We start from the raw sequence: 72,089 nt of genomic DNA, 5'->3' as shown, positions 1-72,089 counted from the left end.
CCGTCCGATGGGCGGCCGCCGAAAAGGAGGAAAAGTACAAAAGCACCAAAGCGCCACCGCTTCAAACTCTTCGTGCCCAGTCGCGGAGTCCGCGCTGTCCGGCGCCGTGTCCGCGCCTCCGCACCAAAAGAGAACGGGAGAAAGCGCTTGACTGCGCGATGTTCTCTTTCGCGGCCGTCGGTGGGGCGGTGTTTATTCGTATCAACCGACGTAGGCCGAAAATCGATTCGTAACAACCGTTCTCTAGCACGTTGCAAAGTAATGGGGCTCGCCCGGGACCACAGAAAAATTCGTATCATCCGGAAATTCGTATTAGCCGTGATCGTATCATCGAGCTTTTACTGTATACTAAATTTGAACACGCATATGGGGGCAAAATGCGAAAACACCTATGTACTTAGATTTAGATGCACGTTAAAGAACCCCAGCTGGTCGAAATTGCCGGAGTCCCCCACTACGGCGTGCCTCATAATCAGAACGTGGTTTTGGCATGTAACACTCCATAATTAAATTTTTTTAAATTCGATCACAGATGAAGATAAAGAAAGTGTAAAAATAAAAAATTAATAAAAACAAAAACAATCGCGTGATACAGAGAGAAAAATATAACCTCGGCGGTGAGTTACATTCAATGTGTCAAAAATCCATGAATGTACAGGAACAATTTATAGTTAGGGCCTCTAGTTTGGTACAGAATGCAGAGAGTTTGTACTTATTATAGCGCAATCTAATTGGTTCCATTCCTACACTGCAGATAGAAAAAATGAGTGTTTAAATGCATCAACCTTGAAAGAGTACTCCGCCAATGTGTGCTGTCAGTTATATTAGTTTTCATGTGACTGCGAATGAGCAACATATTTATACCGCTCAATTTTTTAAGTATTATGAAGTATTTACAACAGAAATATTAGGTGGGCCTGTCTCGCTCATTCTAATGTCTGAAGGCCAGAGGTGAAGAGCAGGTTAGTGGGGGATCTGTATGTTTATGTACAAGTACTTCTTATAAGAAGTACTTGTACAAAGAAGTACTTCAACTACTTATAAGAAGCACTTCAAGTACTTCTTATAAGAAGTACTTGTTAGAAGGCCCTTGTATAAAAAGGTCTTGTATAAGAAGGTCCCAAGCACTTCCTTATAAAAAAGTGCTTGGGACCTCCAAAATCCTTCATTATACAGGTTATTTCACTGTAAAGATTGCACACCATACCGCTCCCACTAGAACAGTCTAAGCACATCCAACAAGAGAAGCCCTGCCGTTAAGATGAATTCTAGAAGAGACGTAGTAAAACAAGCCGCCAATTTTTAGTGCACACTTCATCTGAAAGAATGTGCGACAGCAGTCGACTTTATTGCACCGAAGTACACGGCAGACTACGTGGCCAAACGCGGGGGGCGACGAAAGTTAAACCTACATATAGACCGTCGAATGCCGCTATGACCCTCCTTGCAACGAAAATTCTTGGTTCATTCATCACTGTTGCCTTCGCTGACATTTGCGTCCTTTCCACCCTAAGATGGCTTTCAAGATGTCGTTGGTGGTCAGTTCCGTTTACATCATCATGTCGTCATCAACTGCAACACAGTCAAGAGCCATCATACCCGCTACTACTTGCAAAAACTAGCACGGTACGAGTTAAGAGACTCCTGGAGCACTGCACAAGAAGAGTAACACTTGCTGACATCGGCTAGCACTGTCATTAGTGGTAGTGCAGAGCGCAGCATAGTGGGCGTCTGTGAAGGGCAGTGGCGGCAATGGTACATGGTGCTCGTTGTAAAGCAACAAATCCGCCTTTGGGGACTCCAAACTTCTTTCATTGTACAGGCAAATTCATTATATTGATCTTTAGTTGCAGAGATGTTCACAATACATACAAAAGGTAGGAATTCGGCTGGGACCTAATCAATCCGTCGTTATACAGGTCATTTCGTAGTAGAGGTGCTTGACTGTATTTGTTACGACTGAACTCGCCACTATTGCATTGAACGATTTCTAGTTCCTTAGTCCTCGAGTGTGGAAAAAGGTGAAGCTGTATTAACAAGTTCTCACACCATTAATCAGAACTACTAGGGGCCTGTGTGCCGGCTGTTCCTAGGGATTCCACGCAGGTTGCGTTGCAATACCACGCCGACAGCTTCGACCACCGCAGCCACACTACAAACTCCTAGCTGACCTCCAATGTGGAGCTGGTAAAACGTGACGTAAGAAACAAAATTACGAATTACTGCCAAAATACCCACACAAGTTAGCTGTCTATCTGAATGAGGTAATACGCACGTCGACATTCACTTTCTAATCGTCGATAATTTCGTATCAAAGCAAAAATGCAGGACTCTGGCTCCTCTTTGATTGACATTTCATACTGAGCAAGCCGCCGCACGATAACGGCTGTGGAACTACCCTTTACAATTTCACTGTGCCAGCTGCATGCAGCATGAAGCCTACGCTTGCGCACAATGTAGATTGCTTGCTCCTTCCTGCGGCTTTCAGGGCCCCTGCTCTTTTTCTACCCAATACTAAGTCATTAACCCTTTAACTGCCACTACCGAGATAACTCGTGAAACCACCCACGTGCACCCCCTGCTACTCCCGAGTATACTACTCGTGTTGCTTTTTAATCTCACTCCCTGCCACTCCCGACACAACTCGTGCAAAAAAAAAAATTGCGTTCATGTCCCGCCATCTATGGAGAGGTCACCTAAACACATACAACTTGTAAATTAAGTTTTAGACAACAGATGGCGCGCACGTGTTTACACACGCGTCACTTCGTCTCGGCAGAGCGCAGCAGCCATGGCGAGTCAGCGCGCCACATGCGTTAGCGCTTTGACGGAAGAAGAAATTGAAAAACTGCTGATGAATATCTTTACATGTCCTGTGGAGTATCATGGTGCATTACTAGCATGAAATTTACACTGAACCAACATGAAAAAAATACCCAGCAGGGGGTGAGGAGCAGTCAGAAAAAAACCTGGCAGTGAAAGGGTTAAGGAGGCTACAGTCACAGACAACAGCGCACAGACAACAGCCACTGAGTGATCGTTCATGACTCTGAATTACGGTAGACTTGTTATTTCGACTGCAGTAAATTCAATTTTTTGTTGGTTTGAACCCAACTGAAGCTCCTGGCCAGTGCCCATTCATTTCTATGGGACCAAACGTTTATTTCAATCCTGAAATTTGCCTTCACTGGGCAATCAAACTTGGCTGATCAGCACGCAAGTGCCTGACCCGAGTGGTCACTTCAACAGCGGTAGCATCTGTCTTCTCGGCGCTTAGGGCTTAAAGTACAGCAAATATATCGAACACACGTTACCTCCCTTAGAAAACGCCTATTTTCGGCCTGCCCCAAGAATATTTTGAAGTGAAAACGGTAGCTCACAATGAATTACAGTATTCACCCGTTTCAAACGTTCACGCTTTTTTCTAAAAGAATTGTGTCTGGGAATATAGCTTGCACAGTGCCAATCCGATCCACAACTAAATCCACATTCAACAGCCTACCGTAAAAGCCAGCCTAATCAGCATCATCGCCATTACCATCCCAAAATGGCAATCACGCATGGCAAAAACTGTAGCTCTCACATTGTATGACGTCGACATGCTGCTTTGAGTCTTATTATGAAAGCACAATGAAATGATAATGAAATGATAAGTTAGCTTATATGTCCAGCTAGCAGTGGTGGAAGCGACATTTTACTTTTGGGAGCAAAAAAATGCTTGCAGTGATGGGAATGGCCAAAAGTGTTTTGTATCAGGTTTTGTAGCAGGAAAAATGATGATTTGTAGCAGCTGCCCTCAGTTTTGTAGCAGGTTGCGAAAACGAAAAAAAAAAAACAGGTCAGATGGTGTTTTAATGCTTTTATTATACAATAAAATGAAGTATTAAATACAGTGTGCGCATGAGTTCAATGACGGCGCAACTAACGCAAGCTTTAAACAAAGCCTAGGATCACAAATATATGAAGACTGGTTGGCACAAAGACGCAGGTACACAATACATGAATGTCACTTGCATGAAACACACTAAGCTTTCTTCCCTTTTTTCTCCGCATGCAAGTGTGGCATACACTCGGCCATCTTTTTTCGTGCTTGAGCAAGCACTGCTCGCCCACTCTCGATGTCAGAGAAGTTCTTCAACTTCATGCCCCGCTGAATCAACAAGTCAGCATTTTTAATCATCCGTTCTGCCTCAGCCACTTCCTTTTTGGCTTGGTCATTGGTAAGTTCCACATTCGGTGAACTTTGCTCTGCATCTATACGCATACGCTTTGATGGTCGCTCTTCAGCTGCAAGGCGCTCCGCATACCGTCTTGATGCCCCCTTGACAGCCTTGATGACATCGGAATTGACTGGAAATGAGCACGGGTCACTGTCAAACCTCTTTGAATATGATATTATGTGACGTATGCCATTTACGCTTGAGAGACAAAGATTTGACCTGTTGTGCAGGACTCTTGAGTTTTCACTAAATCCACGCTCAACATCGCCATTGCCATGCGGAAGTGATAGAAGTGCCTTGACTAGCTTGGACAATAGCGGATATTTTGGCCCACCCTGACCATCTTTCATGATGAAAACTTGATGCCAGTATTTGTCCAGTGGCATGTCAGAACCTGCATGTAACTGGTTCCAGTTTAGCACCGTCAATTCATCAAGAAGAGATGAAACTTCAGCGGGTTGAACCACCTGGGTTGCACACTTTGCAAGATATCTGAAGGAGTCTCTTGAAGATTCCGCACTATGATTGCTCGGATGCAGGCACCTGACATGTTGGAGCATCTGATTCTCAAGAGGAAGTTTTGCCATCAAGTACTTCGAACATGTAATGTAGAAGGACCTTGCTCCTAGCCGGAACGCAGCTTTCTCTGCAGCAGTCCAGGTCTTAATAGCTTCTTCGGTGTCTGCTCCTACCTCTACATGTTGTTTCCAGTTCCGAGAGGACTCAACGTCAATGGATGCAAGCTGACTGCCTGACTTTGCCTGAAACACTTCGGTCCTTAAAAACCTTCCCAAGATTTTTTTTAGCAGCATCACCATTTCATCATAAAGAATGTGAAGCAGGGGTTCGGTTCCCTGAAACAGTTTTAGGAACCTTGTAAGAAGTTCACCAGCATTTTTCACAAACAGAGCTTTGGCACAAAGGGTTTTGTCATTCAGACTGCTCCTTAGCCTTTTGGCAATGTTGCCTCCAGCACGTACTGGAGTATTGGCGGAAAGGACACTCTTCAGGGCATCAATCTGTTCAAGCAGTCTGTCTACTGCTGGCACGAGTGACAGCCAGCGGAAATTTACATGCCGTAGAAGTATGGCTTCAGGCAATCCAAGCACCTGTTGTTGCTCCTTCAGCAGGCCACACTGTGCAGCAGAGTGTTTGAAGTAATAATACACATCATTTACGACAGTTTCGACCTCACTGCCGAATGAATCCAAGGCACGTGAGAAGGCGTTGTGTACCTTATGTAGGGAACACTCCCCAATATCTATCAGGGGACCGTGCTGCTGGATAAGTTCTGCTGGACGACGCAATGGTGGACGCAGCTGAAAAATTCAGGACGGCTTGAACTGCTGCTGGTCGCTTAAGTTTCCCATCAGGACCACGTAGCTGCTTCGTACGCTCCAAGTGCTTTTCGCTTTGCGAGTGGCGCTTCACTGCAGTCACACCATGAAACGCACAGTTGATTGTCTGGCAACACACGACACAAAAAGCATCTTCTTCTCTTTCACCAGCCCTACACCACGCCTCAAAAAGATCACTGTTGGCATCCACGTCTTTCAGGAGGTCCGCATTGAACTTACTGTTGCGTCCTGCAAAAAAGCAAATTTATTGTGCTGTCAGCATGGTCTTATAAAGCACTACAGGCCGATACATATGCTAGAGATTCTTGCGAAAACGCCGCCATGTTTGTGTGTCAGAAAGCTTGTTCCGCAAGTGCGTTTTGCACTGTCAGCCTCATGTGTATTTACTACCAAATGTAAACATTAGGGAGTTTTAGAATAGTGTATGCTAAGTTAGCGTTCGCAAGAGGTTAGCGCACGACGCATCCTCAGTGGCGCGAAACACTAACACAAAGCTCGAATCTTGAGTTTCGTAAATGGAGCAATTAAACAAGGTCAGAGAAATGTGAGTGGAATTCATCCTTTATGATATGGCACGTGCTGGCTGCGTGCATTCAAACGCACTGCGCACCACGAGCGAATAGGCAAGCGCGAATGCGCGACCAAGCAAAGCACGCGGCGCGCGAGCAAAACAAACAAAAACAAAAGGCGTCTCCCGCAAGCAAAAAAGGAAAATGGCGTGCGGCGTGGAAGAAAAAGCAAACGCGCAAAGAAAAAAAAAAAAAAAAAACCCCGGCACGCCGCATGGAAGAGAAAGAGAAAAAACAAAGGAAAAAAAAACGGCGCGTGGAGTAGCAGGGAGAGAGGGCGAGAAGCGAGCCGAGCGAGCGGCTGTTGTTACTGTTGCCCTGACGACGCAAACAACGTAATGACTACGTAATCTCTACGCAACCGCCACGAGAACTTGGCGCCCTAATCTTGGCGCTCTCGGCGATAACGTCGGCGGAGTTTGAATTTCGTGTCCCTATGGAAGGTACACGGAGTGACCGACCCCTGGTTAGCGTACGACGCATGCGCAGTGGCGACAAATGGAACGGGCAGACCACACAAGCCTAAAATATGCTGCGTCGCCGTACGATTCGGTCACCACGAGCACTGTTGCTTAGTCACTACAGTGCTGTACCTGCGTGCGCGATAACTTACTGCCAATATTAGAACCATCGTGCAGTCACACCGAGTCAAGCAGCATGCTACAAAACAGCGAATACAGTGCGTCCTCAACGGTAAAGTAAGCCCCACAAAGCCATAAAGAAAATTAGCAGCGACACATTCACTACCACAGAAAAATCTTAACAGTAATTTATTTTAGGCCTAAAATCATCAAGATAATGAAATGGGGGGGGGGGGGGGGTAGGGGGGCCTCCGAGCGCACACAGATAAACGTGATACGGGCCAGTAGCTAACAAACTTACCTTTGAGAGTGGAGAGTGCCATGACGCCACCGCCGTGCAGGACGCGCGTAGTCGTACAACCATACAACACCGCTATGCTCGCGATGGGAGTTCACGCCGCCGGTACGACTGCGAGGCTGCGGCACGCAGCGAAAACTGGGAATGAGCCGCAACTGCACTCAGCTCAAACGACAGTGCCACCAGGTACCGACACTACACAGTGACAAGCCCACGCACAACTACAGCCAGCATACCACGTGGGCACATGGGCTAACAATAACAAACCCACGCCGCCCACGCATTGGATTGTATTGGATTGGCTCTGCCTACGAATGGCATGAAAGGCGGCAGCCTATCTGCCACCTGGTGTTGCTGAAAAATCCCCTTGACGGTGGCCTCCGAGATAAAGCGGCGCATTGCCAGGTAATCTCGGAGGCTATGCGTAGCAGCTTTGGAGCAGTTCTGCTCATTTGTAGCATGGATGTAGCAGCTTTCACGAAATGTAGCAGGTTGGAGCAATGGTGCTCATTTGTAGCATAGATGTAGCAGCTTTAATGAAATGTAGCAGCTTGGAGCAATTGTAGCAGCTTTCCCATCACTGGCTTGTTTGGAGCAGCTATTATTGGTGTTCTCGGAGCAGATGGCAAAACATGCCATACGACTCCGGGGAGTTAAGAGGAAGCTTTAGCTCGGGCCCAACTGCAACGCGGCCTATTCAAATACATGTAAAATGCAGAAACACTTTTCTGTGATATCCCCTCGACCAATTTTAATGAAATTTGTTGATTTGAGAGAGAAAGTAAAATTGTAGTGACTTTTGGAATCGTAATTTCGATTTAGCGCCCGAATTTTGTTAAATGAATGTTCAAAAATTAGGAAAAAATAGAAGCACTAATTTTACAAATTAATAGCTCTGCATCAAGAATAGATAATGCAGTTCTGTAAACGACTTCCATTAGATCATCTGAAGCGGACAAATTAAATATGTAAATTTATATCTTACGTGAATTTGTTACGTTGCGTACAAGGGTTCTGGAAAAGCTGTACTTCCCTATTACAATTTTTTTGAGATTCATGCATAATATATAAATTTTATCCGCTTTAAATGTACTATTAGACTGCAATTCACACAATTGTGATATCAATTTTCATTGCTGAGTTACAGAGTTGTAAACTTGATAGTGTTGTTTTCTGAAAGCTTGCAATTTTCGCCAATTTTAATAAAAAAATTGACAACCTAAACAAAAAATTTGAAACCAACAGTTATTAGATTTTAAGTTTTTCTGTTAAATGCAACAAACCTTCTCAAATTTGGTGCCAGTGGTGGCTGAAAAAAATGAATTCTCCTTTTACACGTATTTAGATCGGAGCGACCGCGCTAAAGCTTTCTCTTAAAGGGCAACTGAAGCACTTTTCAAAAAAGGGAGCTTTCAAGGAATTGTTTTCACCCCCAGAATACGAAAATCATAGTTCAACAGGCCACAAGTCACTGCCAGTCACTCAGGCGCGTAGCCAGGGGGGGGGGACTGATGGGGCTTCAGCCCCCCCCGAAATTTTTTCGTGCTGGCATGCACCGCCGACCAAAACTACCACTGACGTACGCCGACAATCATTCTGCATTTTGTCTACAATGTCCTTTTCACGCTCGAAAAGACATTTCGGCACGAACATTGCGAACTCGGGCTGGATTTCGTGACAACGCACTTGCACCTGGAGTCACGTAACGCAAGGAGCCCCATCCGAGCACAAACTTTCAACGGCTTTTCGATAGCGAGCGGGCGCGTTACGGCATCTCGCAGCGGCCGCGGAATATACGGAGCGCATGGATTTCAATTACGAAACTTTATGGGTATAAAGTTCTCATAAACTTTTGATGCGAAAGGTGCGCTGACATTTCCAAAGGCATGCTTTAAAAGATTTTCAATTCTAGAACTTCGTGGGGTTAATGTTCTTATAAACTTGGGCCAACATGCGCGCACTGGAACGCTCGTGTCCAAGCCGTTCCATAAATGAAAGCGCGCGCTCGCAATCTCCCACACACACGAAAATACTAAATATCACCGTGACTGTCAGCTAGCAGCTGATAATTTTCTCCAAACATTTTCAGGAAGCGTGCCCAATGTGATTGATCAGCTGGACCATTGCAGGCAAAGTAAAATATGAGAAAACAGAAGAAAGTAAATGGCCTATTATTGAGGATTTTTTTTTTTTTTGCTGGCGAGAAGGTCTGGCTCTCCGTGGACGCAGGGACCACTAGTGGCCCTATGGATTTAAGCATAGCCCCCGCTGAAAATACAGGTATTTTCAGCAGTTTTATCGGCTGTATAAACTTGCAAACATAGGCACACTAACTAAATTTACAAGCATGGTGTCATGCGTGCACAAGCAAACATGAACGCATTTCACTCGATGACTGCGGAAACTGGCTGTCAAAATGCTGGAGTGAGTGAGCGCAGCAGCAGCAGCAAGCAAATTGAGCTTTGTGCCGATGCTCGCATCAATGCAAACTATGCCGCGAGAACACAGGAAGGGCGGTCTGCCCCCACCGCAGATGGGTCTCAAGATACAGCCGCGCGGGCGGGCACTAGCAGTGCAGAACGCCCCTCCCCCCGTCTTTATCCCGAGCCTTCCGGCCCAGCGTGAACATGCGGCCACAGTAAAGCACGGCCCCTCCACTCCCCACCCTGCCGTCGGAGCATTGTGTGCGACTGAAAGACTGCGCGCTTCCTTCCCGCTTCCCGCCCTTGCGCGAGCGTGCCACGATTGCTGGCTCACCCTCACTCGATCGCTTTCACTCGCACATATAGTGTACGGCGCGTGGCGACGATTTTATCGCCCGTGGACTTTATACGGAACCTCACGAGGACGACGACGGCAGAAATTTGCCTACAATGTCCACATAATTACTATCGCAATAAAATGTAGCAGACTCAATTGTGGTGGAAACCTGCTGTGAAACACAGCGCAAAGCGCTGCAGCATGAGACATCGACGAGCGCTCATCTGGTGAGGCCTGATCGACCCGAGATGCACAGCGCATTATCGTTTTCATGGCTTTGGCAAGCTTTCGTTCGCGCTCCTTGAATTCAGCCTGGGTCAGCAGCTTCTTCAGGCGTGCAAATTGGTGGGAAGTTTTGACAATGCCACTCGGCGAGAATCGTTGCGGCACAAGATGCCGACTGACACGCGTCGAGCTTGTGGGGCCTGAGCAACCTGGGACATGCATTATTGTTTTATAAAGGTGATGGGAAACCTAAATGAAATCGAGCTGATGGGCAATGGAGGAATACGTTGCCCCGAAGCTGCCCGAGTGGAACATGACTCACTTTGCACCACCTGCCGCAGGGAACAGGAGTGCGTTTGGGTTATTCCTTGGGTTTGGGTTATGCAGCGGACTTCGTATGCCACATGTGATGCGAAACAGATAGGTGAAAATGCTTATCACAATGGGTTAGCGGCGATAGCTGTGTATGGCGACATGTGACGATCTGCGAGGAGATTAGCTGGTACCCAAATAGAAAACTGAGTGGTGGCATTGTCACATGACACGGGCAGGAGAGTACTGTGGGTTAGCTGCCGTTGCAGGTGCCTACTGGGGGGGTATTCTGTAAGAGTCCACCTAGTGGACTGTCCACTTTGGCTGTCGCCATTGGCTCAGGCCTCACGAGCGCAAAGAAGACTGCACCCTTCGCGCTCGTGAGGCCTGAGCCAATGGCGACAGCCAAAGTGGACAGTCCACTAGGTGGACTCTTACAGAACAGCCCCCCTGCACTCAATCAAGCATGCCACACACCTTTTCTTGTTTCCATGGGATCTAGCAGCTAAAACATACCGTACGATCACAGTTTGGCGATATACTTGACGCTCATGCCAAAAGAGAATGTTTTTTAGGAACATATGATCCAGTAAAAAATAAGCATACCTGCACTAAATCATTTCTCGAATTCTCAATCGCGAGCGTTGGCGCCAGAAAACCATATGAAACGCGATTGTATCAACGAGGTTCTAGTGTATTTATGCAAGCCCATCTGCATTCACGAATAAACAATGCATGTTTGCCTACGGAAAATGGAAAATACTTTTTGTCACTTTATGGTCACTTAAACAATTGCAGTAAATTTTTGGGGGAATAGGTCGCTCTGAAGATTTTAAATTTGCAATAAATAAAATCAGTCCTGGAGGCTTGCATTTGGCGAAAACAAACTGACCCTCAACCGATTACTTTACACCGCCATGAAAGCCTTGGGAGAGCAGAGCCACTGGCTTCACCTTCAATCTTTGGCACAATGGAAGACTCCGCTTATCTTGCCGCACTCGAAGAATCACCTCCTCAGTCACTGCCACGTTCGTTTATGCTGTCTATTGCCAGTGACCTTACGACGATGCAGCGAGCCGAACTTCTTCACTTGCTCCAAGGCTTCTCTTCTTCTTTTGACTGTCAAGAAACGTCACTCGGCCACACAACGTCTGTTTTGCACACTATCAACACCAGAAGCCATGCACCCTTTCGGCAGCGTCCGTACCGAGTATCGGTGAGCAAAAGATGCGTTATCAATGACCAGGTGAATGATATGCTCAAACGTGGTGTCATGCAGCCTTCTAGTAGTCCCTGGTCATCACCAGTCGTCCTAGTTAAGAAAAAAGATGGCACCATACGATTTTGCGTTGATTATCGAAGGCTTAACAAGATTACTCGAAAGGATGTATACCCGTTGCCACATATAGACGACGCACTTGACTGTTTACAAGGAGCAGAGTTCTTTTCCTCCTTAGATCTCCGCTCTGGCTACTGGCAGGTGCCCATGGCTGACGCTGACTGTCCAAAAACCGCCTTTGTAACACCAGATGGCTTGTACCAATTCACTGTAATGCCATTTGGTCTCTGCAACGCACCCGCCACCTTTGAACGTATGATGGACGGCATCCTGCGCGGCCTGAAGTGGCATACTTGTCTCTGCTACGTCGATGACGTTGTCGTGTTTTCTCCAGATTTTCCGACCCATCTTCGCCATTTACATCAAGTTTTGACCTGCCTCTGGAATGCTGGTCTCCAGCTTAACTTGAAAAAGTGCCTATTTGCAGCTAGAAAACTGACTATACTAGGCCACGTTGTCTCCAAAGAAGGCATTCTTCCCGACCCTGCTAAACTTCGTGCCGTATCCAAATTCCCGAAGCCCACTAACTTCAAAGCACTACTCAGCTTCATTGGACTATGCTCCTATTTTCGACGATTCGTTCGCAATTTCGCTACTGTGATCGCACCCCTCAACCAACTTCTCCAAGGCGACAATGAACTTTCTAATTGGTCGGAAGCCTCTGAGGATGTGTTTACAACTCTTCGCCACCTACTTACGTCTCCGCCAATCTTGCGCCAATTTGACCCAAGCCTACCTACAGAACTCCACACTGATGCCAGTGGTGTAGGCCTTGGTGCCCTGCTCGCACAACGTAAGAACACTAATGCCGAATACGTGGTCGCTTATGCCAGTCGTGGCCTTACAAAACGTGAGGCCAATTACACTAACAGAAAAAGAGTGCCTGGCCATCGTATGGGCACTTCAAAAATTTTGCCCATATCTCTACGGTCGACCCTATGACGTAGTGACAGATCATCACGCTCTTTGCTGGTTATCTAACCTCAAAGACCCGACAGGTCGCCTCGCTCGGTGGGCCCTCTGCCTTCAAAAATATGATATCCGTGTCGTCTATCGCTTTGGACGCAGCCACTCTGACGCCGATGCCCTCTCGTGCTTCCCAGTTACTTCAGCCGCCAGTACTTCTACCGACTGTCATGATATCTCACCCCTTGACATCATGGACATGGCCTCAGAGCAACGAAAAGACCCATGGATCGTCATGATATTCAATATTTTGCCCAACCCTCCGGCGGCTGCAGAAACTCGAGCGTTACGCCAACAGGCCCAGCATTTCGCCATCCGCGACGGACTTTTATACCACCGCAACTACCACAATGACGGCCGAACATGGCTGTTAGTCGTTCCCCGCCACCTTTGAAATGAATTATGCTCCGCTTTTCACTCCGACTCCCAGTGTGGTCACGGTGGAGTGTCGAAGACCTACACACGGCTTCGCCTACGCTACTACTGGCGCAGCATGTACACCTTCATCCGCAAATACGTACGCTCCTGCATTGCCTGCCAGCGACGCAAGTGCGTCTCGCACCTCTCCAGCCACTTCCCTGCCCAGTTCACCCATTTGACCGTGTTGGCATTGATTTATACGGGCCTCTTCTATCTACTGGCGCTGGCAACCGATGGATTGTCGTCGCCGTAGATCATTTGACACGATACGCGGAAACCGCCGCCTTACCTGCCGCATCAGCAAAAAACGTCGCCTCAATCATTCTGCACAACTTTGTTCTCCGCCATGGCGCACCTTGTGAACTGCTGAGCGATCGGCATCGCGTATTCCTCTCGGACGTGCTGCAGTCACTCCTATCGGAATGCCAAATTATTCACCGCATAGCTACCGCTTTTCCCCCACAGACGAATGGCTTAACAGAACGATTCAACAGAACTCTTGGTGACATGCTATCAATGTATGTGGCGTCAGACCACTCCAACTGGGATCTTGTACTTCCCTTCATCACATACGCATATAACACTGCCTCCCAAGCCACTACCGGGTTCTCGCCATTCTTTCTGCTTTATGGCCACGAGCCCTCCAGCACAATTGATACGGTTCTCCCGTACAGGCCGGACCCTGCCGACTGCTCACCTGTTGCTACGGTCGCTCAGCATGCCGAGAAATGCCGACAACTTGCCCATTCGTTGACGTCTGCTCAACAGTGTCACCAAAAACAGCTTCATGACCTCAAATTGCCTTCCCACCATTTCGCCATCCACTCCCTCGTGTGGCTTTGGGTCCCGCCTGGAACCCGTGTCGCCATCTTCCGATCTCCGTCGTCGCGGGCGAGAGACTGTACACATTCACCGGATCAAGCCGTACTATGACCCGCTGAACTCTCCCTAGGTCGCCCAGGATGGCTACTCTTCCATACCAAGGGGTGATTGTGAGGAAGAAGATCGGCACTCTGAACAGCCCCGTTGCCATCGTGTGGCTGGTACCCAGTTCGCTCTCTGGCTACGCCCTACCTGCTGATGCTGCGTTTGTCGCTGCCGCTCTATGACCCAAATAAACCCACTTTACACTTCATTTAACTGTCTAATAATTTGCTATCACAATCGATGTTAGCCTTTCTGGCAACACTGCAGCTTTTTGTAGCAATAGTCTATGGTTCCCCGTCTGCATCGTCACAGAATCGCATTTACGTCACCACTACCACAATGTAGACCGCTTATAACGTAATTCGCCGGAGTCGCGAATATCCGCACTATAAGCGCCTCGGAGCAACGGACTGGCTGTTAGTCGTTCCCCGCCACCTTTGAAATGATTTATGCTCCGCTTTTCACTCCGACTCCCAGTGTGGTCACGGTGGAGTGTCGAAGACCTACACACGGCTTCGCCTACGCTACTACTGGCGCAGCATGTACACCTTCATCCGCAAATACGTACGCTCCTGCAGCAGGTAGGGCACTATAACCAAAGCAACAATTTTCAAGGCCCGCACATATGCAAAACATGTGCACCGAGCCACCACGCATATGTGACAGTCGAGGAATGCGGCTAAAACGTTTACATTCAATGTACAGTCGAATCTCGTTAATTCGAACCAAATCACGGGGCGGCGCCTCCGACCGGCATTGCTCCGGCACCGCCATAGAGTAAAAGCTTAGGAGAGACCCCTCAATGTCGCGCGCGAACAAAACAAAAAAAGAAAAAGAACGCGGCGGAAATTTCACCCTCTCTCAAATGGCAAGGTCGCCGATTCTGCGTTGCGCCGGAACATGCGTGTACATGCCGACGTCTCAGCGACGCTACCATAGCCACGCGTAGAAAATGGCAGTGAACCCTTCTTTCTCCTTTATGCTTCCTCTGCTTTCTAGTCATGTGTTGACCTTGCACACTGTGGCTACGGCGAAGCGGGAAGCAGCGGCGCTGTCCCAGGCCGGCCAATGAAACTGCCCACGCCGGCAAACGCCCGCTTCCCGATAACGGCAGAAAACAATACTTCGGGGAGCTGAAGCAGGGCCGGCCGGCAGGCGCGCACGGTGACAGTCGAAAGTGAGGGAGCTACGAGGGAGGGCGAGGGGAGCCACCGAAGCGGCGGAGTTGCTGAGGCGAAATCCTCTTCCCTGTCGCCCTCCTTCCCAACATTCCACGGTCTCCGCGTGCGCCCTTCGCCGTGCTGTGCCGGCGCCGCCCGCTCTGTAAAGTTTCGTTTACTGCCGTTACCGTGAAGCGCGCGTTGGCCGGCGTTGCCAGTTTCGTGGTCCTCGCTCGCTATGCAGCGCCAGGGGCGTAGCCAGGGGGGGGGGGGGGGTTGGGGGGGTTCAAACCCTCCCCCCCGAAATTTTTTCCGCAACCCCCCCCCCCTTACCCACCCTTTGTTCTCATCACTTCGCGCTGACATGATTCATGAAACCGGTGCTACTATCACAATTTCATTCCTGGGCGCTTCCATTTGGGTTGGTAATTTACAGCGAATCATGTCTGCATATGGAAAAAACTGTCACGCTGTTTTGACAATCTGTGAAGTTTTGGGCGAGAATGTGGCGGCCGCATTCTGAAGCAATAAATGCACAACAAATGAAGCAACAAATGCGGCAACCGCATTTTAGATGATGGCAAAAACGCTCGAGGCCCGTTTACTTAGATTTAGGTGCACGTTAAAGACCCCAGGTGGTCGAAATCTCCGGTATACATTTCCGCCGCTGCCCTTCAGGTGCCGGTTAGGCTGCGCTCGCGCAGGGTCTTAGGCTACGTTCACACTTGGTCTCGAAGCTGTTGGAAGTGGCAAAATCTTGCAAAAATCCGCCCACCTAGGCGGCAAAACAGGCAGAAAAACAGGCTGCGAGCCAAATCGGTCTCGGGCCGATTTTTTCACCATGGCGAAGCAGAAACGCGGCGTAAAGTCGTTCTGCTTCACTGAAAGCTACACTAGCATGTCAACGCCTCCTATAAAGACTTTATAGGAGGCGTTGAGCATGTAAACAACCGGTCGTAAAATTGAACATGGCACCAAAAGTGTAGGCTGTAATGCTGATCGACGCAATCAAGAACCAGCCCTTGCTCTACGACAAGAGTGGCACTAAAACGTACTTTCAGCAATACTCGCAATAGTATTCAACGTCGCGCGACCGGAGGTGCGACAACGAAGCCTTGGCATGACCCAACTTCTCGCGCTTTTGCAAAGCCAGGCGAACCCACCACCGCCGTTTCCGAGGTGTCCGCGTCTTCCGTTAATTTATTGTCCATTTCTAGAAAACAAGTAGGTAGAAGTATAAAAGCTATTTCTTCTTCCACTTCCACAGCAGACAATAGTTAGGCAGATTCCTCGTTGGCGCTCCATAATTCTCCTCGCACGTGTACGATATGTTGCAGAAGTCGCGGGGTGCTTTTCTCGTCGCGACGATAGATTGGGAGCGTAGGTCTCACGTAGGACGCGCAGGTTTTGGCGAGCCCCAACACAAGGGCCAGCCCGGGTTTTAGCTGTGGTGTAGCCGTTGCCCCTTTGGTGTCCTGGAGGCGCTGACAATACGAAATGATGAAATGATATTACAATTTGTAAATAAAAGCTATTAAAGAAATATGATCCCGCCTAGGCACCAACCTGTAACTCAGCGCTACCGCGCCCGTGTGAGGAAAATTACGGAACGCCAACGAGGAATTTACCGAAGGTCGCAGATGACACGCAAAGTTGCGTAAAATGATCATTTTTGATGACGGTACGTGGGTCAAAGAATGAACATACCGCTCGAAATAATGCGATAATGAGCGCCACCACGCCGACAAACGTATGCAGACGAGATGGATCTGGACGAAAACGGCAGTGACGGCCGCGGCGGTAGCAAAACAAATGTGAACAACTTGGACAGGCGCGGAAAAAATTTTCCGGCCGCTTTGGCCTTTCCGCCCGCTTGCCGCTTCCCAAGTGTGAACGTAGGCTTAGTCTGCGTGAGAAACGTATCTTGTTTGCGATTGCGCCCCTACGGAAGGCTGGTAATTACTGTTGTGTTGTTGAATACCAAACCAGCAATTACGGAAGGCTGGTAGTTGCTGTTTTGTTGTGGAATCAAAAACCAGCAAAGTACACACGAAGGGGTTGATGACAGCAGTGAAATTCCACCGACTCGCAACAGAATGCACGAAACAGACAGCCGACAAGCATGGATTACTGCTGTGCGCAGTACAGCGTAAGTAAACTCTTGTTGCAGGCGCTGACAGTTCTCGTCGGAGTTCACGCATCCTGAGAAATTCATTATGTGCACTATGCACTGAACAAGACCGGAGTTCATTCCTGCATCACTAGTACACCAATCAGTCGAGATTCTGTGAGGTACAAGGCTGCTTCCTGTTTGCACCGGCGTAAGTGAAGCAGAAATGAGTTGCACGCACTACTTAAAATGCGTACACATACCATATCTATGCTGTGCGGTGAAATATTCTGTACAATTCTGAATCTGTTGACGTAAAGGCAAATGACGGCTGCACGCTCGCACACAGCGGAAGACACAGCGGCCCACGTACTTGCCGCAGGAAATTCAACCCTGTCGTATGAGGGAGCAGGGCGACGAAAGCTTCGAAAAAAAAAAAGCCTTACGCGTTTTTGCGCGTATTTAAGTTTTCTAGCGCAAAGACGCAGCGAACAAGCTATTGCTACGGGAGTAGGTATAGCCTGGTCACACGTGCATTTTCACGCGTATAGCCATCCTTGACTTGTGAAACTCACTTTGCCCCGACGAGGACGACGCCATCTACGCTTAACGGAAATGAACAATTAATAATGTCTCCTCCGATCGCACGGGTCGTCTCAATGATGCGTTTTCGAAGACTGGTCCATTCAGTGGTGCGTTGAGAGACCGTTGCTCCAAACGCCCACTGTACCTGTCGTACTTACTCTATTTACTGAGCTTACTTTACTTTTTACTTAATTTCTTCACAAGCACACGCGCACTTGAGGGGGGGGGGGGCGGTCCCATGTCTTTGATATACATGTATAGAGTCTGCTTAAACTACCGATATTTACTATCGATCACGTGACGTAAACGAAAGCAGAAGCTTGCCCCCCCCCCCCGGTCGGGCCGGTGAACCCCGCCCGAAAAAAATTTCTGGCTACGCCCCTGTGCCACGCCGTGATATTTCACGACTCGCACTCAAGATTCAGGTTTCAGCCTCACTGGCTGTTCGTTCGCACCACGTGCCCTTCTCCTCCACTTCGTCTCTCTTTCATCCTCGAGCACTCCTTGAGGCACCCGTTTGAGGGGAGCGTTCGCCATCTCCGTTGACTTCCGTACTCCCAGGCAGCCGCATTGTAACCGGCATTTCGTTTCCCGCAACTGCACTATAAGCGATACGTGTATACATGGAGTGCTATGGGAAAATTAACGGGAGTCTGAAGAGATCGCACTATATCCGGTCTTGCACTATAATCAGTTATGTTATAAGTGGTCTATACTGTACTTCGATTATGAAACACATAATTCACCCTTACAGTAACGTCAATACCTAATAGGTCTTAGAAATTCCCTTCTACAAGGATTCTTTATCACTGCAGTTAGTGCTTTAGGACTGTTATGAGCGCTGAAAACAAGATTTAGGCCACCTCCGTGCAAGCACTCAAACATAGTTACAAAGGCAATGTGAGTCAGCCAGTAATGATGCATGGCCTACAGACGGATGGGCGTACGGGTGCACTGAAAAATGCCACTGAAGCCACCAGTGCACAACAAAGGCAAACTCACCTCCCAGGAAGTGATGGGGGGCGATGCCTGTGCTGTCACAATGGGACGAGCTGTCGCAACTGCGTCACGCATCTTCTGCTCCTGGCTCTTGGGCTTCGCTTTGCGCTTGGGCATGGGCTTAATCAGGAGCACGGGCAGATCGGCCGGGGCTGGAGTTGTAATGGCCACACTTCCTGCAACAGACAAGGATAAAAAAGGTGGCTTTCAAAACCATGTGTGTTGCATGGGCATTTTGATAACCGAATATACCATTTTACTAACTGTTGAGCCAACTGGTGCAACACAAGCAGCTTCATCAACTGTTACCGAGTCCCTGAACGTCTTCCACAGCTTTGTTGATCATAGCGGTGGTGATTGTGAGAGGCTGCGCATCATTAGCGGGCTACAGAACATGACCCTTGGCGTAGCGAACTGCCGTACCCACCGTGCTTGACGTAATGGCTACTTCAAGCTGTCCTACTACACAGAAGACAAACGCGACATGCTTGTGTCGCGCAGTATTGCCCTCCTTTTGCACAGGAACATCTTTTTTCTCTTCTTTCCAGGTAATTCAGAAATGCGCTTAACTTGAAGAAATTTTGTGGTCTGGCGGACTTCAAATTGGCAAGGTTTTACTGTACCGTGCACATTTAACAGTGTTAAACGAGACACAGAAATAACCACCAGAACAGCGCCCTCTCCAGTTGTTCCAAGAGGTAGGGGTGACAAAAATGGAAAAGATTCTTTTGCCTTTTTTTCCATTCCATTTCCATTCCAGTCCATTTCTATCTTTTCATTTGGGGTGGGGAAAATGAGAGCTCTAATGACAGCTTTTCTGAGTTTCACATGGGGGCGGGAACCTCTGTCAGGCACGTATGCCTTTAGTCCTCGCCTCGCTCTTGACCTTTCAAGAAAATAAAAAGTATTCAATATGAAGGGGGAAGTCAGTGTTGGCCACAAGTTAAAGCTTCCCCTTAAGCCTCAGCTGCTCATCGTGGGTATCTGGCTTTAGAGGCAGCTAGTCACTGCTGCCTGCCAGCACAGAAGTGTGGTCAAGCTGTTCTGTGTCAGTGATGCCTCTTAAAATCAGCACGTTCCCAGGTACATGAGCATCCTGATTAGCTGCGTCTGACATGACACTGCTAGACCACTGTTTATACTGTGTAATCTAGCCTCAGCATAAAGCCAAACCTTGTCTGAATGGTACTAAAGACACAGAACAGATGAAACGAATAAACAAACCTATATGTGCGCAATTCCTTTTTTTTTGTCCTGCATCCTTTTCACCATTCCCAAAAATGCATAAACATCAACTCGTCTACTTCTCTATCTCATTACTGCACAGCTGACTAGCACCATGCGCGACATTCTTCACCTGGAGAATTGGTTATGGAAGCCATTAAGCTGGCCACTGTAAAAATAACACCTCCACTCCTGTGTTTGGGAAGATCAGCCTTTTGAGGAAAGTAAATAAGGAAAATGAAAGAGAAATGATCGAGGCATTCTACATGAGAACAGCCAAAACTAAGTGTGCAAGTACGTCCTCTCTTGCACTGCCAGACAAAGAGATAGCCTTTTTTTCATTGCAACTCCTAACCTTCTCTTGTATCAGTGTAAGCATGCTTCTTCTGAGAAGAGTATTCTCGCAGTAAATGTGCAGTTGGCAGTAAGTTCTTGTCCTCTGGTGCAAGTGTTTTCATTTCAGTGCCACTGTTTCAGATTGTATCGAAAGAGTTCACCTGTTCCAACTGGTGCGCTTGAAGGCAAGCCGTTGCCATTGGTGTCCGACGAGGTGGTGGTGGTGGCCGCCGCGGTGGCTTCGGCCAGCACGTTCTGCCGCAGCTCGCTCATGCGTTCCTCAAACTTGAGGCGCATATAGCGGCGGTCCTTGGCGAGGCGCACGTTGGCCGACCGCTGCACGTGTGCCTGGATCAGGGGCAGGGGAAGCTCGAACAGGGACTGCATGTCGCGCTGCACAGTCTGGGGACCCCGCTCGGCCACGTACCGCACGACCAGTTCCTCGGCCAGCGACTCGGACAGCAGCGCCCGGCCATTCTTGAGAAGGATGCCCTTGGAGGGACGGCCCAACTGCTCCTGGAGGTCCACCAGGTCTGCGAGGTGTCCAGAATGCGGCAGCGTTACGTTTGTGAATGCCATTTCTAGTATGTACATGCTAACTTACCACCTTTATAATTTGTAAATATCCCGCAGACACTACATTGGGAAGGAGGGAGGGGGGATAATAGCACGCATTTTAAAACAAGTTTTGTTGAGCACCTAAGTTTTGTGGGATGTACACGAACCTTATTAACAATGATTTGTCTTTACGCAACCAGCAGCAAACTTGAAACAGCACAAATTGACGAGCAACAGACAGCGATTTTTTTCATCGACATTACTGCTGCCAATTTCACCTGCCGTGGTGGCTTAGCGGCTATGCTGTTGGGCTGCTAAGCACAGGGTCGCGGGATCAAATCTCGGCCAACGGGGGCCGCATTTCGATTGAGGCAAAATGCAAAAATGCCCTTCTCTCGTGCATTGAGGGCACGTTAAAGATCCTCTGGTGGTCAAAATTAATCCGGAATCCACCACTACGGCATGCCTCATAATCAGATCGTGGTTTTGGCACTTGAAACTCCAAAATTCATTAATTCATTCTGTTGGCAATTTCGTCTCCTTCAGAAACTTCTCAAAACGAACTTGCTTGAAGCAGATACTGCTCTGGTATCCTTTCATCAGAAGACTTCCAAGGGTCTGGTCAGGTCAACGAGAGGAACCCTTTCACAAACATAACTAATTTTTCGTTAAACTTGACTAAACATTCGTAAAATTTCAGAACAAGCCCAAATTCGTAAACACTATAGAAATATTGGGGGAGTTGGCAGCTGTCCTGTTACCAAATGAGTTTTGTAGAAATCCACAAGTGAATGTGGTTCCATGAATAGACTGAGTGGTTAACGATTCGTTGGGTTTAGTGTCCAAAGAAGTACAGAGGCTATTAAAGATGCCATAGTGAGGTGAGATGCTCCACACTCAATGTCTGATCATTCAGGTTCCCATAAAGTTAAGGAGCAGGTCTGGGCTAGTTGGTGGTAATGTTAAAGGGAAATGTCAGGTGTTTCATTCGCAGCCACAGTGGCTGTATTCTGATGGCCGCGGAATGCAAAAAACACTCTTCTCCTTCGATTTAAGCATGCGCTTAAGAATTTAGGTGGTCAAAATTATTTCACAGTCCCCCGTATGGTGTCTCTCATTATTTGTGGGTTGCTTAAGGAGGTTATTTGATTTGATATCTATGAGAAACTGTAGAGTAACACTTACCCCCATATTCAGAAGTGCACCTTCACTTGAGGGCCACGCTTGACTTGATCTAGATAACGCCTGGTGTTAACAAGACGCTCATTGTGCTTCTTTCACAGCGTTCACGCCCGGCATCATTCAGACCAAGTCAAGCATGGCCTTCAAGTTAAAATGCATTTCTGAATACGGGGCCGTGTATGCTTGTTTATTTATTCTATTTTTGTTCATTTGATTGACAGGGGATTCACTAATAAACAAAAATGAAACGAAAGCTTCCCTTTTTCTAAGAACTTGTGCCAAAACCTCAGTGCCTGTGCATAAAAGTGACATCACGAATTTCAAAGAATCTTCACTTACTTCTCCATTCTAGTCCTGAAAAAGTTATCAAACCGTGCTAGGCTAAACCTTTATTTTTATTAGTTATGCACTGTAATCTGACTTTATAAATGAACAGGCAACTTGACTGGAGTAGACACTGTCGTAATCCATGGTGTCATGACGAGCACTTGCGGAAACATCAGGGAGGCTTAACCATCCATATTTCAGTTTTCCACCTTTTCCAGCTAACAAGGCTCCCCACTGTAGTACGAGAGGCCGCTTTGCTAATGCAGAATCAGAATTCACTATTACCAGTTAATATTTCTCCATCCTCATCAGCCTATTTAAGTCCACTACAGCAAGAAGGCAGCTCCCAGAACCCTCCAATTACGTCTGTCTTGCGCCAGCCGATTCCAAGTTATGCCTCTAAATTTCCTAATTTCATCACATTACCTCCTGAATTTATGCCGTCCCCGACTGATCTTCCCTTCTCTTGGTATCCATTCTGTAACTCTAATGGTCCACCGGTTATCTGCCTTACACATCACATGGCCTCCATTTTTTTCCTCTTAATGTCAACTAGAATATCGGCTATCCCCGTTTAGTCTCTGGTCCACACCAGAGAGTAAACGGTCTCTCCCTGTCTCTTAACGTTACGCCTAACATTTTCCCTGCCATCACTCATTGTTGCAGTTCTTAATTTCTTCACAAGCTTTCTTTCTTAACCTCCAAGTTTCTGCCCCATATGTTAGCACCAGTAGAACGCAATGAATGTACCCGTCTCTTATTATTCGTCCAGAAGATCCCTTCAATTCCGCGCAGCACTGTGACATAGAAGGAAAGAAGCAGATGAGAAAAAAGTGCCAAGTACCAACTGAACATTTTATTGCACGTACGTGGATATCAACGAGCATGATAACACGACACAACAAAGAGAAAACATACATGTCAAGTAAAATTGATGCACTAAAAGCAACATTCTCTGACAACGTGTAGACAAGTGCAATTTGCAGGGACCAAATTCGCGAAACTTCCTGTTCATAAGTGCTGTTTGCTATTAGGTGGCCGCCTTCGTTCACAATATCTGAAATATCACGATTGGGCGTCTTCTGTTCTACAGAACGTTTTAGCGCCACAACATTTCTGTGGATACTGGCCCAGATACACAACTCCGTGTCCCTGTTTCCGATTCTGAGCGTATTTCTATAGGTTTCACTGATTCACTTGGTTTAATGCCCCACAGTAACACTGCGGATATAAGGGTTGCTGCAGGCGAGGGTTCGGGATTGATTTTGAACACCTGGGTTTATTTAACGTGCACCTAAATACTAGGGCATTAGCGTTCTCGCAGTTTGCACTAATCAAAACGCAGCTGAGATGGCTGGGAATTGAATCCGCAAGCTTGAGCCTGACTGCAGAAGGATATCTGGCAGTTGTGAAAGTCACAGCGCAGAAAGATGGTCAAATTAAATTTTTTCGTATTAGTGCACACAAGTTTCAAGGACTGCTGCTGACAATGTCGGCTCAGTGTCAAATTGAGCACCAAGTAGAGCCCCTCGAGAAAATAACACGAGAGCATAAGGCATTAAAGGGTCACTTGCCGCCAATTAATGGCTTGAAGATCTTGGAGGAGGCCACCACACGTTTTTAAAATGGACTGCTGGTCATCATACGGTGTATGCCAATGTGATGCGTACAATGCTTTTCGTTTCAACAGCGACCACTTTTCGCCTGATATACACTGCAATTATTACCAAGTTATCACAAGGCACAGGACGCACATACATCTGAAGTTCCTTAGAGTGTTGTCATTGGATTCACAGCAAAACAGTCTCTTCTAATCAGATTGTACCCATGATGCAAATGGTGCTGTGCATTCTGGAATGTACAGTGATACGTACATGTATAAGCCGCGGGTGGACTAGGCCCATGTTAGTTTAAATTCAACGACCGTGCTCGCCCCCTATCCTCGTAATTTGAGTGCTCTTCGTCTTTTTGGGCACAAGTTGGCCAAATAAAGTTTTAGATTCTTGATTCACAGTTACAGCACACATTGATTCTTCACCATCACCACAACACGAAATCTGGTGGAGGTGGTGGGTATCAATCCCAGTACCAGAGCGAGAGGCACTGTGAAGGATTGCCACTAAATAGTCTTGAGCTTGAAAGAAAGTCTCAAGCTGCAGTGTCACTGTGAAAAGAGAACTGTTGCTGCCACAGGCATTTTCTTGTGTTAGTGTGCTTGCAGAACAATGTTTGCCATTTCCTATAATCATGATCTTGTAGCATATATCCAAACCCCTTTCAGGTGAGGTGAAGGAATAGTTATATGCTTGCCAAATATATCGAGAAATTGTTTTGATAATGCCACAGGGAGGAATTGCATTTTAAGATTATCTGTCAACAATATCAACCCATTTATATGTCTAATAAAGCATTAATGTTTCTCGCTCTTTCTGGACTTAATTAGTTTTGCGACAGACCCCGTAGGCTAATTCTTTGGCTTCGAACCATGTTGAAAGTGCTCAAAGCAAGAAAAGACTACAAGAAATGCTTAAGTCTGTGAAAGCAGGTTACTTTTTATGAGTGTATTTTGACTGAAGGATTTAAGAGCTGAAAGAATTAATTAAAGTCAATGGTCATCATGTCCCCAGGAGCTTAGTTTATCTCCCACGAGTTAAAAATATGTCTACGACAGCTACATATGCAGCTCTTATACAGAAATGAGCATAATAAATATATCAGTGATCCCTTTTCCTAACAAACAACCTGCGCAACGTATTATTTCAGATCAATATGACACGAGTGTGACATATTTATTGAATAAAAAAATTGTGTGTTCATATGATTGAGAAATCAAGAACACACAAAAACAAAATTAAGCGAACAAATTCAGGCTTGACATGGCATTGTCATGATGGTGTGCGCATATTCTCATTTCTCATCGCATTTCAGAAGTTCTTGCTCACGGGACCGCGCATAACGAAGCTGATCGAAACAATACGAGGGAAAAAAAAAAAAAAAGACTGATTCGCCTACGACGACACTTTTACGCATGCGAGCTTGTTCGTCTTCGTGTGATATGCGAGTTCCGGCGCTTGAATGTAGCAAGCGTATTAATCGCGTTTTCTTCATATCCGGTGTACATGCGTTCTTATTTAGATCGCGCGAGCTAATCTCCCACTGAAAAGCAGACTACGAAAACACGAATACCGGGTACGACTACCACGGTACTAATGAGGTGAACTTGGCCGTCGTGCATCAAGAAAATGCTGACACTTAAAGTGGCTGAACAAGCTAAAGAACGATTCGCGACGCTTTACATAAAGGCACAAACACGCTAGCAGACGGCTTGGGCGAGTGCAGAGGATACAAGTATTGGGAACATGCCGGTCGCTCCTCGCAAAGCTGTCATTACTGCAGGCCTCGCGCACATGCCAATTATAGCAGCACTTGTTTACTAACACGCTGAGCGCCTTCGAAAAGTGATCAACTCTAAGGGATTCGTTAAACGAAGTTCAACGCAACCGAACAGTTAATTTTGAAAACGCAAGTAGCAGACAGCCACGGGAAGCAGGGAGCATCGAAGTATTAGGTTTAGCGACGTAAGCTGTGCTAAACGTGCACTTACCCACAAACTCTCGGCCGTGCGTTCTCCAGTACTTCCTAGCCTTCTCGCTGACTGTCAGCAGACTGGCCACCTTGCCGCTCTCCAATTTCTCCTCCATGAGCAGCAGTATTTCATCGTAAATGTCCTCGGATATTGGAGGTTTGCAGCGGTCGCGAAAGCGCGCCACTTTGTGCTTCACAACAGCGTCCACAATTTGTGCCATTTCGCGGTAGTTTCTATGCTGGTTGCTCGGCCGCAGACTGTAGCTGGACATTTGCAGTGCTTCACGAGGATTTCGGCACGCGCCACTCCTTCGAGAACATTTCTCGAGGCGCGTTTTAAATGGCGGTACAGGTTTAAGGACACCCCTCAACGCGGCAGTCGTTCCTTACCCAGCCGCAGCAATGCGCTGCGGCGCAACCTACCACGCCTATTCTCACTAACGCCACCATACCCTACCACTGAGCAAAACTCTTCGCAGGGTGACATTCATGGTGGCGATGTTATTTTAGCAAGAAATTGACGTTTCATCAGTGGCTCACAATAAAAAAAAACTCAAATAAGACACGCGATGGTGAACAATTTGCGTACTCTTTTATCACGCCCTTTTCTCCTTCATCTATATAGGACGGTAACTGCCCAGTTCAGGTGATTTCATTTTCTAGAGTGCGGGTTTTTTGAAAGGTATACACAGGGCATGCATCGGCCCTGCCCTTGCGCAACAGGCAAAGTCAGTATGGGCGTCTTGCACTGGAGTTTGAGGTATAGTAGCGGCGCCTGGTGGCGGCGAAAAACGTCATCTGGGTAGTACCAGCTTGGATAGTATTGAGCCCTGGCTGTGGCGAAGCACGTTTCTAGTCCGCGTTTTGCGTCGATTCGCACTTTTTTCTGCCCTGTTTCGAGTGCGAAAAGGCTCGTCACTTCTCACAGACCATGGCGACCAGGCTGCGAGCTGGCCGCAGCCTATAGTTTTACAAAAACGGACTCTCCGTGTGCCGTGGGACGTAATGCTGGAAGCAGAAGACATCGGCGACGCCGATCCGGAGAGACCTAGCTCAGCCTAGAAAAAGCGTCACCGTCGTCATTGCCGCGTCGTGGGCTGCCATGAACAAGACGGCCTGAATCACAACATCAGATTCTACCGTTTTCCTTCAAGGCCTCACGCTGCGGAGCGTCGGGCGCGCTGGATAACTGCAGTTCGTCGCGCTGGGTAAGCGAAATGGGAGACCGACATAGCAGCAGGCATGGCTGGTGATTCACGATCCGAGACCCGGCCACAGCTACAATTAACAATTCGACCGGTGCGAAGTGGTTAAGTGACCAAGTGTGTGCAAATGACCACAAATGGTCGGGCTGGTATCGGGGACAATTCACTACCCCACTACGAGCAGCACAGGTTAGAGAGTTGAATGTGCTCATCCTTGACCTCAAGCCAGCACGTTGAGGCAGCACAGCAAGGTAGTATTGATTACAGCACATCGATGTTCGAGCGCTGTCATTAAAAGCTACATCAAGCGAGCAGTGCACGAGCGCGCGCTGCAGCGTGATTCGCTCGTACGTACGTTAGTGCGAGCTTGTATGCATTGCATCAGTTATTTATCAATTGCTAGACAGATGGCCACTACTACAGCGCAGGCATAACTACTTGTCTAGCGGCAAGCAGTCAACAAAAATTGCAGGAGACCTGCCGTTTCGCGGCATGTCGAAAGACCGCTGCCGTCGCGGCGCGTACGATCGTGCGCTCGAGCAGTTCGTACACCGCGGCATGCTGAAAGACCGCTGCCGTCGCGGCGCGTACCGTCGTGCGCTCGAGCAGTTCCGTACACATGTCTGCTTATCGCTGCTGTGAATTCATTTATAGAAAGCATTTCCTCGCGTTTGTGCGCCTGAATCTAGCAGCGTGCAAACCTTACCTGAAGTTCAACTTCGCAGGAGCGTGACTCGCTTCACTTGCGATTGACACCGCGCGAAAACTTCGCCGCTTATTTCTTGAACGGCGTACACGTATTCGGGTTACATACTTTCTTGCCTTTACGCAGCATGCCACCCATGGAAAAATCTTCGGCGCCCGATATTCGCTGCAAGCCGTGGTACAACACAACCGAAAGTGGCGGGTCCATATTGTAAACGTGCTTGCCGAAGCAGACGACCGAGCTTGGTACTTCCCAGTTTCGGATTGAGGGCGCTTTTTAGCACCATTTTTGCAGCGCCCCCTGGGCAACGCAAGAGCCCCATGTACACAGCTGCAAAGGGCTACTGTAGTTCAAATTGGCTGTCGATTTACAGCGCAACAACCCAGCCTTTCCTGGTTCAACTAAACAACAGTGTGTCCCAGCTGCCTCAACGGCGTCATGATCGTTGAGAGGTGATCGACTATATAAAATTCCCACCATATAATGAGCATTGGGGAGTTTTATAATGGCATGCCCAAGCGGCTCGTCGCAAAACAATTATGCTAATCCAACGCTTATACTGAAATCTATGTGAAGCAAAGGTTTCGTGAAGCGTGTATTTAAGTGTCATATAAAAAGCTATTCATGTATGCATCAGCAATAGTGATAAGCTTCAGCGCTAAATACGTTCAAGCGCCGAACTTTCTTAAGTTCTCTCATGTTACTCCAGAATGTTTAGTCTTTACCAAGGGCGTGCGGATAAACGCAACTTTCGAATAACGAATCGAATAGTGTCTTATTCGATACGGTATTCGAATCGAATAATCACTATTCATAAATACGAATATTTTTCGTATATTTAGAAACATCAACTATGCGCAATCGAACATAATATTCAGGCAAAATTATGATAAATATCATCCCCCCGGGCATAGCGTATGCTCAATAAAACAGTATAACAAACATTATAAATATACTGCAACAAGACGGCAAGTTGGGCCAGTTGGTTGGAATTCATCGTAAGGATCGTAACTGCGCAAACAAGACACGAACAAAAGGAAGGAAAATCGACAACACGGCGCTGACTCTCAACTGTGGATATGATGGTGAATCTCACCACCACCGTCAATCGCTCTTCATGACAAGGAATTTCATTACTTCTGCAACTCTTGATTATGCCTAGTTTGTCACCTCGGCCTCGATGTATCACTGTGTCTTGCGCATGTCATGGTTCTTTGAATTTGGTATATATGTCAGACGATCCTTCAATAAAATATCATTTGAGAGTCAGCGCCGTGTTGTCGATTTTCCTTCCTTTTGTCCGTGTCTTGTATGCGTTGTTACGATCCTTACGATGAATTATAAATATGCATAGTACACACATAAAACACGAAAACAAAACTGTAGTGGAGAAGGCTACATTGCTCAAGGAGCCAGACTTCACAGGCTAAATAGCGAACATTAGCGCACTCTCCGAAGAGTGCTGCGTATGTGAACAAATTGATTATTTGTTCCTAATTCTCAATTTGTGCTTTTAATAAACAACGTCCTATAACGTGCATTTCAATGGCACAAAATTGCAAGCTTTATGAATACCAGGATGTGAACATCGTTTTATATTTATTAGGAAACTCACTATTCATCATTCGAATACTATTCGAAAATTATTAGATATCTGATTTTGATTCGTATTCAATGAAGTCTCAAAAATTACTATATTCGCCAATCGCTATTATAGTCTTTGCATTCCAATCGTAGTTATGAAAAGGGCCGGCAGATAGGGGCAACAAACAGTTCGTAAACTTACACCTTGCCTATCAATCGCGAATAACGAACAATGATCTGCGAGTAATGTAGTTAAATTTCTTCACAACATCATACATCTGGCCATCTTGGTGATACACCGCAGGCGCCGACAAGGTGGGAGCAGCGGAACCGAACCCTCTGGTAAATTTCGATTTTTGTCACCTCCCTGGCTCCGGAAATAAAAGAATGTTCTTTCTTCTTTCTTTCTGGGGTTTTACATGCCAAGACCAGTTTTAAGAGGCACGCCGTAGTGGAGGGCTCCGGATTAATTTTGACCCCCTGGGGTTCTTTAATGTGCACTGCAACGCAAGCACACGGGCGTTTTTGCATTTCACCTCCATCGAAATGCGGCCGCCGCGGCAGGGATTCGATTTCGCGATCTCGTGCTCAAATAAAATAATGTGCCGCACGATATATGACACGTACGCGCGTCAGCTGGCGTCTGATTGTGGAAAAAATACTATCATTACTTGCGATCGCTGGCAGAAACCAAGGAAGAGGAGAATTCTGTTGGCCGCACCGGTGACGGCTGACACTTGGACAACGCCAGCAAAGGGTGGGCAATGAATTAAAGAGGGTGTACTGAAGGCGAATGACCGCGCTTCGATGTCTGGGAAAAGACGACGACGATGAGTGGTGGTTGTTGTTGACGCTCTAGCTCGCGCTCGCCAGTAACCAGACCTGCTTTTCGAATAGCCTTCTCCAACGCCACGTCCAAGCCTGCTCGAAGACCAACACCCCCATTTTAAGCGGTGGAGGCGCTGGGTACTGTTCATCCTGGAACTTCGCAGCCGGACGCTACCATCAGCTTTCACCATGACTGATCCTGGCCCATCGCAAGCTGCTCCCGTGCCAACGACAATCCACTGTGCTGGCGTGCCCCGACAACGCGACCCACCTATATTTAGCGGCACCGACGACCAGGACGTCGAGGTTTGGATCGCCGAGTACGAACGAGTGAGCTCTTGTAATAAATGGGATGACCGCGCCAAGCTCACGAACGTTCACTTTTACGTCACTAATGTAGCCGGCCTCTGGTTCAAAAACCATGAAGCCGAAATCACGAACTGGTCGACCTTCACGGCAGCCGTCGCGGAGGTCTTCGGTCGTCCCGCCGTGCGCCGGCTTCGTGCGGAACAGCGCTTGCGCAGTCGAGTCCAACGCAGGGAGGAGACGTTTACAAGCTACATCGAAGATGTTCTCTCCCTGTGCAAGCGCGTCGACCCATCACTCGCCGAAGGGGAAAAAATAAAGCACATCATGAAAGGAGTCGACGACGATGCATTTCAGATGCTTGTCACTAGGAACCCCCAGACGGTAGCCGACGTGATACAACTCTGCCAGACCTACGACGAGCTGCGAAAGCAGCGTGCGTCGACGCGCCATGCTGCTCAAGATACGGCAGACATTTCCAGCCTTGCCAACGACGCCACTTCTGATCACACCGTTTTGCTACCACACATAAAGCAGTTCATCCGCGAGGAAGTTGCACGTCAACTTTCCCTTGTCGCCCACACACCTGAGCCTGCGCCGTCATCTTTAGACCAACCTCTTCGTCACATCATTGAGACGCAAGTCGCCCAGGCACTACCAGCTGCCCCTCCGGCTTTACCTGTCACTACGCCACTAACTTACGCTGCCGTTCTTGCCAGACCACAGGCCCCATCTGTTTCTCGCGCCTACCGGGCCACCGGGTCCTTCTAAACGTCGCCGCCACCCTCACGCACGGTGCCGCATCCTTCTTCGCCCACCGGCCATCTATTGTGAACCCGTGGCGTACCTTTGATAACCGGCCCATATGCTTCGCATGTGGTCTTGCGGGCCATATAGCCCGCCACTGTCACCGTCGCACCTTCCGGTCTCAAAACGGTGTGGCTTCACCAACCTATCAAGGTGCTCAGCATTCACCACGAGTTTCTTCTCCTGTCACCAACCCGTTTTCTACAGACCGCCCGTACGACTCACGCCGGTCGTCTTCTTCCCGTCGCCGATCAATCTCCCCGATGCTTCGCCGACCTAGCCCCGCACGAGAGGAAAACTAACAGCCGCAGTTCCCGAGGCAAGAACTGCGCCGTCATCGAACTCTCCAAGACCTCATTTTGACCCGCCTAACGAAATTGATTTATTGGTAGAAGGTATCGCCGTACGCGCACTTGTCGACACAGGAGCTGTTGTTTCTATAATTAGCGAAAAATTGTGCCGCGATCTGAGAAAAGTGACCACCCCGCTGACCGATGTTTCCCTGCGTACGGCGACCTCGCATCACGTCAAGCCTACCGCTCAGTGCACAGCCCGTGTCATTATTCGAAATGTTATGTATGCCGTTAAGTTTGTCGTCCTGCCCCGATCATCCTACGACGTAATCCTAGGATGGGATTTTCTATCTACTCATCAAGCCCTCGTGGACTGCGCTCGTGCCGAACTCACATTGACGACGCCGTGCCCTGACCTCGACGACCACACTCCCCCTAAAGTGTTTGCCGCGGCTGATGTCCACATCGCCCCTTTGTCCGTCGTTCTGGTGCCCGTGTTTTCGCCGGCCGCCACCAACTCACATGTTTTGTTTTCGCCATCTGCTGCTCCTGCTCGTCGCCGAAACTTCCTCCTCCCGTGGGCTGTCATCAGCTTCTGCAATGGTTCTGCGGCTATCTACGTGTGCAATGTATCTGCATGTCCGTCACTTCTACTACGCGGCGAGTGTCTGGGGAGCTTCGAGACATTTGACTGCCTTTTAGAGGATGCAATGCTTGGAGATCAGGCATCACTACAGATTTGTGCCGTCACTCCTGCCGCTGGCACCGATGATCCTGTCGACATATTCTTAAATGCCGTCGATTCCGCCCTCACACCTTCGCAGCACAAGGAGATCGTGCAACTCCTGCAGCGTTTTCGAGCCTCCTTCGACCACATGCAGCCAGTCTTCCTTAGGTAGAACCTCAGCAGTTGTTCATCGCATCGATACCGGTCAACAAGCACCATTGCGCCAGCGCCCATACCGTGTGTCGACTGCAGAAAGCCGTGTAATCGATGAACAGGTAGACGATATGCTGAAACGTGGAATAATCCAGCCCTCCAGCAGTCCCTGGGCCTCTCCAGTTGTGCGGGTGAAGAAAAAGGACGGATCCATCAGGTTATGCGTGGATTACCGACGTCTTAATCGAATAACGCGCAAGGATGTGTACCCTCTACCACGCATCGACGATGCGCTGGACTGCCTACAGGGAGCAGAATTCTTCTCGTCCTTAGATCTGCGCTCGGGATACTGGCGGGTACCGATGGCGGAGGCCGATCGCGAAAAAACGGCTTTTGTGACGCCCGATGGCCTGTATGAGTTCACAGTCATGCCCTTCAGCCTCTGCAACGCGCCAGCTACTTTCGAGCGCATGATGGACACGATCCTTCGAGGCCTCAAGTGGTATATTTGCCTTTGCTATTTAGACGACGTTGTGGTCTTTTCCTCCGATTTTGCTTCCCATCTAACTTGCCTCGAACAAGTGCTCGCTTGCCTCTCAGATGCAGGACAACTGAACTTGAAGAAATGCCACTTCGCCGCTCGAAAGCTTACAATTCTAGGGCATGTTGTTTCGAAGGATGGTATTCTCCCCGACCCTGCCAAACTTACAGCCGTTTCAGCGTTTCCCAAACCACGTACCATGAAAGATCTCCGCAGCTTTATCGGCCTATGCTCTTATTTCCGCCGCTTTATTCGCAATTTCGCCATGATCATCAACCCTTTGACCAAGCTCCTCGCTGGCAGTAATAACCTTTCGGAATGGTCTCCTGCTTGCGACGACGCTTTCAACGAATTGCGCCGTCTCCTTACGTCGCCTCCTATACTGCGACACTTCGACCCCTCTGCACCCACTGAGATCCACACGGACGCCAGCGGTGTCGGGTTAGGCGCTATTCTTGCTCAACGGAAAGATGGGTTTGAAGAGTACTTCGTTGCCTATGCAAGCCGAACTCTCAACAAAGCCGAAGGCAACTATTCTGTCACTGAAAACGAATGTCTTGCCATAATTTGGGCCATAGAGAAATTTCGTCCTTACGTGTACGGGCGCCCATTCGACGTAGTGACCGACCACCACGCCCTGTGCTGGTTGTCGTCACTGAAAGATCCAAGTGGTCGCCTCGCTCGATGGGCATTGTGCCTCCAGGAATACGACATCCGCGTCGTGTATCGCTCTGGTCGGAAACATTCGGATGCAGACGCCCTCTCCCGTTCGCCCCTGCCTCCCGACCCTGTCTGCTTCACAAATACTACCTGTGATACCACCGCTGTTGCCATCTCTGACATGCCATCTGAGCAGCGCAAGGACCCGTGGGTGACATCCATTCTAGACTTTCAGTCTGGCCGGACTTCTGCTCCCACTTCTCGGACGTTGCGTCGACAGGCTGAGCACTTCACCACTCGGGAAGACGTGCTGTACCGCCGGAACTACACCCCCGGCGACCGTAAGTGGCTCCTCGTCATTCCCCGCCATCTGCGCTCCGAAATCTGCTCCACTTTCCACGACGACCCACAATGTGGTCACGCAGGCTTCCTGAAGACGTATTCACGTATTCGGCTTCGGTACTACTGGCGTGGCATGTACCGTTATGTTCGACAGTATGTTCAATCATGTTCCACGTGCCAGCGACGCAAGACTCCTCCTCAAACCGCCGCCGGCACCTTATTACCTCTGCCATGCCCCGCCCGACCATTTGACCGCGTCGGTATCGACATCTACGGTCCCCTTACCAGTGCACCAGACGGTAACCGTTGGATAATCGGTGCCGTTGATCACCTCACACGGTATGCCGAAACTTCACCTCTCCCATCGTCCACAGCAAAACACGTTGCCACTTTCATCCTTCACAATCTCGTCCTTCGTCATGGAGCTCCTCGTAAGTTGCTGAGTGACCGTGGTCGTGTGTTCCTCTCCGACGTCATCGCAGCATTGCTTCGTGAATGCCGCGTCGTTCACCACACCACCAGTGCCTATCATCCACAGACAAACGGGATGACAGAACGTTTTAACCGAACGCTGGGCGACATGCTCGCTATGTACGTCTCGTCAGACCACTCTAATTGGGACCGAGTGCTACCTTTTGTTACGTTCGCTTACAACACCGCCGTTCAAAGCACAACTGGATTCTCCCCTTTCTTTCTCCTTCACGGACGCGAACCTTCTTGCACCATGGACACTATTCTTTTATACCGGCCCGATGCCTCAGAATTCCACAACTCTATCTCAAGCAGCTACATACGCTGAAGAATGCCGCCAACTTGCACGTTCATTCACATCACAAGACCAGTGGCGCCAGAAGCAACATCACGATGCATCCGCTACGACTACGTGCTATTCTCCTGGCTCGCTCGTCTGGCTGCGTGTCCCGTCCACTACACCTGGCCTTTCAACGAAGCTGGTCTCCAAGTACCAGGGTCCATATCGTGTACTTCAACAAACATCTCCGGTGAACTACCTCATCGAGCCATTAGAACCGTCTTCTGACCATCGTCGTCGCGGCCAAGAAATTGTCCACATGTCCCGACTCAAACAGTGCTACGATCCCCCTGTGTTTTCTTGCCCCTAGGTCGCCAGGATGGCTCCTTATTCCGCGGGGGGTAATTGTACTGAAGGCGAATGACCGCGCTTCGATGTCTGGGAAAAGACGACGACGATGAGTGGTGGTTGTTGTTGACGCTCTAGCTCGCGCTCGCCAGTAACCAGACCTGCTTTTCGAATAGCCTTCTCCAACGCCACGTCCAAGCCTGCTCGAAGACCAACACCCCCATTTTAAGGGATTCGAAAATATAACAGGATCGAGAAAGTGTAGGAGGAGGAAAAAGTCAAGATGCTCTATTTGGCATATTTAGAGTATTTACAGCGACTGATGGCGTTGAACGAACAGAAACGTTCGCCAGGATACTGAAGGGCCAACAAGAACAACCGGTGTTCTTGTTGTCTTTCTCTTCTTGTCCGTCTCGGGGCAGTTTGCGTGTATTTGCGGGCATCTTTCACGCTCGGAAAAACACTGTTAGGTAGCACGTATTGAGCACCAGGCAGCTGTACATGTGCAGGGTTCGGAAAGCTGGTCAGGCTCCAGGCACCCACCCCCCGGACAAATTAAAACTTTCCGCTTATGTACTCGAGCATCTATTCGCCTGCGTCAGGACAAGTTTGCCCGACAGATGAGAGAAAAAAAACGGAATCAACATACGAAAATTATGCTCGCGTCGCAGCGCGCGTTGACGCTCTGTGATCAAAACATTGTCATGCCAGACGGCAGTCATTGGGAGTTGTCTTGTCACCGGTGTTGCAGTGTCTCTCACACACATACACACGCACACACCTCCACGCAAACACCCACCCACCCACAAGCACACATACACACACATCCATACATCAACACACACGAAAACGCACACAAGCACAACCACAAGTGCACATACACGCACACACGCACCCATAAACACACACGCCAACTAACACAGACAAAACACACACACCCACGCACACAAAGACAGCAGGATTGAGCTTTTTTGCGAAATCACAAACGTATTTTCAGCGCAGCAGTTTCTTTAGAGCAGTTGTATTAAGAATTTCACTTTTCCTGAGACGAAACTACATACACTTCAAAGCGCTGCTCACATATATGAATGATCTGTTTGATATACTGCCTGCATATAACACTTTTGGACGCCTTATTTAAAATTTTTAAAGAAGACTGTATTGATCCACACGCATTTTACTTCAAGTACGATTTGCAATGTGTTCCCCCTATTTCGCTAAATTTTATCTCGGTTCTTCCAGGGCCGTAGGCTAAATTTTGTGCCGCTCGCTTACAACGCTCCGGAGAGCTGGCATACAAATTTATTTCAAATGCTGCATTTATTCCACCCATTTAGAACTTTCCTACACATCACCCATGTCGTGCCAATTATTTTCATCAAATATAAACAAGGTGACTTGTTTAGTTCACTGAGGACTCCAGGGAAATTAACTACGAACCTTTCATAGCACGTGAAAATAGGGAAATAATGAGGGTTCAGTAATGATTTGCAATGCTTCTTGTTCAGCCAGAATCGTTAGAGTCTCGCCACGCATGGATGGGTGGAAAAACTTTATTATTTATCGAGGGAGGGGTAAAGGGGAATAAGGGTGAAAGGGATAAGGGTAAGGGGGAATAAGGGTTGGGTGAAAGGGAGCTGGTGGGTGGGTCCCTTAGTCCAGGACACCAGTGATCCTTGCTAGCCTCTGCGCCTGGTCCAAGAGTTTGGGCCTCCAGCTCCGGTTGGGCGAGGAAGAGTCTCCCACGGCTCCCTACTGTAGGTAAGTATGTGACGCGAGTTTGCTTCCTGTGGTCTATTCGTGCATTCCCACGTCACATGTGGTAGTGACGGCCATGCACCACACCATGGACAAGCGCCGGCATGCAGTGTGGGATTCATGTGGTGTGCTCTTCCTAAGTGGGGATAGCTGTGTGTTTGTATTCTTCTCTATGCGCGGGCTTCTTGTACCCCCAGTTGCCGATGCGAGCGGGGGGGGGGGGGGGGGGAGGGCAAGGCGCTCTCTTGTGCGACGTTGGTGCTCGAGGATGTCTCGGACCGTAAGTGGCCACGCATTGCACTCAACATGCGCCCCATTTCTATCAAATGTAAACTCGGTGCATGTGAATCAGAGTTCTCTCAGGACAATAAGACACGAAGCTAATAATGGCAATATGACGGTTTCAAACATTCGCTGAAGGTTTTTTTTACAAAGGCTGTAATTACCCCAAACTCTTGATTTTTGCACACGCATTACGCATAAGGTGCTCCGCATTCTCTCAACATTTTGACCTTGTGGCGCATTCAGTTCTTTCAGGACACCGGGAAAACTTCCTTAGCGATTTGGAATAAACGTTTGTAAAGCTTTGGAAGGCTTGTATAAGTAATTTTCTACAATACTGTAATCACCCTGCACACTTCAAACTATCGGCACACGTCACCCATAACATGAGCCCCATCCTCTGCAAATATATAACTGCTACCGTCTTTTGTTCTCCAAGAGCAGCGGGGAAACCTTGAACCCGATTTCATATAACGCCTCTAAACAGGCAGAAAACTAGGGCATAGTAATTTTCATTTAGACTCTACATGACCCAACCACTTTAAAATTGGCCTGCACATCACCCCTAGCTTATTCCTACCATCCATTCTCTCTAAATATAAAGTTGATGAATAGTATGCTTGTTTCGGGACACCGTCAAATCTGGCATGTAATGTTTTCGAGCCATTCTAATTTACTGTCCTAACATCTTCTTTGTAACAGAAGCCTGATGGAATGCTGAAATCGATCTGGAATTCCTAGAATGCACACATCAGCTATTTATGAGTGTCAGTGGTGCAAGTTGACACAGAGAAGTGATGAAACAAAACAAACACCTGAAAAATAAGCTTTATTTTCTCATACTGTTCTCTTTCAAAATGTTTAGCTTCATGTTCTCCTTTAGTTGTGTCATCTGTAATCGCAATCAGGTTTGTAAGGCTTGTAGACATTAATTATAGGCCCCAGACATTCTGACAGCAGTGTTGAGAGACAGTTCTTGTAGCCACCCCGCACATGCTCTTCTACTACCCAAAGCGCACATGGCGGCTTTTCTGAAAAAAAGAAGGCATATATATGTTAATAACACTAAAACTAAGATGCTGCCTTAAACGCTAGTAAATAACGTTTTGATGAGGGTACTTATTACGGTCATAGTAGATACCCAGAAAGCTGTTATGTGGATAGGAAGTGGGTTCATGTGAAGCAAACGAGAGGTGTTGTTAAAAACGGCTTTGGTGTGGGTACACTTCCTATCACTAAGCTTTGCAGAAGTGAAATGAATGCAATAATAACTGAAGCCAATAGCGAAAGAAAGTGGATGCCTACTTGCAGCCAGGTGCAAGCGTTCCCTGCAACCTGAAATGGGCTCATATTTACAGGTGCCTTAGGGATATGGTTATTAAAAAAATATTCAGGGGCTGCTAGATACCAACTTTTCCGACATTGATGGTCTCTTTTTTCTTTTACTATCGAAAACCATAACTATTGCAAGGTTTCTTATTTCAGTATTTTGCAAAATACCAACAGGAACAGTACCGTGGTCGAAAAATCAGGAGAAAATAACTTTTGCCTCCTAACTAGACTGCTTGCTGGTGACTACTTGTAGCCAATTCGATTATCTGCATGAGAAACTTGGAGGACGCTTAAGCTTCGCCTTTAAGAGTTGAACGCGATAGCGTTATCGGGACCCGTTCGCATCGCATCGTTCGCGTACGGCAAGTAGGCTTCATTCACTGCAACATTGAACGTGTGAAAGCCAGCTTACAAAGACTAAGCTTACACTGATCCCCTTAAAGTCGGCTTCACGTTTAAACTGAAATGCATTGCTGGAAAGAAGTTTTTCCGGGGGCAATATAAGTGGTCTTATACTAAAATGTGAAGGCCCTAGCATCTTTTTTATTATTTTATTAATTGTTTACTATTGCCCCGACGCGCGCAGGTCTGGTAGAAATGTTTGAGTTTGCTCGTAGCAGAATTAGGTTTTCTCGTACATTCAAATTACAATCCGACGGCGAATCTGACGCCGAATGGTAAAGTCCTACTTTACCATTTTTCTGACGGATTTCACAGTGAGAAATTCAATTTTTGTTCACTAAAACCTTGCACCACGTGGAAGGCCTGCGCGGTCGATGTGGTTTGATGATTTTTTCCGCCACCCGCGATCACACGCTGGTTGCCGACGCCAGATTTGCTGCGTTAAATGCTATCGCGTTAATATAGCAGTAATCACCATAACACTCAGACTTTCGGAGTTATCTCAATGCGACGCTGCATACGCCTGTGTATCGTGTGTTGGGTGTGCGTTAAAGAACCCCCCGGTGGCCAAATTTATCTCGAGTACGAGAAAGAAAAAAAATCGCTGACATGCGCATTCTACTTGCATAGATGTAGCAAGAAAGCACACGCTGTCATGGACGTGAGCCTACATCTTTCAAGAGTAATGGATGACGCAGTAAAAAATTATGTGTAGTTAGGCGCTCTCTTGAGCCACCTTCTATTTTTACTCACTATTTGTTTCTTGTACATGAGCTGCAACGATGCAGGAAGGTTCAGCGTACAAAATTTCGTAGCTCTTTTGTACTCCTTCTGGGAGTGATCCATGATCTGAAAAAAAAAAAAAGCGCAAGAGCGTTGTGTTGAATTTCCCGTTGCTCCTTTACGCCTAATGACACACAGTTCACCCAACAGAAGAGGTTTGTGAGAGGAGCAGTGTACTTGGGTGAGTGGTTCGCACCTTGCACTAGCGGCCAAGTCTTCTCTGTCATCAAATCACACAGATAATCACCACCCTTCGTGCAGTCAGACACTGCAGGCAGCTCAGGCAATTGACACCTCACGAGAATATGCTTAAAGCTCTGCCAGCACTCATTGAAAAGAATGAGATGAAAACAGGTGCATAAACGAAGAACACAATTGACATAAAAGATGTCGCAAGCTCGCTAGACAAAATGCACGAAAACATTTCAAAACTGCGAGCAGAAATGAAGAAAAGAGAAGTTGTAATTTAAAACATAACGTAGAAAACATTAACAGAAGAAAATTCGATCACTAATCAAAGTAAGACAAGAATTCAAACCGAAAGGATAATCAACCGCACAGAGACCATTCTTGTCATGACAAGAAAGCACACTGAATAACTTTCTTGTTACTCGTAAGAAGAAACACCTAACAAGGTAACGATCCTAAATCCAAAGAACAATGACATCCCTAGGGAACATGCATGGACACAAACCCCAGCATGCATGTAAGTGTCGAAAATAAAAGAAAGCTCTCCGCCTGAAAATTAAACAACAATCTGGCAATGTAAGTGCAGATGCTACAGAAAGAAAAAGAACACTGCTGTTGCAGCGAGTTAGACACAAAACCAGACCGCTGATATAGTCATGTTGAAGAAATCGAAATAAATAATAACAATTTGAGGCTGCCAGTTATTTCAACCATCCAATATTGAAACAAGGAAAAGTTGGATGAAAAGCTATAATATCAACGCACTGCGCATGTGAATGATTTGGCGGTGGTACAGATTTGCTCGGCAGGAGGGAGTGTACGGTGGGTCAGAAGTATGTTGCAGTCAAGTACCGGATCATGAAAACCACACAGGAAATCGTTTTCGTAAACATTTACTGCCTTTCTAACAAGCCGAATTAGGTAGCTCGAAAATCCACAAAGGGACGCAAAACATGCACTTTGCTTCGAGCAAGGGGCTTCAGAAGACCAAGCACAGCTTGTGGATGTGACTGAACAGCACCAAATGGCAGGAAGTTAGATGACGTTGTGAACAACGTACATGTTACTGTACTAATGATACCATGATGGCTACTAGTAGAGGCCATAGCGTCGAGAAGGATATAATACTGGTCATTATAACGTGGTTTGGGGACGCATGAAGGCTATATGGGAAAACCGCAGGGTGTATTTTTGTGTTTCCTAAAATCTCGGGAATGGTGTTTGGCTTTGAGTGGTTTTCCATTGAAGTGGGTAGGGCTGGGGTAGAATGCGGTCAACTTTTGTAGGCTTTTTGTCCGTTAGGTGAAGAAGAAGAAGAGCCGAGCGGAGCAGACGTGCTTCGCGTGGGCTCCGTCGACTTTCATTATTCTTGTAAGAAATCCACATCGGAGAACCGAAGTCTTTGTCGGAAGACCTTCGGTAGGCGAGGTGTTTGGCCGCCTTTGCCGCCGCTCGCTCGCTTGCTACGGTTTCTCAACGCTCGCTATGGCGCACATCGCTGGATCCCAGCCGGCCGCTACTACTTCTACTGGAGGGAGTGGAGGTGGAGTTGTTGCTAAAGCCCCAGCCGCCACCGGTTCAAGCTGCCGCCGGGCCTTCGTCGCAAGAAACCACAGCCATGGACTTCCAAGACATCTCGGAAGATCGCCATAGCGACTCTGCCATGCATTATGGACGAGGACCTTTCGCAAGGGACGCCATCGGAATGTCCATATTCCAATTAGTTGGTCTTTACACCTCAAGCGAAGAACGAAGCAGAAGCTCGCCAGAGGCGAGCAAGTACGCGTGGCAGGCAGGGTGATCTCTCCGCTATCACCCTCTTGCGTCATCGCGTTATCATCAATATCCTACGCAGCTGCAAGCGCTGTGGCATGAAAGAAGCCTTCTTTTAAGAAGAAGTGAGGACTCCCCCCCCGCCCCCCCCTGTCACGTAGCGAATTCAATATCATTATCCGATCCAAGAAAGGCCTTCAGGTGAAGAGTTTCACCAACCACCAAATCTCCAAAACCGTCTCGGCCGCCTGCGGAAGGAAAGTCCACGATTCGCATTTCCTCGTGCTCTTGAGTCCCGGTTTCAACATAATCATTGTTAGTACGTCAGATCAGGAGGTCGCGGTCATTGCGTGCAAAATCACGCGGATTGTGTTGGGCGGCAACCTTTACGAAGTCAACTCTTACCTTGCAGCACGTACCGGACGGAGTGGCCCGGGGCGTCATTCGCGGAATCGACCCGGATACCCTGCCCGAGGAGCTTATGACCCACCTAAGTGTGAGAACCCAAGGCGTGGGAATTGTTATCGATACCCTAGCGGGACAAGAAGCTCTCGTCCAGCAAGTTCGTCGAGCAGCCATGGTCAGTGGGGTCCTGGAATGTGGTAACCACCCGCTCGACCTCAAGAGCAACGACCTCGATGGTCCAAATAAATGTTTCCTCTCTTTGTCTGTTAGCTAACATCATGGGTTTAAAGAATAATTCGACTAGATTACTATGCATAAAATAACAGTTTTGAGGAGAAATAAAGGTTTAGGAGTGAAGCCTCAGCGCTTTTCTGGAGCACCTTTTGAGAACCTCTGTGCCAGTTCACCTTTAGCTCACCTTCGTTGAATATCCCTTCCCTCTCCCTCATTCATACATTCTCCGAAGACACCTTCCCTTATTATGAGAAAGACCAAACACTTACACAGACACACCAAGCATGTAACACAGCCACAACCCCAGATAATGCACGACAAGGAATCAAGCACGTTGTCAAGCTAATTTGAGCGATATGTTTTTAGAAAATACTTGTCGATTTGGGGCTCTATAACGTGAAACGATTCCAGACTGTCTTGATTCCAATTTCAGCAATCAGCCTCCACGATTGGTCAAAACATTTTCGGGCCACTCCAAACTTCGCCTGTCTGTCACGCGACGTCACGAAAACAGCGATGGCTCCCCATCTGATATAACGTGTACACACTGATTATGCATGATTAAACCACACAAAAGAAAAATAATCATTCCTGATTCGACGCCTTTTCACCATTAACCCTCTGCTATTGGTCCAATGTTTTCTGGCTACGCCCACTTCGCCCGTCTGTCGCGCGACCTCACAAAACCGCGAAAACCCACCACGTCAAAGTGACGCGTACGCGAAAAAAAATGCATTAATATGCCGAACAAAACTGAAATTTTTTCTGAATAGCCACAGACGGCCCCGTTCCGAAAGGCATAGAAGATGGCTGCCCGCCGATCGCTCAGGCCCTTGCTACTCGCACCTGCCAGTGAGCATGTATTTATTTCCGCGTGATAAACCTTCTTGCGTGAAAGTAAAACGTTATCGAGCCCTTTCGGCATGCATACGACATCGCTCTGTCAACTCTTCCTTGCTGAGGATCTGTTTTAGCGGCAATCTTATCCTTCCGTTGCAGGCCACCGCGATTTTCGACCAGCCACCGCAAGCTAAGTAAGGCGAAGCGGACAAATCGGAGAAGCCGGCACCATCCTCTTCATGCGGTTTTCTATTTTCACTGTGCTGGCTCGGCCCCATCGAAACCCTCTCCACTAGAGCGTGCTCCTCACCTCTCGTCAGCCAATTAGATAAGAAAAACAGCTGAGTGTAGGCAATGTTATTGGTTTTGAAAGCGAACAAAGGTGACCTCCTATAAACGAGGAGAGAGTTTGACTGGGTTGTTCAGACAACGCTGCGGGTCACCGCCTGATGCTTACGTCGGTGGTTACGTAAATTTGACGTCAGGAGTTTGGAATCAAAACAGTTTGGAATCATTTTACGTTATAGCGCCCCTGGTTGCGTATTGTTGAGCGAAGTAATCGTGTACATAGTCGTTTGATGTTTGTTTTTTCGGTCATACACCAAAAAACTGCACGGGTCAATGTCATTGTTGGTTATCTGACGAAAACATTTGCGAATAAGGTTAGTATCAAATCCTTTCTTCAATGTTTGCTGTAGAACGACCCAAAGAAGACTGCTCTAAAGCACTCCAGAAAGCAATACGCGAGTAATATATACAATCAGTGTTTTTTTTTCTTCAAATACTCTGGATGCCTTTCAGTGTTCTGGGGTTAAGTTTAAAAAGGAGTGAATTTGTTTCCAGGAGCAGAGATTTTTCGAACACACTTCAAACCACCAGACGTATGACAACTGCGAAATACGGAATAGTATACTAGGATAGCAAAATATGCACTTATGACATCCATAATCATCCCCTTAATACTCGCGCTCAAGAATTATTTAATAAATATCTTCGTGTAAGAAGCACACATAATAATATTACCTCATTATGGAATTGAAGCTGACTGGAATGCTTAAAGACAGATCAAACGAGGGAAGACAAGTCGAAGGTAGGACATCTTTAGAGTGAACCTCAGAACGGATGTGTAGCGCGCTCCGAATTTACCTAAACTACGAAACTAACTGCCAAACGAACAATTTTGCTAGTGCTAAGCTATCAGAATCAAGACCTTTACGTCCTAGATGTACATACTCGTAACAAAGGAGGGGAATGTCATGCATCACAACACAATGAATATCTAAAGGGTAGAGGATGGCTACCAGAGGCGGCAGTGGATAAGATATAGAGGGACGAGGTCAGACAACATTTATGTATTCAGTGCGCTTAGCTGCTGGGGTATGTTACGTGCACTGGAGAGCCTTTTGCAATACAGTGAATATAACTAGGCTACGTTAATGTTATTTGTTCGTAGCACTACCTCACATTTTTGCATGTTCCGTTGAAACTAAGAACACTCGAAAGCACTTACCCCAAGAGGCGACCTCAGTTATGGCTTTCCCGTCTACTCCAGTCACGTTGTAGTCAAGGTCGACCTCACTGCAATAAAAACCACAGGAGTGACCACGTAGGCGCAATCATATGGTTATAAAGCATTCAACTTTCTTTGAATTGCTCAGCAAAATTATCAAAAATCACCCCTCTTTGTGCACTTGACGCGTGCCTTAAGATGTTACCGTATTTATACGCGTATAGCTCTTGACACTGCACTTCGCTGGCCGTGTACAAGAGGGATGAATTTAAAAGGGTATACTTGTACAAAAAAAGTAGCAGCTTTGGCCAGAAGGCGAGGCATTTTGAGCGACAGCCAAGTAATGACCAACTACGCGATGTAAGGCTTGTAGTTTTATCGGCCACATAAATTGCAGTAATCATTCGCGTAATAATTGAATTAACAGACATGGTGTCGCGTGCGCACAGGCAGACATGAGCTGATCTCACTCGATGACCACGAACACTTGCTGTCACAACACTGGCGGGATGAAGAGCACTGGCAGCGGGGAGCGAACATTCGGTGTTGCCTCTCTACCTTCTCCGTGTCTCAAAAACTTGAGAATACGCGACCCCCAGCGCTAAGCGTGCGGGAAAATAGCGCGCATGAAGCCATCAGCCATCTCGCGAACTCCTTGCGCCCACCGCAGATTACCTCCAACATACGGCGCGTGCGCCGCGTATGCACTCAGTCACGCGGACAGCCACCCGCAACCAGGATATGGCTAGAGGAGGGACCCTATAGCGCACGCTTGATCACGCGGTTTCCACCACTGGGCGCGCGCAAAGACGGTGCGCTCGAAAGCCCTTAGTGCGCTCCAAGCCACCATTGTATGCACTCAACCACGCGGACAGCTACCCGCAACCAGGATGTGGCTAGAGGAGGGACCCTATAGCGCACGCTTGATCACGCGGTTTCCACCACTGGGCGCGCGCAAAGACGGTGCGCTCGAAAGCCCTTAGTGCGCTCCAAGCCACCATTGTATGCACTCAACCACGCGGACAGCTACCCGCAACCAGGATATGGCTAGAGGAGGGACCCTATAGCGCACGCTTGATCACGCGGTTTCCACCACTGGGCGCGCGCAAAGACGGTGCGCTCGAAAGCCCTTAGTGCGCTCCAAGCCACCATTGTATGCACTCAACCACGCGGACAGCTACCCGCAACCAGGATATGGCTAGAGGAGGGACCCTATAGCGCACGCTTGATCACGCGGTTTCCACCACTGGGCGCGCGCAAAGACGGTGCGCTCGAAAGCCCTCAGTGCGCTCCAAGCCACCATTGTATGCACTCAACCACGCGGACAGCTACCCGCAACCAGGATGTGGCTAGAGGAGGGACCCTATAGCGCACGCTTGATCACGCGGTTTCCACCACTGGGCGCGCGCAAAGACGGTGCGCTCGAAAACCCTTAGTGCGCTCCAAGCCACCATTGTATGCACTCAGTCACGCGGACAGCCACCCGCAACCAGGATATGGCTAGAGGAGGGACCCTATAGTGCACGCTTGATCACGCGGTTTCCACCACTGGGCGCGCGCAAAGACGGTGCGCTCGAAAGCCCTTAGTGCGCTCCAAGCCACCATAGTATGCACTCAACCACGCGGACAGCTACCCGCAACCAGGATATGGCTAGAGGAGGGACCCTATAGCGCACGCTTGATCACGCGGTTTCCACCACTGGGCGCGCGCAAAGACGGTGCGCTCGAAAGCCCTTAGTGCGCTCCAAGCCACCATTGTATGCACTCAACCACGCGGACAGCTACCCGCAACCAGGATATGGCTAGAGGAGGGACCCTATAGCGCACGCTTGATCACGCGGTTTCCACCACTGGGCGCGCGCAAAGACGGTGCGCTCGAAAGCCCTTAGTGCGCTCCAAGCCACCATTGTATGCACTCAACCACGCGGACAGCTACCCGCAACCAGGATGTGGCTAGAGGAGGGACCCTATAGCGCACGCTTGATCACGCGGTTTCCACCACTGGGCGCGCGCAAAGACGGTGCGCTCGAAAGCCCTTAGTGCGCTCCAAGCCACCATTGTATGCACTCAACCACGCGGACAGCTACCCGCAACCAGGATGTGGCTAGAGGAGGGACCCTATAGCGCACGCTTGATCACGCGGTTTCCACCACTGGGCGCGCGCAAAGACGGTGCGCTCGAAAACCCTTAGTGCGCTCCAAGCCACCTTTGTATGCACTCAACCACGCGGACAGCTACCCGCAACCAGGATGTGGCTAGAGGAGGGACCCTATAGCGCACGCTTGATCACGCGGTTTCCACCACTGGGCGCGCGCAAAGACGGTGCGCTCGAAAGCCCTTAGTGCGCTCCAAGCCACCATTGTATGCACTCAGTCACGCGGACAGCCACCCGCAACCAGGATATGGCTAGAGGAGGGACCCTATAGCGCACGCTTGATCACGCGGTTTCCACCACTGGGCGCGCGCAAAGACGGTGCGCTCGAAAGCCCTTAGTGCGCTCCAAGCCACCATTGTATGCACTCAGTCACGCGGACAGCCACCCGCAACCAGGATATGGCTAGAGGAGGGACCCTATAGCGCACGCTTGATCACGCGGTTTCCACCACTGGGCTCGCGCAAAGACGGTGCGCTCGAAAGCCCATAGTGCGCTCCAAGCCACCGTTGTCCTCGGCTCACTTTCGCACGTTGTATAGAAAATGTGTGTGTAACATATGTGCGCTTTGTATTTACATCTACAAATGTGTAAAATATATGTACACCCCCCTGCTATTTATGTAATAAATAAATAAATAAATAAATAAATAAATAAATAAATAAATAAATAAATAAATAAATAAATGCGCCAGCCAGTTGTGTTCGCCGATTTCTATGACGCCACGGTGGCAACAAATTTGTTTTAGTCTCACTGTTTCTCTGAAGCTGTGGTTCGAAGCGTCACGTGAGGAAGCATTATTTAAGATGCAGTGCGGTTTTGTGGGTGGAGTGTGTAGCGAATTTAGCGCGCGAATACGAATGTGTATCGATTCCAAAGCTTTACCTTTTCTGTCGTCCTTTTGTCTCTGCACCTCTTCTCATTTTAAAACGAAGCTTGCGTGCCGAGTTTCAGGCACATAATCGTAGGTATCTGGCCTCTAACGCCGAACCTCATGGACGCATGCTGCGACAAGCGGCATCGATCACCCTTTCTCGCGGGCGAATCAGCGCGTTGAGAGGCTTGACGCGTTTCGATCTGCAGTTTCACTAAAAGAAATCGATGCATCAGGAACACGACGAGTGCAACACGACACTATGGATCACCACTGAAAATTTAAACAAATAGTATACGTGTGATGTACTGCATGTAAATAAACCTGCGTAATATCCAGCCTGCCCCCATAATTTGGCGCAAATAAAATAACACGTAGTTGTCAGCGCCAGTTAAGCGACGCCGACTTTTCGTTACTTTCAACGCCACCAGCATCGCAATCCGCGGCTTCCGTAGCGCGCGTGACATGAATGACCTACCTGCACGCAATTTATGACTTGTCTCAATATAAAGGACATGACAGGGGTGACAGACATCATAAATGATACGTCTTTATCATCGGCCTGCATATATTTATATCCACCGCAAGAAGAAGTCCAATTACCCCTGCCTTGCGATAGCCAACTTGCGCCTGCTAATTTCCTAATTGCATCACCCCATCTATTTTCAGCAGTCGTCGACTGCGCTTCCCTTTCCTTGGCACCCATTCTGTAACTCTAATGGTCCAACGGTTATCTTCCCTACGCATTACATGGCCTGCCCAGCTACATTTTTTTCTCTTAATGTCCATTGGATTATCGGCTATCCTCGTCTGCTCTTTGATCCACACCGCTCTCTTCTTGTCTCTTAACGTTACGCCGAACACTTTTCGTTTCATCGCTCTTTGCGCAGTCCTTAATTCTCGCGCTTCTTTGTTGACCAGCTGTGCTACAGACGTGGCGGACTTTCTCCTCCGTGACGCAATTTATTACATGGTGCCCCACGTCAATTGCTGACCGAATGAGGCCGTACCTTCCTACGTAAAGTCATCGACGATAACTCGCGCTGCTGCCACTCGCAGCATAAGAACACCACAGGATACAACTGCCAGGCCAACGCGGGCTCACTGAGCGCTTGAATCGGGCCCTAGCGGACATGCTTTAAACGTACATGACGGCTGATCACCTTGATTGGAACCGTGCAGAGCCATGCGTGAGATTCGCGTACTATTCATCTCACCATGACACTGCTGGATACTCGGCCTTTTATGTTTTGTTTGCACACCAACCAACTTTACCATTGGACAAATTTCTTCCTTTACCTGCAACTTCGACTAGTGAATGTGCACGCGACGCCATTGCCCTGGCTGATAACGCACGGCGGATAGACCTAGCAGATTTTCTGCTTCCCAAGACAACCAAAAGCGCCTTTACGACCAGCGGCACCGCGACGAACAGTTTGCTCCGGGTACACTCTACTCCGGGTGTGTGTGTGTGTGAAAAATTTTTATTTACAAAAGTCCTGAAGCTCGACTATTTCAAGCCGAGGCGGGCCGCACCCACGATGGCACTGTTAGGCCCAGCCCTTCAGCGTCACCGTGGGCCCTCTGGACAGCCCGTAGCTGATCTTGAAAAGATGAACTCTGTAGCATCTTCTTCCAATGGAGCCATTCTTCTTCAGGGTTGGTGAGAGTCGCAGGGCATCCCGCGAGCATGTGTCTGATCCCAATGATGCCATTGCACGCGTGACAATCTTGATCTCCCTTTCTGGATAAATTTTATCGAGGTGGTAGGGCGTGGGATAAGTTCCTGTTTGTAATAGTCTCATTGAAACTTCCTGAGCCCTGTTCAGCTTTGAATGTGGCAATCGAAATTGTCTGCGTCCTAGATAGTAGTGTTTTGTAATTTCGTTATATGTTAATAAATGATCTCTAAATTCCCCGGCCTCGTGGTGGACGGCTCGGTTATGACTGTCACGGCTAGCAAGTCCTCGTGCCAAGTCATGAGTAACCTCATTGAGGTTAGCCCGGGTCTCGTCCACTTCTTCCATATGTGCAGAGAACCATTGGAGTTCAGTTCTCATACTCAGAGTGTTTTCAAAAAGTTTAGCTGCAACCGCGGTCACGTAACCTTTATCGAAACCCTTAATTTATAGCAGCTTTGGAATCGCTGTAAATAAAAGTCCATTTATTGTTCCTGATGGCTAGAGCAATTGCCACTTGCTCCGCCACCATGGAATCTTTGGTAAATAATACAGTGATGGCATCTTGCACCTTGCCTTGAATGTTTGCTACTACGACAGTATATGCTTCTTTCCTTGTCACCCAGGCAGCATCTACGAAAGCCGCCTGTTGATTCTGCTGTTGTATCTCCCGCAAGATTGCTTTAGCTCTTGCCTTTGTCATTTTGATATTGTGCTCTGGATGCATGTTTCTAGAAAGGGGGGTGGTTCCAATCAGATCCCTAATCTCAGCTCGTAACTCCACTTCATCCTCCAGTGGGCGCCTTGACCTATTTAGCTCTGCCCCTATTGCCTGTAGTATATTCCTGCCGGCTCGTGTTTTTGTCAATCTTTCCTGTTGCGCTAGCTGCTGAGCCTCCGCAATTTCCTCTATTGGGTTGTGCACGCCTAGATTCATCAATCTCTCGGTTGCAGTGTTAATCGGTATCCCTAGGGCAGCTTTAATGAGCTTCCTAATCATTGTGTTAAGTTTGTTAAGTTCTACCTGCGTCCATTTGAATAATCCAGCAACATAAGGGAAATGACAGAGAGCAAAAACATGAACTAGCCTCAAAGCACTGTCTTCCCCCAGGCCTCTGTGTCTATTGGTAATTCTCCTTAGTAGCCTAATGACTTCATAGCTTTTATTTGAGATATGCTGTATTGTTTTATAGTTCGCATTATTCGCTTCTATGTAGAATCCAAGAACTTTCATTCCTTCGACTAGCCTGATTGTAGTTCCTTCGTGAGTGCGTAAGTTCACTCTGGGCTCGTCTGTCGGGATGTAACCTCTTGTTTTTCGACCTCTTCTACGATGTTTCAAAACCAAAAGTTCCGATTTCACTGCCGAGAATTTCAGCCCCATATCTTTCAGTGTATTCTCTACAATATATACACTTTCCTGTAATCTGGTCTCCCTCTGTCCTACATTACCTTTGGCACTCCATATGGTTATGTCGTCAGCATATATCCCGTAATGCCGTAATGTATATCCTCAATTTTCTCCAAATTTCTGGCAACCCTAGACATTACTAAACTGAATAGCATGGGCGAGAGTACTGCTCCTTGCGGGGTGCCCCTATTTCCCAAGTTCTTTGCCTCTGACTTAAGCTCCCCCAACATGAGGTGTGCAGACCTATTTCCGAGAAAGTCCTTAACCATGTTAAAAATCTCTTGCCTAGCCCCATCGCAGAGAGAACGTAAAGTATGGCCTTATGATATATGCGGTCAAAGGCTTTTTCCACGTCCAAACCCAAGAGCGCTCTCGTGGGCGCTGGGCTGGCCTGTACGAGCTGGTGCTTGATCAGGAACATAGCGTCCTGAGACGACAGCTCAGGGCGAAAGCCGGTTAAGTTGTACGGTAAAATGTCGTTTTGTTCAACGTATTTCGTGAGTCGATTGAGAATAACGTGTTCCATAGCCTTACCTAGACATGATGTTAGCGAAATAGGACGGAGGTTGTCTAGAGTGAGCTGTTTACCTGGTTTTGGTATGAGGATAGTGTTGGCCACCCTCTATTCCTCCGGATATACCCCTTTTGTCCAGAGTTCATTGCAGTGGTCAGTTAGATAAGTGATCGATTCATCATCGAAATTCCTAAGGATCTTGTTAGTTATTCCGTCGGATCCCGCCGCCGATCTACCGCGAAGACTGTGGAGAGCCGTCCTGATTTCGCTCTCCGAAAAGTCGCGGACCATTTCCTCACATATCCCTCCGGAGTATTCACAGCACTCGTCTCCATCGTTCGGTCCTTTAAGCGGGGGATATTTGGCAGCCAATCGATCCATGATTTCCTCCTGCGTGTTCTCGTGCTTTTTTGGTCCCCAGCCCGACGTGGTACTTTCTGAAAAGCTCCTTCCTTGCTACATGGGCCCAAACCGTTCCCTTGGACAAGTGGCGGACAAGTGAGATTGTGTTTGCCAGTGCCTCTACATCTTATGCTCCGTTGTCCAGCGATGCCGTGCATGCTTCGAGTCTGAAGAATTACCAGCCTTCCTCTGCTGTGGATTCTTAGTCGCGCCGGGCCGGCGCTTCTGCCGCAGAGGGTTTTGCTACGTGCTACTCGACGAAGATGATGTACACCCTTGGATTTAATGAGACATACCCATAAGCGGCCACTGGGTGATCTGACGACGACGTGCCTTGCCTGATGTTGTCTGGCTTCCATCTTGGCCACTGATTACTACCTTTGTAGATACACTCTGTAAATAGCTTCCCTATTGTGCTCCCGCGTAACAATGTAGTTCACAAACGATCTGTAGTCCAAACCCATTATCCCAAGTCCATGTGTGTTTAAATTCCTACGAATTTGCAAAGCATAGCGCCTGAATTACTGGAGAAAATAACTAGCCAATTCTTGCTAGCTGTACAGAGAAAATGCCCAAATTCTCCTAATAATTATTTTAGAGCGAATAATAATTAGGTGTATTATATACAGAGAAGCTCATGGTCACAATTTGTTTGAAAAAGAACGCAGGTGTTCTATATTGCTTCATTTCATGGTTAAAAAAAGCAACGAGTGTTGTGGAGGTACGTACATCTTGCGCCATGTTGACGATATCTGAAAAGTAAAAGAAAAGGCAAATGCACAAACTCGAGCCATGTGTCGATAATGAATAGGCTAAGTTCGTACTACCCACCGCGATGGCTTACTGTGTCTGGCGTTCTTTTTATAGAGGTGGAATGTAAAAAGGGCCCGCGTACCGTGCTTTGAATCCTCGTTCAAGAATACTCAAGTGATCCAAAGTAATCCAGAGTTCCACGCTAGCACGTCTCTTATAGCCAGCGAGCTGCGTTGGAAAGGTGCGCCCGATTATTTCATTTTGAAGCCCGTACTGCAGGTTCGGAAAGAGGATGCTTCGTAATCTAACGTGACACTATTTTATGATTACAGTAAACAACTCAACAAATAGGACAGGTGTTTCTTCACTATATTGATTGAATAGTCAATGTGGTAACATTGTGAAATATGTAGAAATGTGGAAAAGAAGGCTGCGCTCACATAGAAAGAAAAAAATCTGCAAATAATTTGTGAATCGTGAGGTCATATTAGCCAAATACTGTCCAAAATATGAAATCAATAAAATAATATTGCAAGATGATTAAATACTTTCAGTAGTGTTAAAAATGCACATTATTTTTCCACATAAATAAATATAGGGTCAAGATCCTTGGAAGGCATGATTTGTGAGTACAAGTCAAACACAGACTATTGCAAGTACGTAGCTGTAGCGTTGTGTGAGCACAGAAAAGTACTGAGCGAGCACAAAAAGCATTGCGTTAGAACAGACAAGTGGCTGGGACGACACGTGTGCCTGTCAATATAAGAATACAAAGGAGAGTGAAATGATGAGTATAGAGATGTAGTTAAAAATACAAAGTAATCAGTAAGAATCCTGAAATGCAGCGTGCGGTCTCGTAGGCACCGTGAAAACGACGTCGCGTCTTTGTCTCAAGACTGGCCATTCGAATGAAGCTTATGTTACCAAGAAAAACAGTTATACTGACGAAGGCAAGTCCCTTACGTTGGCATCAGTGACGCCGCTTGTTCGACAGGGTAAATAATATACTGGGTTCTATTGGAACAATGACGGCAACGGCGTCCCATGGGTAAGACCGAGGACATGAACGCCGTGCGGAACAGTTTCGAAGGAGGAACACGGCGACCAGAAAAGGTGCATATGTAGTTTTTCTATACCTTCAATTTTTCGACTCATCAGCAACGATTGCCGTTTAAGTGCTGTAATAAAGCAGAGGCGCCCCTATGTATTTACCGACTGAAGAGGAAGACGAAGGACCGTGCCGTGATCGCGAGTGAACTCCGTACTACGGACAGCCCTTGCAGTGCCCTAAAGCCGTATTGTAAAGAAAGCGGAATTAAATTACTCAGTCACAGAAAAGGAGTGCCTAGCGATCATCTGGGCTCTAAGCAAGCTTCGCCCATATCTTTACGGCCGTTCTTTCGCCGTAGTTACTGACCACCATGCCCTTTGTTGGCTTTCTTCCTTGAAAGACCCGTCGGGACGCTTGGGACGTTGGATGCTTCGCTTCTAAGAGTACGACATCCGCGTCATGTACCGCTCCGGTCGCAAGCACTCCGGCGCTGATGCGCTCTCCCGCTCCCCACTGACGCCGGCGTCTTTGTCAGCTTCCTTGTCCACCCTGTCACCGTTGAACATCACCGACATGCTCACAGAGCAGCGCAAGGACTCGACACTTGCAATGTTACTTGACTACTTTGCCGTTCCGTCTCATGTTCCTTCGACACCACTGCGCCACCAAGCAACCCACATTTCCGTGCGCGACAACATTCTATATCGCCGCAACTATATGCCCGACGGTCGGAAATAGCTTGCTATACCTGGTCATATGCGCTCTAACATCTGCGCGTCTTTTCACTCTGATCCCCTAAGCGCACGCGCCGGCGTCCTCAAAACTTACACAAGGTTGCGTCAGCCCTATTATTGGTGAGGCATGTCCAACTTTGTGCAAAAGTATATTCAGTCTTGTACTACATGCCAACAAGGCAAGACACCTACACAGCGTTTCACAGGACCGTTGCAGCCGTTACCATACCCGGCTAGTCCGTTCGACCGCGTCGGCATCGACCTCAACGGCCCGCTTCCATGCCGCGGGTGCGGAAATCGGTGGATTATTATCGGCGTAGATCATCTTACTCGCTACGCTGTGACTGCAGCTCTGCCGGCAGCGACCACCCGTGAAGTTGGTTTATTCATCCTTCGCAATATTGTTCTTCGTCACGGTGCTCCCCGAGAACTACTTAGTGATAGGGGCCGTGTCTTCTTGTCGGAGGGTGTCGAAGCCCTCCTCGCTGAGTGCAGGATCATTCACCGAAAATCGACCACGTGCTATCCTCAAACCAACGATATGACCGAGCGGTTCAATCGCACACTTGGCGACATGTTGCGGATGTATGTTTCATCCGACCACTCCAACTGAAACACCGTACTCCCCTTTGTTACGTTCGCATACAACACCGCGACGCAAGCGACCTATATATACCGGGTTTTCCCTCTTTTTCTTTGTGTATTAAGGCTGTGAGCCTTCATGCCCTTTGGACACCATACTGCCGTACCAACCTGACGCCACAGAGTACACTCCGCTTTCCGAAATCGCCAAGCATGCTCAAGATTGCCGTCAGCTGGCACGTGCCCTCACTAGCGAGACTCAAGAACGTCAAAAGACACGACATGACCGTACTCATTAATCACCACACAACTTTGCTCCTGGTTCGCTTGTTTGGCTTTGGATACCAGCCCACGTTCCTCGCCTATCTTCAAAACTCCTGGTGCGTTTTCGCGGTCGGTACCGTATCATCGATACCACTTCACCGGTCAACTACGTCGTCGAGCCGGTCACAGTGTCACCAGACCTGTGTCGTCATGGGCGAGATACAGTACGTGTCAACCGCCTGAAACCCTATTACGACCCGCTCATCTTCTCTGCGCCCTCAGTCGCCAGGATGGCTATGCTTCGCTCCCGGGGCAATGTAATGAAGCGGAGGCGCCCCTGTGTATGTGCCGACTGAAGAGGAAGACGAAGGACCGTGCCGTTATCGCGAGTGAACCCCATGCTACGGACAGCCCTTGCTGCCAATCCACTTGCAGGAGACAGTAGGTTCTACTGTCCTCTGTTCCTTTCACGACATTTATTTTAGAGGACGTCAACCTACCAATTCACACAACCTATCGTATGGAGGGCTTCCGCAGCCCAAATCGTCCTAAGGGAAACTTCGTCCAACCTTCTTTTGTTGGGGAGGAGGGCCTGGGTTGCCTGCTGTTGGGTCAGTGGCAGTGGCGTAGCCAGAAATTTTGTTCGGGGGGGGGGGGGGGGGGCTCAGGTTGCAGCGCGGCCTCCTCCTTATAGAATTTGTCGAGGGATCAAATGCATGAATAGTAACTGCATTGCCAATTTCATTGTATATTAGATGCTGCAAACGAATTATTGAACGCTATGCACTGTCCATTAATAGACAGTTTTAGTTACACGTACGTAGGGACTTCACGTACGCAAACGTGAAAAGTCTGCGTACCTTACGTGCACGCAATCTGAAACGCTTTTAGCTACACGTACGCGACGCGCGCCAAGAGGAACCACGTAGCTCCATCTCTCGGGAAATATGAACACTGCGGTAGCCAATTCAATCCAATCAGAGTATTTCAGCCAAGCCGGCGATGTGCATTGATGCGTGCCGGCGATGGTCTCCGCAATGCCTGGAAGTGTGTTGTACAAGCGTTAGCTGCTGTCATCGTTGTCTTGGAATGAAAAAGATGACCAGTCATCTTGTCGCCGTATTTCGATGCAAGCCGCCTGCGCGCGCTCGGCACGCTATCGCTTGTTCGTGATCTCGCGAAACGCCCACGTGAAGCTGTCTACGTGCGCAAGAAACGCACGCAAAGAATCGAATCTCACGTACGTCCGTGAGACCAGCGCGCGGCCGCTACGTTCTGCGCCTGCGCACTGCTTACACGTAGAGGCTCTACGTACGCAAAGCATCTACGTACGTGAAACTAAAACTGTCTAATATATGTATGTTTTCATAACAGAATATATTCGTATGCCCCAAAAATTGTGGCAGAAATAACTGATATGAATGCTTCCGTGTTTTGTTTTTGTCTAATTAATAAGTAAAGAAAACATCACATGAACTTTAGAACTATTGACCCTTTTCGCGGAGCAGTTTGTTTTAGAGAAACGAGATGGCGCTCACGGCGGCGCGCCATACCTTTCCTCAGCGACCGCGCACAAATACGAAACCATTACCGATTCTACCTTGCTTCTGTGCGATCAGCTGTCGGAAATGCAACTGAGTTTTCGCTAACACACTGTGCTCCAATCATGCTAGATTGAATAATGTGGATTGAAGACGTGTGTAGTAGTTGGCTGCAAAAATAGTGACTGGCATGTTAAGGAATAGAATGAATCTGTGTGGCGAAGTTCGCGGACCGCTGCTGCAACTGTCCGAACGTGTTACCGGCACTTCGTGATGTACGGCTTTCCTAGAGGATACAGAAATTTGCTCATCCTCCAGCCTTGTGTCGCTAATCTTCAAAGAAAGGGCTTCATCCCCAGAACGTCGGCAACAGTGAGTACCACTCGTTAAACAATGACAAAGGGAGTAGCGCCGCTTCCTGTCATAGTAAGTTTCGCGCACGTTATCTATACACATCTGTCCAAATGTCAGGAAAACTTGCGACCACTCTATCGCCGACGTATCAAGAATAAGTGAATGGACGCACACTTGAATATATGCGCACTGTATACACACAATAAATGACGGACTACACCTATGGCACACCAATGGTCGAAGCTGAATGTTTCGTGACGGTCCAAAAGAGTAAGCAAGTTACTCGCTGTAATATATATTTGCTACAAGGTATTACAATGTACAAAACAGCTACGTTTCAAGCCTTGTGCGCAGCAAGAACAAATCTATCGGATTCGGAACTGAGAACACCCGCGAGTGATTAGGCAGAAAATAATCAGATAGTGGCCGCACCGAGGAACTTCACTGAGTCAGAAACTGACAAGCCACTGCTTCAAAATATTTGCTGAATAAAGAACAAAGAGAAAAACACACTAATCCTGACTGAATTCATAATCGCAAAGCTTGGAATGCATATTTAGCCTCGATTTTAGAAGAAGCACCATATAAACTGCCTGCGCCGTTTGGACATAGCTCAATCAGCTCCGAAAGCTCTTTTGCATGTTCTCTGAAGCTGTGATCAAAGCTTTGTGTCGTCCACCTAGTCACCGTCTACGATATCTCCAAAAACAGAGGTTTTCTAAGCCGCGCCGGCGTCATACATTTCCATTGTAAACAAGGAGGCAACGGAGGCAGTTGAGGCAAGCAATGGACGCGTCACCACGTGATCAAATATGGCAGCGCCAAGGGATCGCCGCGAAAAGGGTCAATATCAGTTCGAAACCAGCAAAGCAATGCATGCAGCTTATATGAAAAACGTAAAGGCCATGAAATGAATAAGTTGAGGACAAATATTTTGATCAATCTTTGTCATTCAAGAACCTTGTTTACATATTTCTACATATGCAACGGCCAGGAAGAAACCTCAATGACGCTATCCCTCGTTGCAATCGATTGCGCAGGAGCAGGTGTAATTCGTCGTGTATTGTAATTTCACCGAGATAATACTCGCAGCAGTGAGTACAAATAAAAGTGGGAGTTCTGCAAAGTATATATTAGAAATGCGAAGATAGAATGGAATATACAAATGCGAAGATACAACTCGCTAAAGGGCAAAAAAAAGAGTCGCTCGAAACAAAGTTCACTGCTTGTATACACAAAACCTCGCAGTAAGATATTTAAAAATACGTATGAGTCTCTAATAAATCTACGTATTTAAGCAAACGTCAGTGTATATAATGCGTCAAATACGACAAATAAAAATGTTGCTCAGTCACAAATAGTAAACTTTGAGCACAGAAAGACAGATGATCCTGGCAAGAACATAACTATGATTGCAGAAATCGTGATATGTATGTACTTGGGCCATGCAGCGGTCGCGACAGCACCATACAGGTAGAATAATAGAGGAATAATGCATAAATCAGTACGAAAATGTGTAATTTTACTGCCTGCACAACGCCAACAATTATTCTGCACTCAAAATTAAAGGAGGGTATTCCTTCGTTTCAAAAAAGAAATAAAAGCAGGTAGCTGAAAAGGAAAGAAAAGTACAAACGAAGGCCACAGATGATGCGGTAAGTTGAACTACCCAATATCCGAGTGTGTTTTTGGCGAACGCCGCGTGGGCCGGGCTTTCAATGAGCAAGGTCGGTCAAAATTGGTTATTGGTATCCTCGTAATTTTTGTATTCGCGTGATAATTGTGATCATGATGCTAAGTGCTAGAATAAACGGCGAAAATTTCTGCGGTTTTAAAAGCTAATGAGCGGTCATACGTTTTCATAATTAAGAACTTGTGGACCTGAAGAAACAGTGCTCTTTACTTGCATTGATTTTTGCTGCCTCGCTATCTAAAGGACAAACTTCTCTTGGCGGGAAAGTTGAGCGAAGCGGTCACGTTGATGCCGACGTCTCTGTGGGTGTATAGAAGCGCCAGCCTAACCATGCGTTCCACAGACATTGTAGAGCGCAAGTAGTTTTTTAATAAACTCTTGTTAAAAAATATTCTCTCTGCGCTGGCAGTGGTCACTGGAAGGGTGACTAGAAGCTGCAGCAGTAATTACACATTTACATAGAACCTGCTGCCGCAGTGAGAGATGGGCATCTATTCTGGTGCTAAAACCTAAAACACTCCCTTGATGTCGTTGGCATACTTGTTTAGGTACCTTGCAGAAACAGTAGGCTGTTCGATTCCAGCGATGTCCGTCGTTTCGTCAGGAAGTATGGAGAAGCAGCCTGCTTTTGAATGTAAGCTTTCTTTGATAATGTCACCACAAATTTCTATAATTTGGTTTTGTGCGTCTGGGCTTAAATACGAGGCAATACTGGGGCAACTTTCCAAATGGTTCTTCAGATATGTATCTCCACAATCAGCTCGCATGCGAAGAAGCACTCTGAAAATGCCTGTATTTTCAGCAGGGGCATTGCTTAAATCCATAGGGCCCCTGTCCCTGTGGCCACGGAGAGCCAGACCTTGTCGCCCGCAAAAAAAAAAAAAAAAATCCTCAATAATAGGCCGCTCACTTTCTTCTGTTTTCTCATATTTTACTTTGCCTGCCCTGGTCCAGCTGATCAATCACATTGGGCACGCTTCCTGAAAATGTTTGGAGAAAATTATCAACCGGTAGCTGACATTCACGGTGATATTTAGTATTTTCGTGTGTGGGGGAGATTGCGAGCGCGCGCTTCCATTTATGGAACGGCTTGGACACGAGCGTTCCAGTGCGCGCATGTTGGCCCAAGTTTATAACAACATTAACCCCATAAAGTTCCAGAATTGAAAATCTTTTAAAGCATGCCTTTGGAAATTTCAGCGCACCTTTCGCGTCAAAAGTTTATGAGAACATTATACCCATAAAGTTTCGTAATTGAAATCCATGCGTTCCGTATATTCCGCGGCCGCTGCGAGATACCGCAACGCGCCCGCTCGCTATCGAAAAGCCGTTGAACGTTTGAGCTCGGATGGGGCTCCTTGCGTTACGTGACTCCAGGTGCAAGGGCGTTGTCACGAAATCCAGCCCGAGTTCGCAATGTTCGCGCCGAAATGTCTTTTCGAGCGTGAAAAGGACATTGTCGACAAAATCCAGAATGATTGCCGGCGTCGGTGGTAGTTTTGGTCGGCGGTGCATGCCAGCACCGAAAAATTTCGGGGGGGGGGGGGGGGAGGGCTGAAGCCGCATCAGTGGGTATCTCGGCGTATATATATATATATATATATATATATATATATATATATATATGCCTTGTGTCCCAGGTAACTTGTGTATAGCATTACCCTGTGTTCGCCCAGCTGCATGGAACTTGCATATTTCACAATTTTGGCACAAGTTACCTGGGACACAAGGCATATATATATATGTATATATATATATGCCTTGTGTCCCAGGTATATATATATATATATATATATATATATATATATATATATATGCCTTGTGTCCCAGGTAACTTGTGCCAAAATTGTGAAATATGCAAGTTCCATGCAGCTGGGCGAACACAGGGTAATGCTACTTACCGTGGAGCAGATAATTGGAGCAAGTCAAACTATTTTTGTGTTTCGACTAACCGCCTAATTAGTTATTAGGAATAATAAACTTCTCAAATATTATATTAAGAGCAAATGTGTCAATGCGAAAACTGTAGATCACCCTGAAAAATTCCCGATCCAGCTTTCGATTGCTCAATACATGTTCCATAAAAGTATTTTCCCTGCCAGAAAGAAAAGCCGCTGAACACAAAAAAGTCGCAGTTTCGCCAGAAAGGCGAAGCATCGATTGCGATAGCAAATTAGTAGACAGCCATACGAAATAAGGATAGTAGTTTTATCGGCCGTATAAAGTTGTAGATATTCGCTTACTAACTAAATAAGCAAGCACGGTGTCCCGCGTGCAAAGGTAAACATGAACACATCTCGCTCGATGACCGCGGGAGCTCGTTAAAACGCTGGAGTAATAAAGCGCACCAGCAGCAGCGAACAAATTGACCTTCGCGCTGGCTCTCACTTCAACGCGAACCGAACGTCGAAAGCGCAGCGCATATCAAGCTACCGGCACTCGGCGAATGCACTTTGGCCCATCGCAGATCGCTTTGAAGCTGAGGCACCCGCGGGCGCACACATCGGCCACGTCGAAGATCGTTTTCAAGATAGCTCCGTGAGCAGCAGCCGCGTAAGCAGAACGCACCCTTCAGTCTCCGTCGCCTCTTCCCCGTTCCTCGCGTGTGAACGAAGACCGTGCGCTTCCGGCCGCCATCCTCTGTCGCGTGTGCGAGATTAAGCTGCGGTTGCCGGCTCACCCTCGCACGCTTTCGCTCGAACACACAACGCACGTCGCGCGGCGACGATTTTATCGCCGTTGGAATTGATACGGAACATCACTACGACGGCGACGGCAAAAATGCGCTTGGATTGTCCATATAATTGCTATCGCAATAAAAGTATCGCGCGACTACTCGAGCGGCACTTCTTCGTGTTTCGCGGGTTTTGTTTGTGGCTTGGAAAATACTTTTATGTAGCATGCATTGAGCAACAGAAAGGTGCATCGGAAAATTTGGAGGATGGTCTGAAATTGTGTCATTGACACGTTTGGTCTGAACATAATATTTGAGAAGTTGAACAATTATTAATAACTAAATAATAGGCGAAAAACAAGAAAATTCTCTGGCTGGCTGCAAGCGCCTGCAAACACCAGCCCAGATACGTGGCTCGTGAATATTGTGGGCGTCTATTACGCACATCTTCCTCATCTGTATGTTATCATCATCATCCTCGCACTTTTACCTATCTTCCTCTTCGCCTATATATGTGTTCATCATCATCGCCTGTGTGCTGCGCTGGTTCGCTGACGAGCTCCCGGGCCTAATAAACGTCGTTCCAACCGAGACGTCACAAGTGGTGGAGTGTGCTCTTCGGTCCTACGTCCTCTGGCCGTCCGGTCTGCCTCCTGGAGCTTCGTTCAGGTCGCCGCTTGCGCCCACCGTCAGCTAGCATGCCGCAGGACGTCCAGCCTGGCGCCCCCATTGCCTCCATTCCGACATCGCAAGTGTCTCCTTCCTTTATCATCAACAGCGCCCAGCGTGACCCCCATCTCTTCGCTGGTCTTCGCGGAGAGGATGTCGAAGACTGGCTGGACGATTATGAGCGAGTCAGTTCCGCCAATCACTGGGATGATGTTAATAAACTACGCCATGTCTCCTTCTATCTGTCTGGCGTGGCGAAGACGTGGTTCTTTAACCACGAGCCCGAATTGACCGACTGGACTCTCTTCAAGCACCAGCTTCGTGAAGTGTTCGGCACACCGGCTGTTCGGTCCACTCTCGCCAAGAAAATCCTCGATGCTCGCAAACAACACCTGGGCGAGTCGTACACCTCCTACATCGAGGACGTCCTTGCACTCTGCCGACGTGTGAATTCTTCAATGTCGGAGTCGGACAGGGTACGCCACATTCTCAAAGGCATTGGAACTCTTGCCTTCAATGCACTCGCCACTAAGAATCCGGCTACCGTCGCTGACGTCGTAATCACTTGTCAGCGCCTCGATGAGCTCGAGTCTGTCCACCTACAGCCCGACATTGACGATGCCCATTCTACGGGGGACCATGACCTACGTACACTGATACGCACGCTCATACGCGAAGAGTTACAATCGATGGGGTTAACCTCACCTTCGACGTATCCCAGCCAACCTTTTGGTGCGTCATTGCGTGACGTTATCAGGGAAGAACTGGCGTCCTTGATCTGCGCTGTGCCAGCACAAGCTCCTGTCCCTCACGCATTACCAACTACCGCACGACCGACATACGCGCAAGTTGCTGTCAAGCCTGTCGGCCACGTCGCTTCTCCGTTGCCGCTACCAACTTACGCGTCGGTTGCTACTGCGCCCACGGTTCACATTCCCTCCAAGGTGCGGAATACTTTTCCAGCCTGGATCTGCGTTCCGGCTATTGGCAAATCCCCATGCACGAAGACGATAAAGAAAAAACGGCGTTCGCAACCCCCGATGGACTGTACGAGTTCAACGTAATGCCTTTCGGGCTCTGCAACGCGCCTGCGACTTTTGAGCGCATGATTGACACCGTGTTGCGTGGCCTGAAGTGGAAGACCTGTGTTATCTGGACGACATTGTCATTTTTTCATCCACATTTAATCAGCACCTACAACGCTTGGATGAAGTTTTGACGTGCCTCGCCCGCGCTAGTCTTCAGCTGAACACCAAGAAATGCCGTTTCGCCAGCAAAGCCATTAAGATCCTGGGTCATGTCGTGAGCAGGGATGGCATTCAGCCGGACCCTGATAAGACTGCTGCAGTTCTTCGCTTTCCTCGTCCTGACAGACCCAAATACTTGCGCAGTTTCCTTGGCCTCAGCCTCTTATTTTCGTCGCTTTATCCAGAACTTTGCCTCCATCGCAACTCCATTACACAAGCTACTAGCTTCCGGTGTACCCTTTCTGTGGTCCCAGGAATGCGAATTGGCGTTTGCACGCTTGAAGGACGCCCTCACCTCTGCACCTGTGCTTTGCCATTTTGATGAGGCCGCACCGACTCTCCTACACACCGACGCTAGCGGCCGCGGTATAGGTGCTGTTCTTCTGCAACGCGACAACTCTTCGCGAGAGAGAGTCATTGCATACGCCAGCCGTGTACTCAGCGCTTCCGAAAAGAACTATACGATCACTGAGCACGAGTGCCTGGCTATTGTTTGGTCGATACAGAAGTTTCGCCCTTATCTCCACGGCCGCCATTTCACCATCGTTACGGACCACCACGCTTTATGCTGGCTTTCCACGCTCAAGAACTTGTCTGGACGTCTGGGTCGCTGGATTTTACGCCTCCAAGAGTATGATTTCGAAATCATATACAAGTCCGGGAAGAAACACCAAGACGCCGACGCTCTTTCTCGCTGCCCGCTTCCTACGGCCCCGCTCGACGCCTCTGCAATCGCTTCGCACGTCACCAGTTCGACCGACACTGCTAGGTTTCCTCCCTGGCCTCTATGTATCAACTGCCTTTCGACGATGATCAGCCACTCGCCTCTCGTCAGCTGGCTGACCCGTACTGTCAACGCTTCATTGATCACCTCTCTGGGGCTTCTCGTCCACCTAACGCGTGCCTCCGTCGCCAGCTCGCGCACTTTAAGCTGGACGATGGCGTGCTGTATCGCCGTATTTACCATCCTGACGGGCAACGCTGGGTGCCAGTTCTACCACGCTCTCTGCGACTTCGTGTCATCAACGCCTTTCACGATGATTTGACAGCTGGCCACCTTGGGTTCCATAAAACCTATGACCGCATTCGAAGTCGTTTCTATTAGCCTGGCCTTTCTGCTAGCGTCGCCAGATACGTCGGTTCCTGCTCTCCCTGCGAGCGTCGCAAGCTCCCAACATCTGCTCCTGTCGGCCAATTACAGCCGATTCCGTGCCCTGCAGCCCCCGTTCGAGGTTATTGGGATCGACCTTTACGGGCCCCTTTCGGTCACTACTGCTGGCAATCGATGGATAGTGACTGCCGTCGACCATCTGACGCGCTACGCTGAGACAGCTTGTGTGCTTACTGGTTCTGCTTCGGAAGTTGCTCACTTCGTTCTTGAAGCCATTATTCTACGCCATGGTGCTCCTCGTGTACTGCTCAGTGACCGTGGAAAGGCGTTACTTTCCCAACTGCTAAACGAAGTTCTTCGAGCCTCCGGCACAGCCCACAAGGCAGCTTCTAGCTATCACCCCCAGACTAACGGCCTGACCGAGCGGTTTCATCGCACCCTTGCCGACATGATCGCCGCTTATATTCAACCAGACCACAAAAACTGGGATGTTCTTTTACCATTCGTCACTTTCGCCTATAACACGGCCGTGCAGCGCACAACTGGCTACTCGCCATTTTACCTCGTTTATGGACGCTCCCCTACTTTCTTTCTGGACGTTTCATTCTTCAACTCCAAGGCTAATACATCTCTATCATCGTGCGAAGAGTACGTCTCCCGACTCGACCACTGTCGCCAGCGTGCTCGCCTGAACACAGAGGCCAGACAACAAGACCGGAAAAATATTTACGACGAATGCCATCGCGTTGTATCTTTTCGACCTGGTGACGAGGTCCTGCTCCTGACTCCTGTTCGCACCCCTGGTTTATGCGAAAAATTCCAGCCACGGTTTATCGGGCCGTACATAGTCCTTGGACAGACTTCGCTTGTCAACTATCGCGTTACTCCTCTTGACGCCTCCACAGACCGCCGTTGCCGCAATACCGAGGTTGTCCACGTCTCCCGCATGAAGCCCTTCATGCGGCGTGCCTCGACACCTTGACGGCCGGCCAGGATGGCCGCTTTCACGTCGGGGGGAAATTAGTGTGGGCGTCTATTACGCACATCTTCCTCATCTGTATGTTATCATCATCATCCTCGCACTTTTACCTATCCTCCTCTTCGCCTATATATGTGTTCATCATCATCGCCTGTGTGCTGCGCTGGTTCGCTGACGAGCTCCCGGGCCTAATAAACGTCGTTCCAACCGAGACGTCACAATATTTAGAAATTTTGGTGCAAGTTACGTGGGACACATGACAGCGAACACATGACAGCGAACGTGCGTATATAGCCACTGTATGTTCACAAAAAAAGTAGTGCCAGTAAGTACACCTCTGTTCTGCGTAATCAAAAAATAAACATCTGCACGAAACCTAAACACGGGTTTGATGTTCGCTCGTAGGTATCTCTAGAGCATACCTACCTCTTAATGAAACAACGCATTATATTCGACGCTTTCCCAGATTTACTTGATTTTTGTGATTTAGACATTCGATATGTGTCACTAGGTGTGTGCCTATTGTCGTAAGATCTTCCAGAATGGGTATGTGCCACGTTGAGACAAGAGGCACATAATCCTCAATGTATGTAGACATATGTGCCATACTTCTTTGTGCACACACCTGTTGTCACTATTCTCCCCGCGACAAGCATCATGCGTTGCCATCACCCTCGAGACATCGCTACGTACACGCCTCACACTAAATCCGCGGAATTTGGCGTTAGCGTTTCGGCATAGCTTGTCGGTGGTGTAGTGCATGGACATGAAAACTTCATGAATAATGTTGTGACTGTTGTTGCAGATACGTATTGTTACGGGCCGCCTCCTTGCATTAAGGAAGAAGACGACGATCGCCGAAAAACGCTGCGCGTGTTCAGCCATCTTGGCCATCTCTGCCAACAATCCCTGTACATAAATACTGTCCCTTTTTTATCTATTTGACGCCCCGTCACACATTGGTGGAAGGTGCTGGGTATTCTCGCCAGACGACGGAGCTCCGAAGCGGTCGACGCTGTGGTGCGGCCACCATGGCACACCAACCGGAATCTGCCTCTGCGCCGCGGACACCGATTGTACTAGTCCGACCCCGAGACCCTGGAACGTTCAACGGCACCGATGGTATCGACGTTGAGGAATGGCTCGCGCTATACGAACGGGTAAGCGACTCCAACCACTGGGACCTGACAGTCATGCTGGCCAATGTGGTGTTTCGTCTGAGTGGAACGGCAAAGTTATGGTATGACAATTACGAGGCCGACTTTGGAAGCTGGGATACATTCAAACAAAAGCTCCGTAACCTGTTCGGCAAGGCCTCCAGTCGAAAAATCGCTGCGAAGCAACAGCTGTCAACTCGCGCCCAGATGTCCACGGAATCATATTTGTCTTACATACAGGATGTGCTGGCGCTGTGCCGTAAAGCTGACAGTAACATGCCAGAGTCTGACAAGGTTGGCCACGTCCTGAAAGGGATAGCGGACGACGCATTCAATCTGCTCATCTGCAGATATTGTGCTACCGTCGATGCTATGATGTCAGCGCTTCGAGCAGGCTAAGAGCCGCCGTATTGAACGACCATTCGCCCGGCTTCCCAACACCACTGCAACGTCTTCGTGTGAAGAGCGGCCGCAATCAAACCTTTCGCCGCCGTCGGCCGAATTGACGAGGAAATTCCGCCATGAAATCGAGGGAATGGCTCCCCCTAGCCTCTTTACCAGCTCTAACGCCGGCGACTCGAGCACACCAGCGGTTTCACTCGTCCAGCCCATCGTGCGAAACGAACTCGCGAATCTCGGGGTTCACGCTGCTTGCGCCGTTGTCAGCCCTACAGCCGCTTCCGGGGCCCCGACATCGTTCCCTCGGTATCCACGGTTCGCTCCACGATCGCGAAGCCCTGCTGATTGGCGAACTGAAGACGATCGGCCTGTCTGCTTTTACTGTCGCCGTGTCGGGCACGTTGCTCGCTACTGTCACAACCACTGGTCGTTCCCGCCACGTACTCCATCCTTTGGCTATGCTCGCTGCCTTGATCGCAGCCCTTTTGAGCCACTATCTGCGGCACACCCCTACAATCCTGACGCTGCCACGACATGGTCCAGACGCTCGCTGTCACCTAGAGGTCAACAGTCGCGTTCGCAACCGTACCGCCGTCCGTCTTCCCGCTCCCCGCCACCTCGCCGCGCCCCGTCGCCGAGCAACCTTGGCTGCTTCACTCCGGAAAACTAAACGATGCAGCGCCCGGAGGTAACCCTGCATCTACGACTCTGCCCCAAAACCCTCTAGTTACTCTGCCGACTCGACCCTGTGTGTTGGAAGTTGACGTTGATGGCGTGACGATTTCTGCACTTGTCGACACCGGGGCTCATATTTCTTTCATGAGCTCTGGTCTTCGCCGTCGCCGAAAGAAGGTGGTGACACCTGCTGTTTCCCACGTTGTAAGAGTGGCCGATGGAGGAACTTCCACCATCCTTGGCATGTGCACCACCCGCGTCACAATCGCCAGTCACCCAACTACTGTTTTATTTGCCGTTCTTTAACAATGTCCGTACGACGTTATTCTTGGTCTGGACATTCTCGCAACTCATTCTGCCCTAATTGACTGTGCAACTGGCCTCCTGCAGCTCGAACTACCTCCCCTAGCCGATGCCCCAACCACGCCTTCGGCCTGTCTCTGCTCTCTTGACTATGTGCGCATGCCTCCGCAAGCCGCCGTCTTTATCGCCATGGTCTCGAGCCCGCCTGTCACTTATGGCAATTACGTGCTATCCCCGGTACACCCTCGTACACCCTCGTGGTGACGTGAACTATGAAATCACCCCGCTGAACAGTTCTTCACCATCTACCCTGCCATCTCGTGACGTCGTGCACGTATCCCGACTGAAGCCGTACTTTTCCGTCGCCTCCTCGTGTAATTAGTCTGCGCCGAGACGGCGCTCAGCCCGCCCGGGCAGTTAGATGTTACGGGCCGCCTCGTTGCATTAAGGAAGAAGACGACGATCGCCGAAAAACGCTGTGCGTGTTGAGCCATCTTGGCCCTCTCTGCCAACAATCCCTGTACATAAATACGGTCCCTTTTTTATCTATTTGACGCCCCATCACAATATAAACACGGCTTGAGGTTGTGCGTTCAATAAGAAAACATAATGATACTCATCGTCGTTTGTTGTGTAGAATTTGTACACAATGTTTGAATACAGTTTTGTTTCGCATAGATTCCAACATGAGAGTTGCAACCAGGACCTACTCCTAGGTTAACTATTTTGACAAAGTGCCTAATGCAGATATTTACGTTGGCACTATTTCAAAGCACCAGAGCTCGGAAGTCCAGTTAGGTAGGGGTAGGAGGACGCCCTAGTAATAACAAAATTCAGTGCCATTCCACTCTTTGAAGGTGGATAACCAGCGAAGCTGTGTATGTGGTGATTGACAGTTGCTCCGGTGAAATGTTCCAGTTCAAAGTTTGCGGTATTAGGGCCACATGGACGGTTCGCATTTCTTTCCGTCTCGCGGTCCTGGCGGGCAGCACGCTTACGCTTGGCGTCGCGGTCCGCTCAACGTCGGTGGTTTTCGCCACCGCCCCGCCCATTGCCATTTCTGTTCACACCGTCGTTCTTGGTAGGCACGCTGTTCTTCTTCAGACCGTACAACACGCGGCCTACCCTTTTAACAGTCAGAGCAAAACTGAGGAAAGGAGCCTACGTAGTGGATGACGTTAGGAGATCGAATACACTCGGATTGGTGGACACTAGTTGGAATACGCGGGATGGCGTGCATGTGTATGGTGCGAACGTAGACATGGCCGACGCGGGTCAAAGTGCACTGTTTGTTCTTATCAGCTTAATATCTTATCTGAATTGTATTTGGACCCAAAATATTACACTTATTTTTGCAAGTTGGCGAGTGCCGCGGGTCAACCCGGTATTGCACGATCTTCGGGATCGGCCCACGTTTTTGGTATACGGACATCGATCCGCTGGAAACTAGCCATATACAGCTTCGCTGTATAATAACAACGCAGAAACAACGAGCTACAATCGTGGGCTGGAATCGATTGTTTGAAAGTTCATTATTGCTTAGTGGGGAAAGCAGAATATTTTGTGGGGAAGGAAGGAGCACTGTCAGACTACATTTGGTTCACCCGATTCTAGGATGGAGTGTTGGTCGAGATCCGTGTCAATAGACGAGTGGCCTGTTGTGCTGAGGCTGGACTTGGTCAGAACAGGGGTTCACCAGCTAGTGGATGCAAGACGCATGCACTTCAATTGAATTTCCAGGATGACACCAGTTTCGATATCTTATTTCCCAAAGTGGGGGACGAAATACATGGGCGTTCCAGTTACTTTTGTGCATCAATGTATAAAACAGCATTTTGGTAAAAACGTAAGCAGAACAACAGTGCATTTTTACGGCGAGTTTGATGGCGCATATCTCCAAACTGGTGTCATTCTGGGTTAATTCCAAGTGGATACGCCTCACAAGGTGACCTGCTACAATTCGTAAATTGCGATATGTGTCGTAAAGTAATTAACTCAGCAGTTAATTAGTGAATTTCTACGAATTAGTTGAATATGTGTTTCGATTTCTCGTGCTACTAATGTCCGCCTCATTGAATAACCCTGCTCAATGATGAGAATTATGGTATTCCCACAGGCGATTTCTAAAAATTCAGTAAAACTTAAAAATGAATGCCCTGTATTTGGGCCGCATTGTTATCCGAAGGACAATGAATGAAAGAGGTGATTTCAAAATCTAAGGCGGTGACATTAGGTAAAACTTCCCAGAAAATTACTGTCACATGATATTGAGGCAAGCAGTAAGCGTGTTGATGTGCACTTGCACTTCTCTGAAGGGTGGTTTAGTTGCGTTATTGTAGTTGCAAAGATCATCGCGCCGGCTTGTGTGCCAGATGCTTAGACTACTAAAGTCATACTAACTTGGTGTTGGCACTCATGACTACGAAGTCACGGTCGTAGAAGTGAGGCCGCACTTTCTCGACTGCTGAAACAAGAGAACGACCCACTTTGTGGGAGATGACAACATTGCTCGACGTCCGAAAGCTGGCAAGTGCGGTAGGTCAGACCATGTTTATCTGCGGTAAATTCTCGCTGATATAGAAGCGCTCCAAGTACGTCTTGGCTGACGGCAGACGACTGTCGCAGATTGATCGAAATGTGCCAAATGTTATTGATCGTGATGCAAAAGCAAGAAATAGAAACCCTTTTTATGAAAACATCTCGATATCAAACTACGCTAAACTTTATGAAGAAAATCAGTAATTTCGGCTTTCGGATAACGCGCTCCAGCGTTCTTTTTTATTTTTTTTTGTACCGAATTAATGTGGTCGTCGTATTAACGTACTCACGTTGAGGTATGCCAGGTACTGGACACGATGGCGAAATCCACTGGAACCTTGGCAAACGAAGACGGACTGGATACATTTGTACTCTCGTTGGCCGTATGGATTCCTCGAGCCCCACAACAAGTAAATTTTATTACTGCTTGACAATATCTGTTGCAGAAGTAAAGCTCATTCAGTGATCTGATACTTTCACCTCTTTCGCGAATATCGAGTCGGCCACGTATATTACGTTCGCTACCTACGCGGATTAGAGCCGAGTATATTTGTGAATCCCGATAGAAACGTCTTTCGTGGCTGACAGTGAACACAATGTGTTTTTAGGAGTGGGGGGAATTATTCCTGGCACTGACCTAATCACGAGCACGCAAAACATTCGTTTTGTATTTCAACTGCATTTGGTGCCACGGCTGTTCAATTCAAGCACGAAATATAAAACATGAATATGACGCGTAGGTTCTTTTATTTTTGCTATTAAAGCTATTACTGTTCCTTGTGATTGGGACGTCTTTTCCCGTGTCTGGCCCAAGTTGGTCGTCTACAGCTTCACGAGGGACTGCGAGGAGGTGTCGCTCGCTTGCAGGGACCTCTCCGATTGGTGCGCTCTCGGCGGATTGTTCGGCTACGAGTAACGAGGACGATAACATGCCTTCTCGCATCCGCTCTGGAATGTTACCAGTGTTCACTTCACATCAGGTATAGAGAGAGGCATTGTGGGGTTAGTGCAGTAGCGAAAAAAAAAACGCATGCAATGCAGTGGAATCTTTTGCATTTTCATATATGAACCATAGAAAAATAATCTTCTAGATGAAGCATCGCACGTTTTGTTGGCACACTAAACATGTTTGTGTTTACTCATCGGAAACTACTACAGAACACTTCATCATGCGTTGATCATCAGAACACTATTAAAGTCTTAAACATGCCATTTTTTTTTACTTTAACTCACCCATGCGATGAACTTCAGCGATCAACAAAGTTGCACCCCCCCCCCCCCCCCCCGCGACAACGCTCCGACGCCATGCTACGAGATCACGACTCCGATAGGAAAGTTCGAGAACGCCTGTGGAAGCTATATAACCGCCGTGCGAGAATCAGCAGGGGAGTAGAGTTCAGTCCGCACCGGTCAAGGGATGTATATAACGTGAAGACCGAGCGTCTGCGGAAGAAGGGGATTCCCCGGCAAGCTAGTCGACTGGTTCATCGAGCGTCTGCATTTCCGGAAGCAGTTCCTTCCTCGAGATTTGCC

At 48.3% G+C, this 72,089-nt stretch overlaps 2 protein-coding genes, 1 long non-coding RNA gene and 1 pseudogene across 3 annotated transcripts in view; 1 reads left to right on the top strand and 3 right to left on the bottom strand.

The window, feature by feature from the left end:
• The window catches only part of LOC119453744 (uncharacterized), a 66,044-nt gene extending 39,623 nt beyond the window's left edge, over positions 1-26,421 (bottom strand). Inside the window, exons 1-3 of the mRNA XM_037715807.2 lie at positions 26,061-26,421; positions 20,551-20,922; positions 18,833-19,005 (exon numbers count right to left, since the gene is read on the bottom strand). Coding sequence (XP_037571735.1) covers positions 18,833-19,005; positions 20,551-20,922; positions 26,061-26,313 — 798 coding nt within the window. The 5' untranslated portion in view covers positions 26,314-26,421. The remainder of the gene's footprint in view (positions 1-18,832; positions 19,006-20,550; positions 20,923-26,060) is intronic.
• LOC125945971 (uncharacterized) lies at positions 3,845-7,609 on the bottom strand. Its single transcript, XM_049668409.1, has 2 exons — positions 7,030-7,609; positions 3,845-5,806 (listed from the first exon to the last, which is right to left on the bottom strand). The coding sequence occupies exon 2, from the start codon at positions 5,036-5,038 to the stop codon at positions 4,025-4,027; it is 1,014 nt and encodes a 337-aa protein (XP_049524366.1). The 5' UTR covers positions 5,039-5,806; positions 7,030-7,609; the 3' UTR covers positions 3,845-4,024.
• An 18,379-nt stretch (positions 26,422-44,800) lies between the features above and the next one.
• Positions 44,801-70,976, bottom strand: LOC125945444 (uncharacterized). Its single transcript, XR_007466896.1, has 3 exons — positions 70,847-70,976; positions 52,562-52,584; positions 44,801-44,868 (listed from the first exon to the last, which is right to left on the bottom strand). It is a non-coding gene; the product is annotated as an uncharacterized LOC125945444 (long non-coding RNA).
• Positions 69,280-69,436, top strand: LOC119454679 (U2 spliceosomal RNA; annotated as a pseudogene).
• Positions 70,977-72,089: the final 1,113 nt, after the last annotated feature.

The sequence above is a fragment of the Dermacentor silvarum genome, chromosome 5 (assembly GCF_013339745.2).
Source record: "Dermacentor silvarum isolate Dsil-2018 chromosome 5, BIME_Dsil_1.4, whole genome shotgun sequence".
Lineage (NCBI taxonomy): Eukaryota > Metazoa > Arthropoda > Arachnida > Ixodida > Ixodidae > Dermacentor > Dermacentor silvarum.
The sequence above is the reverse complement of the archived record's forward strand: the minus strand, read 5'-3'. Positions and strand labels throughout refer to the sequence as shown.

Excerpts from the sequence above, each read along its gene's own strand:
- LOC125945971 (XM_049668409.1), bottom strand. The coding sequence starts at position 5,038 with ATGGTGATGCTGCTAAAAAAAATCTTGGGAAGGTTTTTAAGGACCGAA.